The sequence below is a fragment of the Triticum urartu genome, chromosome 4A (assembly GCF_056163025.1).
Source record: "Triticum urartu cultivar PI428250 chromosome 4A, HENAU_Tu73, whole genome shotgun sequence".
In the NCBI taxonomy this organism is placed as follows: domain Eukaryota; kingdom Viridiplantae; phylum Streptophyta; class Magnoliopsida; order Poales; family Poaceae; genus Triticum; species Triticum urartu.
In genome coordinates, this window is record NC_141876.1 from 549,754,811 (window position 1) to 549,826,899 (window position 72,089).

The 72,089-nt window shown below is 41.8% G+C and overlaps 1 long non-coding RNA gene and 1 pseudogene across 2 annotated transcripts; both read left to right on the plus strand.

The window, feature by feature from the left end:
* Positions 1–14,978: 14,978 nt before the first annotated feature.
* Positions 14,979–19,207, plus strand: LOC147976553 (uncharacterized). The gene is made up of 2 exons (XR_015601580.1): positions 14,979–15,789; positions 15,884–19,207. It is a non-coding gene; the product is annotated as an uncharacterized LOC147976553 (long non-coding RNA).
* A 17,619-nt stretch (positions 19,208–36,826) lies between these two features.
* Positions 36,827–41,811, plus strand: LOC147976554 (uncharacterized; annotated as a pseudogene). The gene is made up of 8 exons (XR_015602272.1): positions 36,827–37,083; positions 38,423–38,456; positions 38,549–38,668; positions 40,708–40,838; positions 40,875–40,935; positions 41,020–41,111; positions 41,194–41,241; positions 41,474–41,811. The product of XR_015602272.1 is annotated as an uncharacterized LOC147976554 (transcript).
* Positions 41,812–72,089: the final 30,278 nt, after the last annotated feature.

Sequence of the window (72,089 nt, forward strand, 5' to 3'; positions counted from 1 at the left end):
GGGAAATTTGCTACTGTCCTACAAACCTCTGCACTTGGAGGCCCAAGAACGTCTACAAGAAGAAGGTTGTGTAGTAGACATCAAGCTCTTTTGTGGCGCCGTTGCCGGGGAGGTTAGCGCTTGAAGGTATATCTTTAGATCTTGCAATCAAATCTTTTTGTTTCTTGTTTCATCACTAGTTTAGTCTATAAAAGAAAATTACAAAAAAATGGAATTGAGTTTGCCTCATACGCTTCATCTTTTTAATATCTTTCGTGAGAATGATGGAAAGGAAAATTGTGCTCAAGTGCTAGAAAAAGAAGTCTATAAAATGTTTGGCACTAAATCTTTGAATGATGAGCATGATTGCAATGTTTTTAGTATGAACTCCTTGAATATCCATAGTACTAATGACGATTGCACTAGTCATGATGAAAATGTCTCTTATAAGCATGTCAACTTTTGTGGAATATATAGAGCCTGCAAGTATACACCAATTAGGGAAAATAGATTTTGCAACAGGCATAAGTATTTGGAAACTAAGTGGTTGCAAGAGAGGCTAGATGTTTGTGCTGAAAATTTAAAATTTCTTCACCATACTTGTGAACTTTGCAATGAACATGGTCATTTAAATATCAAATGCAAATTGTTTCATGATCGAATCATGTCCAAAAATTGTGATGACTTGATTTCCCTTGCACATCATAATGAACTTAGTTTGCTTTTTGGTTATGAAGAAATGAAACGTCAAACTAAGCATATTCCAGAATATAACCTTGACAAATTCCTCGATATTGATCTAGAAGAAATTTATATGTATTGTGTGGTGAATTGCATTGAAAATCCTTATATTGCCAATTACATAAAGAAAAGAAAACAAATAGAAGATGAAGAGAATACTAACAAAAGGGAAGAGACTTCCCAATATCCTCCTATTATTTCTTATGATGAATCAGGTAACGAGGAGGAGCCTTCTATTTCAACCAATTTCATTAATAAGGAGCTCAAAAAAGAGGGTTAAACCCACACATGATATGAAGAAGAAAAAGAAAAGACGGAGAAGTAAAGGTAGAAAGGTATCTCTCCCAAATGATGTTGCTCCTATTTCTCATTGTGATGATGATAATTGATATACTATTGGTGCTATCCATACTATTAATGATGAGAGTGATTATGCTTATGATATGAAAAGGCCCAAGCTTGGGGATGCTATGTTTGATGAAGATTATGTTTTTGAGAATATATTTGCTGCAATTAATGTTTGTCCCAAGCTTGGAAATTCTACGTTTAATGAAGATGATATTTTTAGTCTCCCAAGTTTTGATATGCAAATATATAATGATGATAGCATGCCTCCTACTTATGATGATTATATTGATGAAAGTGGATTTGGAAGAGTGTCAAGTTTAGGAAGTAATGATCCCACTATTTTGGAGGATGTTGAATCTTATTATGATAATTATGAAAGTATATTTGGAGAGGTCATGACTTTATTTAGTGATGATTTCACTATCTTGGAAGAGGTTTCAATCGATTATGATGAGAACAAAGTTGCTACTTATGATAATTATTGTGATGATACATATGCTATAAAAAGTAGTGATGATTATATTTATAAAACTTGTCATGATTATGATTACCCTTTTTCTGAATATTATTCTTTTAATGTGGAAACAATTTATAGTATTCGAGTCTCTTATGATACTCCCACTATTCCGATTGAGAAGAATTTTGCTTATGTAGAGAGTAGTAAATTTTCTATGCTTGTAGATCATGAAAAGAATGCTTTAGGTGCTGGTTATATTGTTGAATTCATTCGTGATGCTACTGAAAATTATTATGAGGTAGGAATATATGCTTGTAGGAATTGCAATAATATCAAGTTTCCTCTCTATGTGCTTAAAGTTTTGAAGTTATGTTTGTTTTGCCTTCCTATGCTAGTTGATTATTGTTCCTACAAGTTGTTTGCTCACAAAATCCCTATGCATAGGAAGTGGGTTATACTTAAATGTGCTAGTCATATTCTTCATGATGCTCTCTTTATGTTTCAATTCTTATCTCTTATGTGAGCATCATTGAAATCATCATGCCTAGCTAGGGGCGTTAAACGTTAGCGCTTGTTGGGAGGCAACCCCATTTTATTTTTGCTCCTTGCTTTTTGTTCCTGTTTAGTAATAAATTAATCATCTATCCTCTGTTATGATTGTGTTTTTTATGTTTTAATTAGTGTTTGTGCCAAGTAAAGCCTTTAGGACCTTCTTGGGTGATTGTTATTTGATCTTGCTATAAAAAACAAAAAGTATGCGCTCACGAGAATAATTTTCATTTTTTACCAGAGAGCAATAAAATAACAATTCCACCTGAAGTAGATTAATAAACAAATTTCCTAGGACTTCCTAATTTCTCAGGACTTTTGGAGTTACAGAAGTATTCAGAACCTACAGATTACTACAGACTGTTCAGTTTTTGACAGATTCTGTTTTCTATGTGTTGTTTGCTTATTTTGATGAATCTATGAGTAGTATCGGAGGGTATGAACTATAGATGAGTTGGAATACAGTAGATATTAAACCAATATAAATTTAGAATGAGTTCACAACAGTACCTAAGTGGTGATTTATTTTCTTATACTAACGGAGCTTACGAGTTTTCTGTTAAGTTTTGTGTTGTGAAGTTTTCAAGTTTTGGGTAAAGATTCGATGGACTATGGAATAAGGAGTGGCAAGAGTCTAAGCTTGGGGATGCTCAAGGCACCCCAAGGTAAATCCAAGGACACCAGAAAGCCAAAGCTTGGGGATGCCCCGGAAGGCATCCCCTCTTTCGTGTTCGTTCATCAGTAACTTTACTTGGAGCTATATTTTTATTCACCACATGATATGTGTTTTGCTTGGAGCGTCATTTTATTTTATTTTATTTTGCTTGCTGTTTGAATAAAATACCAAGATCTGAAATTATTAAATGTTAGAGAGTCTTCACATAGTTGCATAATTATTCGACTACTCATTCATCTTCACTTATATCTTTCGGAGTAGTTTGTCATTTGCTCTAGTGCTGCACTTATATCTTTTAGAGCACGACTGTGGTTTTATAGAAATAATTGATCTCTCATGCTTCACTTATATTATTTTGAGAGTCTTTATAACAGCGTGGTAATTTGCTTTGGTTATGAAACTAGTCCTAATATGATAGGCATCCAAGATGGGTATAATAAAAAACTTTCATATAAGTGCATTGAATACTAAGAGAAGTTTGATACTTGATGATTGTTTTGAGATATGGAGATGGTGATATTAGAGTCATGCTAGTGAGTAGTTGTGAATTTGAGAAATACTTGTGTTAAAGTTTGTGATTCCCATAGCATGCACGTATGGTGAACCGTTATGTGATGAACTCGGAGCATGATTTATTTATTGATTGCCTTCCTTATGAGTGGCGGTCGGGGACGAGCGATGGTCTTTTCCTACCAATCTATCCCCTTAGGAGCATGCGCGTAGTACTTTGTTTCGATAACTAATAGATTTTTGCAATAAGTATGTGAGTTCTTTATGACTAATGTTGAGTCCATGGATTATACGCACTCTCACCCTTCCACCATTGCTAGCCTCTCTTCTGCCGCGCAACTTTCGCCGGTACCATACACCCACCATTATCTTCCTAAAAACAGCCACCATACCTACCTATTATGGCATTTCCATAGCCATTTTGAGATATATTGCCATGCAACTTTCCACCGTTCCGTTTATTATGACACGCTCCATCATTATCATATTGCTTTGCATGATCATGTAGTTGACATCGTATTTGTGGCAAAGCCACCATTCATAATTCTTTCATACATGTCACTCATGAGTCATTGCACATCCTGGTACACCGCCGGAGGCATTCATATAGAGTCATATTTTGTTCTAAGTATCGAGTTGTAATTCTTGAGTTGTAAGTAAATTAAAGTGTGATGATCATCATTATTAGAGCATTGTCCCAGTGAGGAAAGGATGATGGAGACTATGATTCCCCCACAAGTCGGGATGAGACTCCAGACGAAAAAAGGCCATAAAAATGAGAAGGCCCCAAAAAAATGAGAGAAAAAGAGAGAAGGGGCAATGCTACTATCCTTTTACCACACTTGTGCTTCAAAGTAGCACCATGATCTTCATGATAGAGAGTCTCCTATGTTGTCACTTTCATATACTAGTGGGAATCTTTCATTATAGAACTTGGCTTGTATATTCCAATGATGGGCTTCGTCAAAGTGCCCTAGGTCTTCGTGAGCAAGCGAGTTGGATGCACACCCACTTAGTTTCTTTTTGAGCTTTCATGCACTTATAGCTCTAGTGCATCCGTTGCATGGAAATCCCTACTCACTCACATTGATATATATTGATGGGCATCTCCATAGCCCGTTGATACGCCTAGTTGATGTGAGACTATCTTCTCCTTTTTGTCTTCTCCACAACCACCATTCTATTCCACCTATAGTGCTATGTCCATTGCTCGCGCTCATGTATTGCATGAACATTGAAAAAGTTTGAGAACATCAAAAGTATGAAACAATTGCTTGGCTTGTCATCGGGGTTGTGCTTGATTTAAATACTTTGTGTGGTGAAGATGGAGCATAGCCAGACTATATGATTTTGTAGGGATAGCTTGCTTTGGCCATCTTATTTTGAGGAGACATGATTGCTTTATTAGTATGCTTGAAGTATTATTATTTCTATGTCAATATTAAACTTTTGTCTTGAATCTTATGGATCTGAACATTCATGCCATAATAAAGAGAATTACTTAGAGAAATATGTTAGGTAGCATTCCACATCAAAAATTCTGTTTTTATCATTTACCTACTCGAGGACGAGCAGGAATTAAGCTTGGGGATGCTTGATACGTCTCCAACGTATCTATAATTTTTGATTGCTCCATGCTATTATATTATCTATTTTGGATGTTAATGGGCTTTATTTTACACTTTTATATCATTTTTGGGACTAACCTACTAACCGGAGGCCCAACCCAAATTGCTATTTTTTTTGCCTATTTTAGGGTTTCGAAGAAAAGGAATATCAAACGGAGTCCAAACGGAATGAAACCTTCGGGAACGTGATTTTCTCAACAAACGTGATCCAGTAGACTTGGAGTTGAAGTCAAGGAAGCTTCGAGGTGGCCACGAGGCAGGGAGGCGCGCTTGCCCCCCAGGGCGCCCCCACCCTTGTGGGCCCCTCGTGGATCCCCTGACCAACTTCTTTCGCCTATATATATCCATATACCCTAAAAACATCAGGGAGGAGAATAGATCGGGAGTTCCGCCGCCAGAAGCCTCCGTAGCCACTGAAAACCAATCTAGACCCGTTCCGGCACCCTGCCGGAGGGGGGAATCCCTCTTCGGTGTCCATCTTCATCATCCCAGTGCTCTCCATGACGAGGAGGGAGTAGTTCTTCCTCGAGGCTGAGGGTATGTACCAGTAGCCATCTTCATCATCATCTCTCTCTCTCTCATGTTCTTGAGGTGATACGATCTTGATGTATCGCGGGCTTTGCTATTATAGTTGGATGTTATGATGTTTATCCCCCTCTACTCTCTTGTGATTAACTGAGTTTTCCCTTTGAAGTTATCTTATCGGATTGAGTCTTTAAGGATTTGAGAACGCTTGATGTATTTCTTGCATGTGCTTATCTGTGGTGACAATGGGATATCACATGATCCACTTGATGTATGTTATGGTGATCAACTTGCGAGTTCCGTGACCTCGTGAACTTATGCATAGGGGTTGGCACACGTTTTCGTCTTGACTCTCCGATAGAAACTTTGGTGCACTCTTTAAAGTTCTTTGTGTTGGTTGAATAGATGAATCTGAGATTGTGTGATGCATATCATATAATCATACCCACGGATACTTGAGGTGACATTGGAGTATCTAGGTGACATTAGGGTTTTGGTTGATTTGTGTCTGAAAGTGTTATTCTAGTACGAACTCTATGATAGATTTAACGGAAAGAATAGCTTCATGTTATTTTACTATGGACTCTTGAATAGATCGATCAGAAAGGATAACTTTGAGGTGGTCTCGTACCCTACCATAATCTCTTCGTTTGTTCTCCGCTATTGGTGACTTTGGAGTGACTCTTTATTGCATGTTGAGGGATAGTTATATGATCCAATTATGTTATTATTGTTGAGGGAACTTGCACTAGTGAAAGTATGAACCCTAGGCCTTGTTTCAACACATTGCAATACCGTTTGTGCTCACTTTTATCATTAGTTAGCTTGCTGTTTTTATATTTTCAGATTACAAAAACCATTATCTACCATCCATATTGCACTTGTATCACCATCTCTTCGCCGAACTAGTGCACCTATACAATTTACCATTGTATTGGGTGTGTTGGGGGACACAAGAGACTCTTTGCTATTTGGTTGCAGGGTTGTTTGAGAGAGACCATCTTCATCCTATGCCTCCCACGGATTGATAAACCTTAGGTCACCCACTTGAGGGAAATTTTCTACTGTCCTACAAACCTCTGCACTTGGAGGCCCAACAATGTCTACAAGAAGAAGGTTGTGTAGTAGACATCAGCCCACACCCTGGCCACGAGGGTGGGGGTGCACCCTACCCCCCTGGGTGCGCCCCCTGCCTCATGGGCTCCCTGGTGGCCCTCCGATGCACATCTTGTGCTATATGAGGTCTTTTTTCTGAGGAAAAATAATAAGCAAGCTTTGGGGAAGAAACTCCTCCGCCACGAAGCAGAACCTTGGCGGAACCAATCTAGGGCTCCGACAGAGCTATTCTGCCGGGGAAACTTTCCTCCGGGAGGGGGAAATCATCACCATCGTCATCACCAACGATCCTCTCATCGGGAGGGGGTCAATATCCATCAACATCTTGACCAGCACCATCTCATCTCAAACCCTATTTCATCTCTTGTATCCAATCTTTGTATCCAAACCTCAGATTGGTACCTGTTGGTTGCTAGTAGTGTTGATTACTCCTTGTAGTTGATGCTAGTTAGTTTACTTGGTGGAAGATCATATGTTCAGATCCATTATGCATATTAATACCCCTCTGATTATGAACATGAATTTGCTTTGTGAGTAGTTACGTTTGTTCTTGAGGACATGGGAGAAGTCTTGCTATTAGTAGTCATGCGGATTTTGTATTCGTTCGATATTTTGATGAGATGTATGTTGTCATCCCTCTAGTGGTGTCATGTGAACGTCAACTACATGACACTTCACCATTGTTTGGGCCTAGAGGGAGGAATTGGGAAGTAATAAGTAGATGATGGGTTGCTAGAGTGACAGAAGCATAAGCCCTAGTTTATGCGTTGCTTTGTAAGGGGCTGATTTGGATCCATATGTTTCATGCTATGGTTAGGTTTACCTTAATACTTCTGTTGTAGTTGTGGATGCTTGCAATGGGGGTTAATCATAAGTGGGATGCTTGTCTAAGTAAGGACAGCGCCCAAACACCGGTCCACCCACATATCAAATTATCAAAGTACCGAACGCGAATCATATGATCGTGATGAAAACTAGCATGACGATAATTCCCATGTGTCCTTGGGACCTTAATATAAGAGTTTGTCCAGGCTTGTCCTTTGCTACCAAAAGGATTGGGCCATCTTGCTGCACCTTATTTACTTTTATTACTTGTTGCTCGTTACAATTTATCTTATCACAAAACTATCTGTTACCGATAATTTCAGTGCTTGCAGAGAATACCTTGCTGAAAACCGCTTATCATTTCCTTCTGCTCCGCATTGGGTTCGACACTCTTACTTATTGAAAAGGCTACGATAGATCCCCTACACTTGTGGGTCATCAAGACTCTTTTCTGGCGCCGTTGCCGGGGAGTGAAGCGCCTTCGGTAGGTGGAATTTGGTAAGGAAAATTTTATATGGTGTGCTGAAATTTACTGTCACTTGTTACTATAGAAAGTAATCCTTTGAGGGGCTTGTTCAGGGTATCTTCACCTCGACCAGTAGAGCAAAGAGTTGCTCCTCAACCTACTGAACCTACTGAAAATGAAAATGTTTACTTTGAAATTCCTTCGGGTATGATAGAGAAACTGCTAGCTAATCCTTTTGCAGGAGATGGAACATTGCATCCCGATTTACACTTAATCTATGTGGATGAAGTTTGTGGATTATTTAAGCTTGCAGGTATGCCCGAGGATATTATCAAGAAGAAGGTTTTTCCCTTTATCTTTGAAGTGAGATGCATTGACATGGTATAAGCTATGTGATGATATGGGATCATGGGACTATAAGCGATTAAAATTGGAATTTCACCAAAAGTTTTATCCTATGCATCTTGTTCATCGTGATCATAATTATATATATAATTTTTGGCCTCGCGAAGGAGAAAGCATCGCTCAACCTTGGGGGAGGCTTTAGTCAATGCTATATTCACGCCCCAATCATGAGCTCTCAAGAGAAATGATTATTCAAAATTTTTATGCTCGGCTTTCTGACAATAATAGCTCCATGCTCGATACTTCTTGTACTGGATCTTTTATGATGAAGACTATTGAATTCAAATGGGATTTATTGGAAAGAATTAAACGCAAATCTGAAGATTGAGATCTCGATGAAGGTAAGGAGTCAGGTATAACACCTAAGTTTGATCGTGTTAAATCTTTTATGGATACCGATGCTTTCCGTGAATTTAACACTAAATATGGACTTGACTCTGAGATAGTAGTTTCCTTTTGTGAATCATTTTCTACTCATGTTGATCTCCGTAAGGAGAAGTGGTTTAAATATAATCCTCCCATTGAAGTAAAAGTAGTTGCACCTTTTGAAGTTGAAGAAAATACTATGACTTATAATGATCCTGTTGTTCCTACTGCTTATGTTGAGAAACCACCTTTCCCTGTTAGAATAAAGGATGATGCTAAAGTTTCAACTGCAGTCAACAAAAGTAATATTAGGACACACAAACCCCCTGAGCAAGTTAAAGTTGAACCTAATATTGCTATGGTTAAAGATCCCTTGGCCGATAATATTGATGGGCATGTTATTTACTTCTATGATGAGACTGCTAGAATTGCTAGACCTGATACTAAAAATAAACATAGACCAGTTGTAGGCATGACTGTTATTTCTGTTAAAATAGGAGATCATTTCTATCATGGCTTATGTCATATGGGTTCTAGTGCAAGTGCAATACCTCATTCCTTATACAAAGAAATTATGCATGATATTGCACCTGCTGAGAGAGAAGATATCGATGTTACCATTAAGCTTGCCAATAGAGATACTATTTCACCAATTGGGATTGTTAGAGATGTAGAAGTCTTGTGTGGGAAGGTTAAATATCCTGCTGATTTTCTTGTTCTTGGTTCCCCACAAGATAGCTTTTGTCCCATTATATTTGGTAGACCCTTCTTGAATACCGTTAATGCTAAGATAAACTGCAATAAGGATATTGTTTCAGTTGGTTTAGGGGATATGTCTCATGAGTTTAATTTTGCTAAGTTTCGTAGACAACCCCGTGATGAGGAATTGCCTAGTAAAGATGAAATTATTGGTCTTGCTTCTATTGCCGTGCCTCCCACTGATCCTTTAGAACAATATTTGCTAGACCATGAAATGATATGTTTATGAATGAAAGAAGGGAAATAGATGAAGTATTCTTTAAACAGGGACCTATTCTGAAACACAACTTGCCTGTTGAAATCCTAGGGGATCCTCCTCCACCCAAGGGTGATCCCGTGTTTGAGCTTAAACCATTACCTGATACTCTTAAATATGCTTATCTTGATGAAAAGAAGATATATCATGTTATTATTAGTGCTAACCTTTCAGAGAAGGAGGAAGAGAAATTATTGAAAACTCTGAAGAAGCACCGTGCTGCTATTGGATATACTCTTGATGATCTTAAGGGCATTAGTCCCACTCTATGTCAACACAAAATAAATTTGGAGAAAGACGCCAAACCAGTTATTGATCACCAACGATGGCTAAATCCTAAGATGAAAGAAGTGGTAAGAAAGGAAATATAAAGCTCCTTGAGGCAGGTATAATTTATCCCGTTGCTGATAGTCAGTGGGTAAGTCCTGTCCATTGTGTCCCTAAGAAGGGAGGTATTACTGTTGTTCCTAATGATAAAGATGAATTGATTCCACAAAGAATTATTACAGGTTATAGGATGGTAATTGATTTTCGCAAATTAAATAAAGCTACTAAAAAGATCATTACCCTTTGCCTTTCATTGATCAAATGCTAGAAAGATTATCCAAACATACACATTTTTGCTTTCTAGATGGTTACTATGGCTTCTCTCAAATACCCGTGTTAGCTGAGGATCAAGAAAAGACCACGTTTACTTGCCCTTTCGGTATTTTTGCTTATTGATGTATGCCTTTTGGTTTATGTAATGCAGCTGGTACCTTTCAAAGATGCATGATGGCTATATTCTCTGACTTTTGTGAAAAGATCTGTGAGGTTTTCATGGACGATTTTTCCGTTTATGGATCCTGTTTTGATGATTGCTTGAGCAACCTTGATCGAATTTGTCCAGCCTTGTCCTTTGCTACAAAAGGATTGGGCCACCTTGCTGCACTTTATTTACTTTTGTTACTTGTTGCTCGTTACAAATTATCTTATCACAAAACTATCTGTCACCTATAATTTCAGTGCTTGTAGAGAATACATTGCTGAAAACCGCTTATCATTTCCTTCTGCTCCTTGTTGGGTTCGACACTCTTACTTATCGAAAGGACTATGATAGATCCCCCATACATGTGGGTCATCAAGACTCTTTTCTGGCGCCGTTGCCGGGGAGTGAAGCGCCTTTGGTAGGTGGAATTTGGTAAGGAAAAAATTATATAGTGTGCTGAAATTTACTGTCACTTGTTACTATGGAAAGTAATCCTCTGAGGGGCTTGTTCGGGGTATCTTCACCCCGACCAGTAGAGCAAAGAGTTGCTCCTCAACCTATTGAACCTACTTAGAATGAAAATGTCTACTTTGAGATTCCTTCGGGTATGATAGAAAAACTGCTAGCTAATCCTTTTGCAGGAGACGGAACAATGCATCCTGATGAGCACCTAATATATGTGGATGAAGTTTGTGGATTACTTAAGCTTGCAGGTGTGCCCGATGATGTTATTAAGAAGAAGGTTTTTCCTTTATCTTTGAAGGGAGATGCATTGACATGGTATAGGCTATGTGATGATACGGGGTCATGGAACTACAAACGATTGAAATTGGAATTTCATCAGAAGTTTTATCCTATGCATCTTGTTCATCGTGATCGCAATTATATATATAATTTTTGGCCCCGTGAAGGAGAAAGCATCGCTTAAGCTTGGGGGAGGCTTAAATCAATGTTATATTCATGCCCCAATCATGAGCTTCCAAGAGAAATAATTATTCAAAATTTATATGCTCAGCTTTCTGATAACAATCGCACCATGCTCGATACTTCTTGTGCTGGCTCTTTTATGATGAAGACTATTGAATTCAAATGGGATTTATTGGAAATAATTAAACGCAACTCTGAAGATTGGGACCTCAACAAAGGTAAGAAGTCAGGTATGACACCTAAGTTTTATTGTGTTAAATCTTTTCTGGATACCAATGTTTTCCGTAAATCTAGAACTAAATATGGACTTGACTTCGAAATAGTAGCTTCTTTCTGTGAATCTTTTGCTACTCATGTTGATCTCCCTAGGGATAAGTGGTTTAAATATCATCCTCCCATAGAAGTAAAAGTAGCTGCACCTATTAAAGTTGAAGAAAAGACTATCACTTATAATGATCCTATTGTTCCTACTGCTTATGTTGAGAAACCACATTTTCCTGTTAGGATAAAAGATCATGCTAAAGCTTCAACTGTGGTTCGTAAAAGAAATATTAGAACCTATACACCTCATGAGCAAATTAAAGTTGAACATAATATTGCTATTGTTAAAGATCTCTTGGCTGATAATATTGATGGGCATGTTATTTATTTTTGTGATGAAACTGCTAGAATCGCTAAACCTTGTGCTAAAGATAAACATAGACCTGTGGTAGGCATGCCTGTTATTTCTGTTAAAATAGGAGATCATTGTTATCATGGCTTGTGTGATATGGGTGCTAGTGCTAGTGCAATACCTATTAACTTATACAAAGAAATTATGCATGATATTGCACCTGCTGAGTTAGAAGATATTGATGTCACAATTAAACTTGCCAATAGAGATACTATTTCACCAATTGGGATTGTTAGAGATGTTGAAGTCTTGTGTGGGAAAACTAAATGTCCTGCTGATTTTCTTGTCCTTGGTTCCCCCCAAGATAGCTTTTGTCCCATTATATTTGGCAGACCCTTCTTGAACACGGTTAATGCTAAGATAGATTGCGAAAAGGATGTTGTTACTATTGGTTTAGGTGATATGTCTCATGAATTTAATTTCTCTAAATTTTGTAGACAACACCGTCAAGAGGAATTGCCTAGTCAAGATGAAATTATTGGTCTTGCTTCTATTGCCGTGCCTCCTAGTGATCCTTTAGAATAGTATTTGCTAGACCATGAAAATGACATGTTTATGAATGAAAGAAGGGAAATAGATGAAGTATTCTTTAAACAGGAACCCATCCCGAAACACAATTTGCCTGTCGAAATCCTAGGGGATCCTCCTCCACCCAAGGGTGATCCCGTGTTTGAGTTCAAACCGTTACCTGATACTCCTAAATATGCTTATCTTGATGAGAAAAAGATATATCTTGTTATTATCAGTGCTAACCTTTCAGAGCATGAAGAAGAGAGATTATTGAAAACTCTAAAGAAGCACCATGCTGCTATTGGATATACTCTTGATGATTTTAAGGGCATTAGTCCCACTCTATGTCAACACAAAATAAATTTGGAAAAAGATGCCAAACCAGTTCGTGATCACCAACGACGACTGAATCCTAAGATGAAAGAAGTGGTAAGAAAGGAAATACTAAAGCTCCTTGAGGCAGGTATAATTTATCCCGTTGCTGATAGTCAGTGGGTAAGTCCTGTCCATTGTGTCCCTAAAAAGGGAGGTATTACTGTCGTTCCTAATGATAAAGATGAATTGATTCCGCAAAGAATTATTACAGGTTATAGGATGGTAATTGATTTCCGCAAATTAAATAAGGCTACTAAAAAAGATCATTACCCCTTACCTTTTATTGATCAAATGCTAGAAAGATTATCCAAAAATACACATTTTTGCTTTCTAGATGGTTATTCTGGTTTCTCTCAAATACCTGTGTCAACTGATGATCAATCTAAGACCACTTTTACTTGCCCGTTCGGTACTTTTGCTTATAGACGTATGCCTTTTGGTTTATGTAATGCACCTGCTACCTTCCAAAGATGCATGATGGCTATATTCTCCGACTTCTGTGAAAAGATTTGTGAGGTTTTCATGGACAATTTCTCCGTCTATGGATCCTCTTTTGATGATTGCTTAAGCAATCTTGATCGAGTTTTGCAGAGATGTGAAGAAACTAATCTCGTTTTGAATTGGGAGAAGTGCCACTTTATAGTTAATGAAGGCATTGTCTTGGGGCATAAAATTTCTGAAAGAGGTATTGAAGTTGACAAAGCTAAAGTTGATGCTATTGAAAAGATGCCGTGTCCCAAGGACATCAAAGGTATAAGAAGTTTCCTTGGTCATGCCAGTTTTTATAGGAGGTTCATTAAGGACTTCTTAAAAATTTCTCGGCCTCTGACTAACCTATTACAAAAAGATATTCCTTTTGTCTTTTATGATGATTGTGTAGAAGCATTTGAAATACTTAAGAAAGATTTGATTTCTGCACCTATTGTTCAGCCACCTGATTGGATTTACCCTTTGAAATTATGTGTGATGCTAGCGATTATGCTGTAGGTGCTGTTCTAGGACAAATAGTTGATAAGAAGTTAAATGTTACTAGGACAAATGCCCGTGCGTTGCAACGGGCGAAAAATATTGTAAAACCTGCTCCGTGTGAAATATGAAGTGTGGACGTAAAGAAGTCACGCTAACATCTGATAGAAGAGTACTGTTGCATAGAATAGTCTAGTAATCAGCTTTGTATTTTATATTTTGAAGAACACAAATATTCCTTTTCTTTTAAATAACTAAAAAAATCATATTTGATTAGAATTGAAACATGTTTTGAAAATGAAAAAAATGAACACAAGTTTTTGTGAAAGAGAATTTTTTAAAATTTGTGATCAATTTTAAATGATTTTTTTGTAAAAGTTGGAACTTTTTTTTGGGAATTTCGAGCAATGTTTTCAAAAGCGTGAAAAACTTGAATTTTGAGCAATATTGAAAAGCATGAATTTTTTAAAGCGAGAAGAATTTGAAACACTCTTTATCTTAATAAAACACACACTCGGTGTCTGCAACTAAAAAAGGATTGTTGGCTCCATACCATGTAGTATAAAGTTGAGAAAGTCATAGGGATGTCCTTTGATGGCGCCTCCTTCAGCTTAGTACTATCATCACGTGGAAGAGGAATGGTGTAATTGTTTTCAGCAGGATATACAACTGTGGAATTGTTGTATACTATTCGAGAGTTTAATAACCAATCCAAAAGTTGTTCTTAGAAATTTCAAAAGATTTGCAAACGATTTTTTTTGGATGAAAGAGTAGTGGTGCATTGAAGTGGGATTTTTTATGTACAATTATTTTTATTAATTTCGAAAGCAAACATGTTTTTACTATATTAATTATATTTTTAGAAAAATTTGGTTATTTCATTTGCAACATTATATTCCGTTTTTTTGCACTGTGAACTTAGCCATCAGCACCATAAAAAAGTAAGCTTTTCTCTGTCCCCCATTACACGTAAATTTTGGATGGATTGTAAAACGAAAACTAAATTTCAAGATGCACCATCGTCACATTCTTTCTACTCTTCACAAGAAATATTTATTTTCAATATTTCACTCATTTTAATTATTGTATCTGATGATGTATTCATAAAATGTGGTGAGCTAGAACATTAAACTACAACAGTAACAATAAAACAACAGCAAGTAAATCGGTGCTCATTTTTCTAAAAAAAAAAGTAAATCAGTGCTCATTTAGAAAGAAAAGAATTGCAATCGATGCTAGCACGCACAGCAAGCTCGAGCAGCTTCTGGTCGGTGCAGCCAATAAAGAAAGCAATCCACACAAAAAATCCCCACAGAGACCACTACTGCGTGGACATCGCCATTCCTCCAGCAGTGCTGCTGCTCTTCTTCTCTTTCTCTTTATCCATCCACATCTAGAAATCCAGTGCGCCGACGAACCCACCCATCAGCGGTGCTCTCCTTCCTCTCGTCTCTATCCGTGCTCCAGCCACCCACCACCCACGCGCCCTTCTTGCTCCAGTCGACGGCGCCTCGTTCCCCTCTCCCTTCCCTCCTCCACAACTAACCAAGCACCGCCCTCTCCTTGACCATGGCGCCCGGATCTCCCTAACCAAGCCCTTGATCCTCCCTTCCCACCCGTGACGATCTGATTCCCCAGGCCGTCTCGTCCACGACCGACGGTTCACGTTCGTCGGCCGGTTGCAGCGCGGCTCCTGTTGACCGAGCCTGCGCGCGCGGGGGCTGGCTGGGCCTATGGCTGAGGCGCGGCAGCGGTGGCTTGCTCACCGTCGAGCTCGGCGGCTACTTGGTGGGGCCGCGTGGATCTGCCCCGAGGCTCCGGATCTGCGTGGTCATGTCCAGCACACCCTCCGACGATGCCTTACTGCGGCGCTTCAGGCCCAGATCTCGCCGGTTGGCGCGTGGATATGCGTGCGCTCGGCTTGAGGTAGCACAAGGATGACGGGGCGGCTTGGATGGTGGCCCGTGCAGTGTGCAGCTGCCCTGTGAGCCCCGAGTTTTCTCTTTCCCGAGAGCGTCCATCTATTATGACGGACAAATCTTTGTTCAATTTTTCTGAATCTTCACCTCGTCTCTCAGCAGAACGCAGGCGTCCCACGCCGACGGCGCAGGGGGGTGCATCATCTGATCCAGCATGGCGCGGAAGCCGGGGGCGACGACCTCGTGGCTCTTAGCGACGCCAAGCCACGCCTGGCAATCTGCCATCATCTGGACGCATGCCATGGCGGTTGCGCCCTCAAGCTCCAGCACAAGTCCCGCCTTCCCGCGCCGCGTTGCAGCCCGCGTTCCTCTGCTCCGACCGCACACCTCGCGCCGCAGCCCGAGTTCCTCTGCTCCGACCGCACCTGACACCCGCGTCGGCGACCCCTTCGGCCCTCGCCACGCCGGCGACCACCAAGAACCCCGCCACCTCCTCGCATCCGCTTGCTGCTCGTCGCCAGGAGCGCCGCCACCCTCCTAGGAGCCCCGTCGCCGTTCCCCTGGGACCCTTGCTCGATTACTTGGCTTCGAGGAGCCCCGTCGCCATTCCCCTAGGACCCTCGCTCGATTACTTGGCTTCTGCAGCGTGGACTCCGGCGACAAGCGGCGGTGAGTGGCCGGCGGTGGAGTCTGGGAATGGATAAGAGACCTTATAAAATAAGGAATATAAGGACCATGGGCTGAATTTCAACTACTACAGGGGCTATTTTGCAAAAACAAAACGTTTTCTCATGAACACACTTTATATAGGACTGCAGGTTGAATTCGAATAAACCGAGGGACTTTTATGCAAAATCGCGGGTGACGACAAAGATTCAATATGCTAGTAAAACTATACATTGCCCAAAGAAATTATGTTATTATTGAAAAGTAATTCTTAGCAGTTGTATTTGCTTTTGATAAGTTCAGACCTTATATTGTTGATTCTAAAGTAACTATTTACATTGATCATGTTGCTATTAAATACCTTATGAAAAAGAAAGATGATAAACCTAGACTTATTAGATGGGTTCTCATGTTACAAGAATTTAACTTGCATATTATTAATAGAAAAGGAGCTAAGAATCATGTTGCAGACAACTTGTTTAGGTTAGAAAATGTTCTTGATGACCCACCACCTATTGATGATAGCTTTCCTGATGAACAATTAAATGTTATAAATGCTTCTCAGACTGCTCCATAGTATGCTGATTATGCTAATTATATTGTTGCTTAATTTATATCACCTAGTTTCACATACCAGTAAAAAAATGTTATTTTAATGATTTGAGACATTGGGATGACCCACATCTTTATAAAGAAGGAGTAGATGGTATTATTAGACGTTGTGTACCTGAGCATGAACAGGGACAGATCCTATGCAAGTGTCACTCCGAGGCTTATGGAGGGCACCACGCTGGAGATAGAACTGCGCATAAGGTATTGCAATTCGGTTTTTATTGGCCTACTTTCTTCAAGGATGCCCGTAAGTTTGTCTTATTTTGTGATGAATGTCAAAGAATCGGCAATATTAGTAAACGTCAAGAAATGTCTATGAATTATTCACTTGTTATTGAACCATTTCATGTTTGGGGTTTTGATTATATTGGACCTTTTCCTTCCTCTAATGGGTATACACATATTTTAGTTGCTGTTGATTACGTTACTAAGTGGGTAGAAGCTATTCCAACTAGTAGTGCTGATCATAACACCTCTATTAAAATGTTTAAAGAAGTTATTTTTCCGAGATTTGGAGTCCCTAGATATTTAATGACAGATGATGGTTCATATTTTATTCATGGTGCCTTTCGTAAAATGCTTGCTAAGTATAATGTTAATAATAGAATTGCATTTCCTTATTACCCGCAATCTAGTGGTCAAGTAGAATTGAGTAACAGAAAGCTCAAATTAATTTTGCAAAAGACCGTTAATAGATCTAGAAAGAATTGGTCCAAGAAACTTAATGATGCATTATGGACCTATAGAACTATATATAAAAACCCTATGGGTATGCCTCCGTATAAAATGGTTTATGATAAAGCATGTCACTTACCTCTCGAACTAGAACATAAGGCATATTGGGCCATTAAAGAGCTCAATTATAATTTCAAACTTGCCGGTGAGAAGAGGTTATTTGACATTAGCTCATTTGATAAATGGATAACCCAAGCCTATGAAAATGCCAAATTGTTTAAAGAAAAAGTTAAAAGATGGCATGACAAAAGGATACAAAAGCACGAGTTTAATATAAGAGATTGTGTGTTGCTATACAACTCTCTTTAAGATTTTTGCAGGCAAACTTCTCTCTAAATGGGAAGGTCCTTACGTTATCGAGGAGGTCTATTGTTCCGGTGCCATAATAATCAACAACTTCAAAGGCACAAATCGGAAGGTGATGAACGGTCAAAGAATCAAACATTATATCTCAGGTAATCCCATAAATGTTGAAACTAATATTATTGAAATCGTAACCCCGAGGAATACATAAGAGACACTTTCTGAAACGTTTTAGACTCCAAAAAAGAATAGGTACGTGGTACGGTAAGTAAACCGACTCCAAAACAGTTATAGTGACAATTTTTCTCCATTTTGAAATATTTAAGAAAATAGGAAAATAAGAAGCAGACCGGGGACACGAGGCTTCCACAAGGGTAGAGGGCGCGCCCCCTGGCTCGTGGGCACCTCGTGTGCTCTCCGGACTCCATTTTCTTGCGCGATACTTCTTTTGGTCAGTAAAAATTCATTATATAATCTCCCGAAGGTTTTGACCACCGTATCACGCAAAAATCTTCTGTTCTTGTTTCGAGCTGTTTTCTGCCAGGGTTGTCAAGGCCAAGCATCATGTTGTCTCCCTCCTCCTTCAACAATGAGGGCAACGATGCTTGGCTAATGAAGATAGAGCTGAAGAGAGAAAAACCCGAAGAGATCAACAAGGATAATGGGACCAAGAAGGCCATGGAGGATCAAGTTCCGGCAGTAGCAGAAGAAGACATCCTTCCACCTCACCACAATCTCTTTACCCCAACGGAGATTGAGGCTTTCAAGATGATTGAGTTAGCTCATATACAAAACAAGTATCTCACAAGTGAAAATATTTTGTGAAGGAGCATATCATCGCACTCAAGGGCATTATCCGCAAATTGGAGGATCTCTTACGCTCGATGTGCGACTACCCATCATCACCAACACCCTCTTCACCAACAAAGAAGAACTGAGCATCGGGTATGGGCACTCCCCTTGGCAACTGCCAAGCTTGCGGGAGTGCCCCGGTATCGTATCACCATCACTTTTACCTTTACCATTTTTCTTAGTTCGATCCTTTTGATAATATCTTAATCTAGTAGAATAAAGTTTTAGTATGATCTAGTTCTGAGTTTTGCTTTATGATCTCTTTATGCAATCGAGTCCGTGAGCTATATATAATAAAGATTAGTGTTGAGTCAAGGTCTTGATTATTTTGCTATGATCTTGAGGGAATAAAATAAAAGAAAAGAAATAAAAAGAAATAAAGAGATCATATGGATCTTATGGAGAGTAATGAGCTCACATATAAAGAGTATGATGAATAAAAATTGTTGAGAGTTGACAAACATAGTTTTGGTCATCATTGCAATTAATAGGAAGTAATAAAGAAAGAGAGGTTCACATATAAATATACTATCTTGGACATCTTTTATGATTGTGAACACTCATTAAAGTATGACATGCTAAAGAGTTGATGTTGGACAAGGAAGACAACGTAATGGGTTATGTTTTCTTACATCTGAGATAAATTATATTGTCATGGATCATCCAACATGTTGAGCTTGCCTTTCCCTCTCATGCTAGCCAATTTCTTTGCACCAAATAGAGATACTACTCGTGCTTACAAATATCCCTAAACCCGTTTTTGCCATGAGAGTCCACCATACCTACCTATGAATTGAGTAAGATCCTTCAAGTAAGTTGTCATCGGTGCAAACAATAAAAATTGCTCTCTAAATATGTATGACTTATTAGTGTGGAGAAAATAAGCTTTATACAATCTTGTGATATGGAAGAAATAAAAGCGACGAACTGCATAATAAAGGTCCATATCACAAGTGGCAATATAAAGCGACGTTCTTTTGCATTAAGATTTCGTGCATCCAACCATAAAAGCGCATGACAACCTCTAGTTCCCTCTACGAAGGGCCTATCTTTTATGCTTGTCTTATACTTCATGCAAAGAGTCATGGTGATATTCACCTTTCCTTTTTACATTTTATCCTTTGGCAAGCACAATGTGTTGCAAAGATCCTGATATATATAGCTAATTGGATGTGAGTTTTCATGAACTATTATTGTTGACATTACCCTTAAGGTAAAACGTTGGGAGGCAAAACTATAAGCCCCTATCTTTCTCTGTGTCCGATTAAGACTTCATACCCATAAATATTGTGTGAGTGTTAGCAATTGTAAATACTAAATGATAGTTGAGTATGTGGACTTACTGAAAAGCTCTTATATTGACTCTTTCTTATGTTATGATAAATTGCAATTGCCTCAATGACTGAGATTAGAGTTTATTGGTTCTCAATGAAGTTTATGGTTCATACTTTAAATTGTGATTGAATTATTACTTTAGCATAAGAGATCATATGTCAATATATATATATATATATATTGTTGTTCTAAGAATGATCATGATGCCCTCATGTCCGTATTTTATTTTTATCGACACCTCTATCTCTAAACATGTGGACGTATTTTTCGATTTCGGCTTTCGCTTGAGGACAAGCGAGGTCTAAGCTTGGGGGAGTTGATACGTCCATTTTGCATCATGCTTTTATATCAATATTTATTGCATTATGGGCTATTATTACACATTATGTCACAATACTTATGCCTATTCTCTCTTATTTTACAAGGTTTACATGAAGAGGGAGAATGCCGGCAGCTGGGATTCTGGGCTGGAAAAGGAGCAAATATTAGAGACCTATTCTGCACAGCTCCAAAAGTCCTGAAACTTCACGGAAGCTATTTGCAGAATATATAAAAAATACTGAGCGCAAGAAGTTCTAGAGGAGGGCCACACCCTGGCCACGAGGGTGGGGGCGCGCCCCCTGCCTCATGGCCCCCTAGTGGCCCTCCGATGCCCATCTTCTGCTATATGGAGTCTTTCGTCGAGGAAAAAATCATAAGAAAACTTTCGGGACGAGACTCCGCCGCCATGAGGCGGAACCTTGGTAGAACCAATCTAGGGCTTTGGCGGAGCTGTTCTGCCAGGGAAACTTTTCTCCGGGAGGGGGAAATCATCACCATCGTCATCACCAATGATCCTCTCATCGGGAGGGGGTCAATCTCCATCAACATCTTCACTAGCACCATCTCATCTCAAACCCTAGTTCATCTCTTGTATCCAAACCTCAGATTGATACCTGTGGTTTGCTAGTAGTGTTGATTACTCCTTGTAGTTGATGCTAGTTTTTTTTGACCGGGAAACAGTAGGAAAGGCTCCTACCGTGTAAATGTATTAAGGATCAAATAACACTGTACAGGGGTGATAATTACATGGGGGGGGGGCTTGGCCACTTTGTGTTCAAATCAAGCTAAGGGAGGCAATGCAAGAGGGTTTAGTGTAGAGAGTTTACAAAGTTTAGTACAAGAGGCCTACGGTCCTCTTTAACCCTATATTGAAGGAGTTCAAACTCCTTTTTGAATCTATCAAGCCAGGACCTAAAAGAAGGATCTATTGCTCTAAAATGCTTGTTGCTCCTCTCCTTCCATATGCTCCATGCCGCCACAGTAAAATTTTCAAACAGCATAGGCGTGGGGTGGTTGGTTTTTTGGTCCTCGATAGCTTGTAACTGGCCCGGGAAGGGCTCCCAATTAATATGCAAAGCATGCCAGCACCGCCTACTGAATGGGCATGTGAAGATCATGTGCTCAACTGTTTCTTCAATGCTTAGTCCACAAAGGAGGCAGTTGTGATCGTCACCAATGTTGTAGTGTCATCGTTTGAGCATATTCCGGGTGTTTAACCTGTCATTGAGCAAGAGCCAAGCAAAGACCTTCAACTTCATCGTGCACTTAGATTTCCATAGCCATCCAAATACCTGGTGAGATTGGACCTCCTTGAAGAAGAAGCGGTAGTAATTTGTGGCTTTGAAGATGGTTTTGCCCCAAGCATAGTGCCAGACGTCTGATGAGGATGCCATGGGTTGAAACGATGACGCAATCGTTTGCATGTGCCGTACCTCGTCCAGCGCTTGTGGAGAGAGCGGTAGGTGGAAGGTCATCCCAAGTGACATGGTCCCCAAGAAATCGCGGACAGAGACATCTTCATTGGTTGTATGTGAGAAAGCCCAGGGATGTGATTCCTGTAGTACTTGGTCGGCCCAGAGATCTTTCCATAGGAGGGCCGTGGTGCCACAGACAATGTTGATACGAGATACTCCTCGGAAGCAAGGAGTTAGCTTGAGCACATCCCTCCACCAGAAGGATCCGACTGGGTCTGTTGCATGCAGGATTTTTTGTTGATAGTACGTGTCCCAAGTAAGTTGCACCCAAGGAATGTCCAGTTTGTTATAAAATTTGTGAAGGAATTTCATGAGTAAGGCTTCATTCTGGATCTTGAGGTTGAGCACACCAAGGCCTCCTTTGTTTTTTGGTTTACATACCATATCCCATGCCGCAAGAGAATTACATTTCTCCCCTTGGTCAGTCTTCTTGATCCAAAGACATCTTCTCCTGATTCGGTCCAACATTTCAATGAGTTTTGGTGGGAACTTTAATGTGCACATGGCATAAATGAGCAAGGATGTGACTGAGGTGTTGAGCTATGTCAGCTTGCCAGCATAAGACATAAGGGAAAGCGTTGAGGTCAGGTTCCTTTCAACTTTACTGACAAGTGGCATGAGATCATGTGTTGTGGGTCGGGAGGTGCCAAGGGGCAGGCCGAGGTAGGTGAAGGGCATGGAGCCAATGGAACATCCAAAAATCCTTGCAATATCGTTGGACAGTCCAACATCCAAGTTGATGGGTATGAGTGTGGACTTGTGGAAGTTGATCTTTAGGCCAATGGATTGAGCATAGTCGGTCAGAATGTTCTTGATGATCAAAGCTTGACTAGGGCAGGACGGCATGAGCAGAATCGTGTCATCGGTGTATTGGACAATGGGATAGTCCATATTGCCATTGGATGGGAAGGGCGAGTTAATTAGACCTCTCCTGAAGGCGTCATTAATTGCAGATTGTAGCAAGTCGGCTGCCAGGACGAAAATGAGTGGGGAGAGGGGGTCTCCCTGTCGGACCCCACGCCGACAGTGAAATTGTCGCCCCGACACCCCATTAAGAAGTACGGAGGATCGTCCAGAAGAAAAAATTGTTCTTATCCATGACAGCCATTTATCATTAAACCCCATGTGTTTCATGATGTTGATCATCGCATCGTGCTCGATCGTGTCGAAGGCTTTAGCAAAGTCTAGTTTTAGGAGAATTATCTGCCGCTTGGATGCCTGGCACTGATGAATATATTGGAATGTCCAGGCTAAGCAATCTTGGATCGAGCGCCCCTTGATGAAGCCGTATTGGTTGCGGTGGATGATACGTAGGATGACCTTTTGCAAACGGTTGGCCAGAAGTTTTGTGATTAGCTTAAGACAACAGTTAAGTAGAGTGATCGGCCGGTAATCATTGACTGTAGTGGGAGAGCCATTTTTGGGGATCAAAGTGATTAGGCCATCATTGATGCTTTGAAGGTGGAGATCACCCGCATGGAATTGCGCGCAGAGGGTATAGAAGTCTTGTTTGACGATTTCCCAGCAGGCTTTGAGGAACATTCCACTAAATCCATCAGGACCTGGAGCGCAATCAGCAGGCATGTCTTTGACTACCATATCTATTTCTTCCTTGGTGAATGGAACCGTGAGATGGTCGAGGTTCTCAGTCGGGCGGATGAGGGACGGGAGATCGAACAACATCTGTGTTGGGTTTGAAGTGCCAAGTCTGTCAGTATATGCTTGAAATAGGAGGGCTTCTTTACCCGTATGATCCTCCACCACGAGACCATCAGGAGTGTGTAGGATGACCACATTATTTTTTTCTGTAATGTTCTGTTGCAACTGCCTGGAAAAATTTGGTGTTCTCGTCACCGAATTTAACCCAACGAATGGTGCATCTCTTCTTCCAATACTGCTTTTGGTAGTCCAACAATCTGAGGAGATGGGCTTTGATTATCTTGCGGAAATTGCATTCAGGGAGGGTGAGAGCTCGTAGGTTCTCAAGATCATCCAGCTCCATAAGGGTTTTGTTTGTGTTTTCAATTGCCACCGATAATCTGGAGATATTCTTGCTCCACACCTTCAATTCTTGGCGTAACCATTTGAATTCTCGACACAGAACTGTGGCTGCATTAGAAGAGTTAACAGGTCGATCCCAGACTTTTTTGACCACATCTATAAATCCCGGGTGAAGGAGCCAGTATGATTCGAATCTGAATAATTTGGCACGAGGAATTTTTGTTTCAATGCTGACCACACAAGGTGTATGATCCGAGACCGGTTTGCAGAGAGGTTTGATTAGCGTGTTGGGATATGTCAGGGTCCAGTGCAGGGAGGTGAAAAACCAATCCAGTTGCTCAAGTAAAGGATCTTGTTGCATATTGCTCCACGTGTAGAGACGACCCTTGAGCGGCAGTTCAACTAAGTTGTGCTTACGAATGATGTCATTGAAAGTGCACATGTCATTAGGATCACCTCCCGGCTTGTTGCGGTTCTCAGGGCCTCTAATATAATTGAAGTCGCCAAGGAATAGACAGTCATCATTTGTTTGTAAGTTCATGTCATACAGCCACTGAGTGAAATCATCGCGGGCCGGGCCCGTGCAAGGGCCATAAATGTTATATAAGGTCCATGGTTGCGCCGAGAGAGTGCTAGTAAATTTGATACCCAAAACAAAGTCATGAGAGATGGCCACATCTCTAGTAAAAACAGAGCTATTCCAAACAGTAAGGAGGCCCCCGGATGCACCACGAGAAGGAACAAAAGCAAACTTATCAAATCTCTTAGGGCAACAAGTTTTGATAAAAGCCAGGTCGATAAGAGGTTTCTTAGTTTCTTGAAGACAAACTATAGCGCAACCACTAACAGAAATAGCATTGGATAGAGCGAGGAGTTTTTTCTCCGAATTTAACCCACGAATGTTCCAACATAGGACATTCCAATTACGCAAAAGAGGCATAAGGTGATCAGCAATCTATTCCATAGAGGAAGAATCCTCGCCTGCATCCATGGAGTGATCTTCAGGAGCCATTGAATCCACAGGAGCCACCAGAGCATCATCAGTTAACTCACTGGGTGGTACAGCGCAGCGATTGATACTGATGTCTTGCATGATGTGAAGGGGTGTGGGTGGTGGAGCCTGTGGAGCAGCAGCAGTTGAGGAGCTGGCAGCGGCCGAAGGAACCTGTCTTGGCTTGACTTTGGAGAGAGGAGCTCGGACATCTGAAATCTGTGGCACTCTGAATCCATCATAGCGAGTGGAGCGGGTACTACGGCAAACTTCAGTAGTGACCAGGGGCACCTAAAACTTAGACCGGCATGGGCGAGCAGGAGATGGGCCTGGGGCTGTGGGCAGAACCTGGGCCAGGCCCAAATCAGAGGGATCATTTACCTGTTGGGAAGGCCCAATGTTTGAAATGTCAGTGGGTGCCAAATTCGGCACAGGCACAAGCAGATCAAGGTTGTTCTCAGCATCAGAAACGTCCTGCAGGTTATCCAGGTTGGGCCGAGTAAGCAGAGCATCTTGGACCCCTTCAGCAACATTATTAGGTATCTCTTTAGTTGACATATCATCCTCATGCATAATTTCAGTGATTTGAACAGCAGAAGGCCGAGGAGGTGCATGGAGTATGCGTGGCTCGAAGCGGATAGAGAGAATGTTCTCATTAGTCTGAACCTGAAAGGTAGTCCCAGGAACTGCAGTTTGCAGATGCTGCGGAGGTAAACCATAACCTGAACGCCAGGGGCCATAGGCAGCAACCACCCGCATGATAGCACTAGACAGATATTCAGTGAACAAGTTGTGAGGAATCATCCCATTGGTGAGGACAGTGGCAAGATTAGTACCTTGGACAGTAATACTCACATGCATGTCATCAGCAGCGACAGCGAAATCAACAGAAATGACTTCAGGTGTGGCAGGAACCACAAACAAGGTACTGAGCGGATCTGCAATTGCTAGAGAAGTACCAAAACTGCTTGCAGTCAAGCTAGAGCTCCAGGCAGAATTGAGACTGTCAGTAACATTATCCTCAGGCAGAATACCATCCTCAACACGGAGTCCTTGTGCCGCCAGCCAAGCCTGAAAGTTAACCAAAGTTGCGGGCATGTGAGGTACAGGAGATTGAGGCCAAGCGTCCCATTGCGCTGGTTGAGGAGCATCTTGATGAGCAGCATTGTGTGGCCCTTCGTCATTCCCAATACCATTCTGTATGAGCCAATTTTGCAGCTGCTGCTGGTAGAGTTGCTCTACAGTGAGCCCATCACCAAACATGGGGTGAGGAATACCATTGGCTGGCGGTGGTTCCTCGTCAGCAGTGGGGACTTCAGGATCATGAGCGTTCCAGTCCGCTCCCCTAAGAATGAACACAACAACAATCCAGGAAGATCTTTCACCACCCAACTGACGGACCACAATACTCTTAGGAATCAGACGCATGTGTATAACTTTGACTTTGATTAGAACCACACGATGATCAATATTTGGGTTATTCCAGGAAACAAGGCAGCCATAGTCATCTACGGAGCGCTGCAGATAAAAGTCTGTCTGATAGTCATCTGGGAACCCAATATACATCAACCAAACCTCAGGCCCATATGTGGTATTGCGCATGTTCAGGGCAGCATTATGCCTAACGAAAGAGACTACGAGATCCTCATCATCCAGCTGAAAAGTAGTGTTGACCGCAATATCTCTGATGAAAGAGTTGGCGAATGCAAACATACCGATACCCAGGGGATGGTCAGAAATCTCGGTCGGGTGCAGGCCCGATTCATGCAGGAGACCCTCAATGGTGTCGCGGAGACCCTCCGGGAGGTGGAGAGGCACAAATCTGCCGACTTCCGCAATGGCGAGGAAGTTGTTGTTGAGCGGGGGGATGGGGTTGACAGCCATGTCTGCGCGCACCTTACGGTCCGCCGGACCAGGTTCGATCGACCATCCAGGCGGCAGGAAAGGGATGGGGTTCACCGGATAGTTGGCCATGGCGGAGGAGATGCCGGTGAGCGCTACGGGCGGGGTGGGTGGCGATGGAACAGCTAGAGCAGAGCGCTCTGTTTCATTGGGAAGCGGGGCGGGCTGGGGGGTGGAATGCGAGTAGTCCAGGGCAGGGGTGGGAGTTTTTGGTCTCCACTGCCATTTTTGGGCCCACCGACGCCGCCAACAGGAGGAGTCCTTGTGTCCGTAATGACCACAGATGCTGCATCGAACGGTGGATGTTGGGCGGCCGCTTTGACGAGTGAGGGGGCAAGTTGGAGTGATTGATGGGGGTCTGTTGATTTGTTGCCTCACTTGGTCAGAAATGACCAGATTATGAAGATTTGAGTCCATAAATGTGTTATGTGAGGCCACTGACCGTTGTTTGGTAGGATAATTAATGCTTTTGTGGCCCAGAGCGGAGCACAAAAGGCAAATAATCGTTGCTTGGCAACAACATTTATGATGACCCCATTGGAAACATTTAGCACAGAGAATAGCCCAGTATTTGGCAAGATCAGAAACTTCCTTCGGTGAATATCCGGCTCTCGATAAATCAGCCATGTGAGATTTAGATAATGTAGGGGGCCATGCTGAGTGAGGCGGGGCATACCTTAGCGCCGCGGTAAGGAAACTTTGCGGTAATGGAGGATAATCCATAATGCGGGAAAATCGAAAACTGCCAATCACAATTGAATGCTCGGAATATTCTGAGTTGTCGGATGTCGAATTAATGACCGCAAGTATGGATTCCGTGATGACCGCTTCCTCTGTTGACTGCACCATGCACGTGGCTAGAGAGGAAGAAGATGAAGCTTCATTGCTATTCTTGTCATGAAAATCCATGGTGGCTAAGGGAACAATGGCAAATTTGCTCAACTCCTTGGCAGATTCAGAAGAAATAGCAGTGTCCTGAAAAACCGACTTGTGATACCGAAGGGCCACTGGGCTTCAAGCAGCAACTGGATCCAAGTGTTCATCCGCATGCCAAATGTGATCAAAATACTTATAACCATTGTACCGACCATTGTAAAGATGAAAATGACAGATAAAGTCTGGCCAAATACGATCCTTGAGGCCATGAATGAAATGACCAACTTTATTACCCGCCATAGAGAAACGAAAAGATCTATCACAAAGCTTTGAAACCTTAAATCCTTTCGGATGACCACCAATGAAACATTGCAAAGCCACACCCACCGAATCTTCAGAGAGAGGGAACGAGGCCGAGGAAAAAGAAACCACCAAGAAAAATTCCTTGGTTTTGCGAGATGGTGAGAAGTGCACCGTTTCTCCAAACTTTCTACGTACCTCATCGGCTACAGCTAGACCAGGATTGAAATCCCAGTGTAGGAGTCCTTCCATGGTGAAGATTGTTGGCTAGATCCATGGTTGGTGGAGAGCAGGTGGGAGGAGGAGGAGGTGGGGGAGAGCCATGACGTGAGAGAGGCTTAGTCCCACCTTCAAACAGTTCGCTCGCGAGGTGAACGCGTAGTTGATGCTAGTTGGTTTACTTGGTGGAAGATCATATGTTCAGATCCATTATGCATATTAATACCCCTCTGATTATGAACATGAATTTGCTTTGTGAGTAGTTACGTTTGTTCCTGAGGACATGGGAGAAGTCTTGCTATTAGTAGTCATGTGAATTTGGTATTCGTTCTATATTTTGAGGAGATGTATGCTGCCATCCCTCTAGTGGTGTCATGTGAACATCAACTACATGACACTTCACCATTGTTTGGGCCTAGAGGGAGGCATTGGGATGTAATAAGTAGATGATGGGTTGCTAGAGTGACAGAAGCTTAAACCCTAGTTTATGCGTTGCTTCGTAAGGGGCTGATTTGGATCCATATGTTTCATGCTATGGTTAGGTTTACCTTAATACTTCTGTTGTAGTTGCGGATGCTTGCAATGGGGGTTAATCATAAGTGGGATGCTTGTCCAAGTAAGGAAAATGCCCAAGCACCGGTCCACCCATATATCAAATTGTCAAAGTACCGAACGCGAATCATATGATCGTGATGAAAACTAGCTTGACGATAATTCCCATGTGTCCTCGGGAGCGCTTTCCTTCATATAAGAGTTTTTCCAGGCTTGTCCTTTGCTACCAAAAGGATTGGGCCATCTTGCTGCACCTTATTTACTTTTATTACTTGTTGCTCATTACAATTTATCTTATCACAAAACTATCTGTTACCGATAATTTCAGTGCTTGCAGAGAATACCTTGCTGAAAACCGCTTATCATTTCCTTATGCTCCTCGTTGGGTTCGACACTCTTACTTGTCGAAAAGGCTACGATAGATCCCCTACACTTGTGGGTCATCAGTCGTCAGCCATGGCGGACGGCAAAGTGCCTGATTCTTGTAGTGTTACTCATATAAATAGAACAACCATTATTCTCTGATTTAAATGAATAACCGTCTCGCATCAAACAAGATCCAAATATAATGTTCATGCTTAACGTTGGCACCAAATAACAATTATTTAGGTCTAAAACTAATCCCGAAGGTAGATGTAGAGGTAGCATGCCGACCGTGATCACGTTGACTTTGGAACCATTTCCCACGCGCATCGTCACCTCGTCCTTAGCCAATCTTCGCTTAATCCGTGGCCCCTGTTTCGAGTTGCAAATATGAGCAATAGAACCAGTATCAAATACCCAGGCGCTACTACGAGCATTAGTAAGGTGCACATTAATAACATCTATATCAAATATACCTTTCATTTTGCCATCCTTCTTATCCGCCAAATACTTGGGGCAGTTCCGCTTCCACTGACCAGTCCCTTTGCAGTAGAAGCACTTAGTCTCAGGCTTAGGTCCAGACTTGGGCTTCTTCACTTGAGCAGCAACTTGCTTGCCGTTCTTCTTGAAGTTCCCCTTCTTCCCTTTTCCCTTCTTCTTGAAACTAGTGGTCTTGTAAACTATCAACACTTAATGCTCCTTCTTGATTTCTACCTCCGCAGCCTTCAGCATCGCTAAGAGCTCGGAAATTGTCTTATCCATCCCTTGCATATTATAGTTCATCACGAAGCTTTTGTAGCTTGGTGGCAGTGATTGAAGAACTCTGTCAATGACACTATCATCAGGAAGATTAACTCCCAGTTGAGTCAAGTGGTTGAAGTACTCAGACATTCTAAGTATATGTTCACCGACTGAACTATTCTCCTCCATCTTGCAGCTATAGAACTTATTGGAGACTTCATATCTCTCAATCCGGGCATTTGCTTGAAATATTAACTTCAACTCCTGGAACATCTCATATGCTCCATGACGTTCAAAACGTCCTTGAAGTCCCGATTATAAGCCGTAAAGCATGGCACACTGGACTATCGAGTAGTCATCAGCTTTGCTTTGCCAGACGTTCATAACGTCTGGAGTTGCTCCTGCAGCGGGTCTTGCACCTAGCGGTGCTTCCAGGACGTAATTCTTTTGTGCAGCAATGAGGATAATCCTCAAGTTACGGACCTAGTCCGTGTAGTTGCTACCATCTTCTTTCAACTTAGCTTTCTCTAGGAACGCATTAAAATTCAAAGGAATGGTAGCACGGGCCATTGATCTACAACAACATAGACATTTAAAATACTATCAGGTACTAAGTTCATGATAAATTAAAGTTCAATTAATCATATTACTTAAGAACTCCCACTTAGATAGACATCCCTCTAGTCATCTATGTGATCCATATCAACTAAACCATGTCCGATCATCACGTGAGATGGAGTAGTTTTCAATGGTGAACATCACTATGTTGATCATATCTACTATATGATTCACGTTCGACCTTTCGGTCTCAGTGTTCCGAGGCCATATCTCCATATGCTAGGCTCGTCAAGTTTAACCCAAGTATTCTGCACGTGCAAAACTGGCTTGCACCCGTTGTATGTGAACATAGAGCTTATCACTCCTGATCATCACGTGGTGTCTTGGCACGATGAACTGTAGCAACGGTGCATACTCAGGGAGAACACTTGTACCTTGAAATTTAGTGAGGGGTCATCTTATAATGCTACCGCCTTACTAAGAAAAATAAGATGCATAAAGGATAAACATCACATGCAATCAAAATAAGTGACATGATATGGCCATCATTATCTTGTGCCTTTGATCTCCATCTCCAAAGCGCCGTCATGATCACCATCGTCACCAGCTTGACACCTTGATCTCCATCGTAGCATTGTTGTCGTCTTGCCAATTATTGCTTCTACGACTATCGCTACCTCTTAGTGATAAAGTAAAACAATTACATGGCGATTGCATTTCATACAATAAAGCGACAACCATATGGCTCCTGCCAGTTGCCGATAACTGTTACAAAACATGATCATCTCATACAACAATTTATATATCATCATGTCTTGACCATATCACATCACAACAAGCCCTGCAAAAACAAGTTAGACGTCCTCTACTTTGTTGTTGCAAGTTTTACGTGGCTGCTACGGGCTTCTAGCAAGAACCGTTCTTACCTATGCATCAAAAACCACAACGATTTTTCATCAAGTGTGCTATTTTAACCTTCAACAGGGACCGGGCATAGTCAAACTCGATTCAACTAAAGTTGGAGAAACAGACACCCGCTAGCCACCTATGTGCGAAGCACGTCGGTAGAACCAGTCTCATGAACACGGTCATGTAATGTCGATCCGGGCCGCTTCATCTAACAATACTGCCGAATCAAAGTAAGATGTTGCTGGTAAGCAGTATGACTATTATCGCCCACAACTCTTTGTGTTCTACTCGTGCATATAACATCTACGCATAGACCTGGCTCTGATGCCACTATTGGGGAACGTAGTATTTCAAAAAATTTACCTACGATCACGCAAGATCTATCTAGGAGATGCATAGCAACGGGAGAGTGTGTCCACGTACCCTCCTAGACCAAAAGCAGAAATGTTTAGCAACGCGGTTGATGTAGTCGAACGTCTTCGCGATCCAACCGATCCAAGCACCGAACGTACGTCACCTCCGTGTTCAGCACACATTAAGCTCGATGATGTCCCTCGATATCTTGATCCAATTGAGAATGAGGGAGAGTTCCGTCAGCATGACGGTGTGGTGACGGTAATGATGAAGTTACCGACGCAGGGCTTTGCCTAAGCACTACGACGATATGATCAAGGTGTGTATCTATGGAGGGGGGGCACCACACACGGTTAAGAGAAACTTGTGTGTTCTAGGGTGCCCCCTGCCCCCGTATATAAAGGAGGGGAGGGGGAGGCCGGCCATCCCTGTAGGGCGCGCCAGGAGAGGGGAATCCTACTAGGACTCCAAGTCCTAGTAGGATTCCACCTGAGGAAAGAGGGAAGAAGGAAGGGTGAGTGGGAAGGGAAGGAAAGGGGGGTGCCGCCCCCTTCCCCTAGTCCAATTCGGACCCAGGGAGGGCGGCTAGCCCCCTTGCAACCCTTCTCTCTCCCCACTAAGGCTCATCATGGCCCATTAGTTCCCCCGGGTGGTTCCGATAACCCTCCGGCACTCCGATAATTATCTGGTACCTCTCGGAACTCATCCGGTGTCCGAATAACATCGTCCAATATATCAATCTTTATGTCTCGACCATTTTGAGACTCCTCGTCATGTCCGTGATCTCATCCGGGACTCCGAACAAACTTCGGTCATCAAATCACGTAACTCATAATACAAATCATCATCGAACGTTAAGCGTGCGAACCCTACAGGTTCGAGAACTATGTAGACATGACCGAGACACATCTGCGGTCAATAACCAATAGCGGAACCTGGATGCTCATATTGGCTCCTACATATTCTACGAAGATCTTTATCGGTCAAACCGCATAACAACATACGTTGTTCCCTTTGTCATTGGTATGTTACTTGCCGATATTCGATCATCGATATCCTCATACCTAGTTCAATCTCGTTACCGGCAAGTCTCTTTACTCATTCCGTAATGCATCATTCCGTGACTAATTCATTAGTCATATTGCTTGCAAGGCTCATAGTGATGTGCATTACCGAGAGGGCCCAGAGATACCTCTCCGATACACGAAGTGACAAATCTAATCTCGATCTATGCCAACTCAACAAACACCATCGGAGACACCTGTAGAGCATCTTTATAATCACCTAGTTACGTTGTGATGTTTGATAGCACACAAGGTGTTCCTCCGGTATTCGGAAGTTGCACAATCTCATAGTCTAAGGAACATGTATAAGTCATGAAGAAAGCAATAGCAGAAAAACTAAATGATCATTATGCTAAGCTAACGAATGGGTCTTGTCCATCACATCATTCTCTAATGATGTGATCCCGTTCATCAAATGACAACACATGTCTATGGTTAGGAAACTTAATCATCTTTGATTAACGAGCTAACCAAGTAGAGGCACACTAGGGACACGCTGTTTGTCTATGTATTCACACATGTACTAATTTTTCGGTTAATACAATTCTAGCATGAATAATAAACATTTCTCATGATATAAGGAAATATAAATAACAACTTTATTATTGCCTCTAGGTCATATTTCCTTCAGGGTCCCGTCCTTGGCCCGTTTAGGTAGCAGGGCTGTCGAACCCCATGTCCTTTGATGGTGACCGTGGAGGTAGCGGTGGTATGCCGAGGTCTACCAGCGACCCTAGGTAGGCGTGCCTTGTAATTCCCTGTTGGCGATAAGAAGCGGCCACAAGGCCGATAGAGTGGACGCTGGTGGATGCGGTGGCAATGGGGTCGTCGGCGGATGCGGTGGCGGGGGCAGTGGCAGTGGCGAAGAGGCCGAAAGTTAGGCGGCGATGGTGAGGACGAAGACGCTGGGTTGTTGGTGAGGGGGGGGGGGATGACCTGTGTGTCGCTGCCAGGCAGGCCATGGGAGGACAAGGGCTGTCGAACCCCATGTCCTTTGATGGTGACCGTGGAGGTAGCGGTGGTATGCCGAGGTCTAACGGTGATCCTGGGTAGGCAGGCCTTGTACTACTCTGTTGGCGATAAGAACCGGCCACAAGGCCAATAGAGTGGACGCCGGCGGATGCGGTGGCAATGGGGTCGTAGGCGGATGCGGTGGCGGGGGCAGTGGCAGTGGCGAAGAGGCCGAAAGTTAGGCGGCGATGGTGAGGACGAAGACGCTGGGTTGTTGGTGTGGGTGGGGGGAAGAATGACCTGTGTGTCGCTGCCAGGCGGGCCATGGGAGGACAAGGGGAGGACGTCACGGGTGTCCGTGGAGTGTCTATGTGGAGCCAAATCTAGACCAAATTTGGGTTGGAAATGGGTCGAAGCGGACACGAGAATGGACAACCATCTATTTGCATCGGCACGTTGGGCCATGTTTTCTGTCCACGCGGACCCAAATGGACATGGGCAGAGAAATGCGTTAGCCCTTTAAGGGGGGTTGAGGCCAAAACTAAAGCACGGATCTGCATGGGTGTTTGTGCTTTTCTTTGGGCTACTTAGAATTGTCGCAACGATTGTATTTTTAACAGAGTGAAAGTTTACAATTTTTTGCAGGTTATTTTCCGTGTTATATGATGGATCCGTATGTGGTTGTTATCGCAACATGAAGAAGTCCGAGAGCTTATGGTCTCTTGGTGCAACAAATGGAAGATGGTTGCACTGGATACGTACAACATGTTTGGTTGTCGGTCCAATATAGAGCATGTGTGTAGTCATATTTTTCTATTTGTGTTGGTTGTGGCTTGTAATTATTTTTAAGTACCACGGTGATGTGCTCCTTCTCTAAAGGAAACTACACCCACTCTTGATCACCTTCAACAAGATCATCCACAGTCAAAGTGGCCTTCTCCTTTTCCATCAAATTCATCCTTTCTAGCATATTCTCCACATTCTCCTTCTCCTGCTTGCTCGAACTCGAACCCCATGGCTGCTAACCTTTGCCACCATAGACCTTGTCCCCCCGTGAGCATCAGAGGGATGGAGATTATGGCAGCAATCACTTTGCACCGCCTTAATGACTTGAAACCCAAGAAGGCGTTTTGGGGTTCCCTATCCCATACAGCTAATAACTTGTGCATTATCATATCTTACCTCCTTAATATTTACAGTGATTTGGTAAGTTTTTTCCTGAAGGAACTCAGGGGGATTAATTCTTGAGATTATAGGATGTTGTAACAAGCAAGGTTTTGCCACTACGAAATGTGTGCTATCTTCTTCATGTGTCCATCTCATACTTCATACGGAAGACGCAATTTTGTTTTATATGATGGCCCGCTTTGCTGTATACGTAAATGTTGACTGCTGAGTGTTTGTTATCTCATTCTAATAGTGATCATGAAAGGGCCTATGTTTCTACCTATAGGTTGTGATAAGCTACTTTGTGGATTGTTTGAGAATGGAAGAATTGCTATTTTCTGGTGCAAGAGATGAAGAAAAGATATTACGTAACATGGTGATCTGAAACGATAGTTATACTCCTACTACTAGCACCAGCCGGATGGTGTGCGGCAAAGTGAAACGCCATGGAGAGGAAAACCATGGGGATGAAGAGAAAATGCGTGAGTAATAAAAAGGAGATGCACGCCAGGCCGGCAGCTAGCCCCTTCATCCTTTGTGAGTAATCACAGGAACATCATACGTACACGCTATACTGGAAACAAGAATATGTATGCACTACATGATGTAAAGATATGCTGATTTGTGAGTTGTGAGCACATTGATGATCATGGCCGTGGTACCTAACTCTGCCCCGCAGCAACTTAATTTGGCTCACTGATGGTGAAGTTCCTCCATCAAGGACGATTTTTATGGAAGCTTAGCCTACTTAGTATCTCGATCAACAAATGCCTGCCGTTCCACCATATAAGTTTTTTTTTCTTCTCCCTTCTACTCCTCCCGTTCCTAAATATAAGACCTTTTAGAGATTTCAATATGGACTACATATGGAGCAAATGAGTGAATCTACACCCTAAAATATGTCTATATACATCCCTATTGAAATATCTAAAAGGGCTTATATTTAGAAACGGAAGGACTATTATTCTGTTAAATGAGTGGTCGATTCTCCTCCTCGGAGCGCCTCTATATATGCATGGTAAGTTATCATGATCGCATGAAAAGTACCCTCTGGAACAAGTTAATGCTAATGCTAATGCAAAGAAGTGCTATGCGTGCGTGTGCAATACAATAGGTAAAAGTGCTATGCTAATGCAGGAAGTGATATGCGTACAAGTAACCTCTAGATATGTATGCAACGATTTTCTGAAAGCACGTTACAATCAAATGCCCGCTATCAAAGGGTGATCACATGACAGACGATAAGTAAAAGTAGGTACATACTGAAATGCTAATGCAAAACCGCCTCGGTCGCCCGTGGCGCTCACTATCCCGTGCGCCTCCACAGCCTTCCCTCTACCCTTGTTCCTCCAGTCCAGCGCCAGCGCCCGTGGTCGCAAGATCATGCTGCCGTCGACGCTCTAGCTAGTCTGGCACTTTGGTTCTGACCCGCCGATCGACCATCCATTTCTCCCGCCGTTCTGGACTCCCTTCGCCGTCCGTCCCAGGCTCTACCGGCTATCCGTAAGTATGGATTTAGTTCCTTGTTAACATCATGTAGTCAAGCTACTAGTTGTGAATTTGGTAGTCAATCTTACGGATCAGCTCGTTGGGTATAGGACAACGGCAAACTAAATTCACGATCGAGGGGGAGCACGAGACGGCTTCTTCTTCCTCACGTGCGGTGCGATCACGGCCGGGGCAAGGATCTTCGATCCGTTCAGAATCGGCGAGCGAGCACTAGCACAGCAAATTCTCCACGGCCTAGCTAAGGTATCGGCCTCCAGGCTCGCACTGGCCAGCTCCAGCTCCGGGTAGCTAGAATCGATCGCGCGCGACAGCTTTACCATGTTTTTTTCTTCTGTCCAGGAGCAGTATGAAGCCGAATCTACAGTATTGGTTGCGCTGGGAGGTTGGCCTATGCTTCCTGTGGCGATACGAGGCGAGAGCCCGCCGCGGGACTGACGCAGCTCAGCCAGGGGCAGTGTACGATGGTGAGGCGTAGCGGCCGTACCTCAACGTGCACCCCTACTGGCTTTTTGCCTACAGGATGGCGAGCTTCCTGTTCTTCACCACCTTCACAGTGATCATCGTCAAATCTCGCGGCCACACCATCTTCTATTACTACACTGAGTACGTGTCTTTTTTACCCCTTCTTCGATTAATTAATTGGTGCTGCCGATTTCATAGTTGGATGATCCCCGAAAGAAATTAAAAGTATGGTAAAATGCATCTGTAGATGATAGTTTCTTCTAGTTGCCTATTGTCAAACTTGCAGCGTGTGTAGCGTTGCACAATGCGGCGTGGCGCTGCTGAGTTTTTTGAATTGCAGGTAACGCGTATCGAACAAACTCGCAGCCGCTAAGATAATGACGCGATGGGCCTGGCCCGATAGCGGCGCTGGCCTCTTGCCGCTAGAGTCGCGAGCTTGACATGGTTTTTTTTTCCCCTGTGGCGCTTGCAAAAGAAAAAAAAAGCAGGTGCCGGTTCGGAAGAAAAAACAGCTACAATTTTCTTTGATCAATATGATTGTTTTTGAGAATTCAGAAAAAAATCGCGAATTAAAAAATCATGTATACAAAAAATATTCATAATTTCTAAAAACTGTTCGTAAATTGTAAGAATGTTTAAGAATTTTAAAAAATATTTTTAAAATGTTCGTGCATATTGCCAAAGTTTTAAAAAATGTTCGTATATTTAAGAAAACACAAAAAGGTGGAAAAATAAAATAAATAAGTCTACACTGGGCCAGCACATATAGAACTTGGGTACTCGTATGGTCGAATGCTAAGGCAGGTGGGCGGAATAGAATTCCCCAGGAGAAGTTGAACCATAGTGGCCAGAGAATCTGAGTATTTGAGAGCAGGTGGGCGGAAAAATTTAAATATATGAATGAGCTATTAAGACTTCTCTGATTCTCCGGCTATGCTATTTGTTGATTTTGTTTTCGTATTTGAGAGCATGCTATCTGCTGCTTACTGCGTGTGTTAGCAGGTGCCGCCTACTAATGTTCAAACTGGGCCATCCAAATAAGGCTAGGCATAGGGGCATTAGCACCCAAAGTGTGGATTGGTCTAATTCTAAGGAAAAAAAGTTCGATTAAAAAGCTGAAGCAATCAATCAGCTATTCCCTCTGTAAACTAATGTAAGAACGTTTAGCGGATTGGTCTAATTCTAAGGAAAAAAAGTTATTTATCGATTTAGATTACTACTTTAGTTATCTAAACGCTCTCATATTAGTTTACAGAGGGAGTATCATGTACTCTTGAAAAGGGCAGTAGTACGCAGGTCTTCAATAGCTCTTCAAAAACATGTATTTAAACAAAAAATGCAATTGAAAAAGTACTCACGTCTTTTAGAAATGTTTATGTTTTTATAAAGTGTTCATGTATTTTGAAAAACGTTCATGTAAGTAAAAACTTTTTTGGATCAAAATGTGTTATTATGACAAAATGTGTTATGTGTTGTACAGGTGGACTTTCCTACTGGTGACGCTCTACTTTGGGGTAAGCACAACCATCAACTGTGTCGATTTGAGACGAAGTCCCGACAGAATCCTGCAACTAAGCACAACCATCAACTGTATCGATTTTGTCAGGTTGCCAGTTGGATCTCCATCTACGGGTGTAGGAAAGCAGTCGATTCGAGTGCAAACAATGGAGGAAACGCAAAGAAGATCGCTGGGTTTGGCGGTTACCTGCTGCAGATTATGTATCAGGTAACAACAGAAAAGTCTTACGAAAAAATAGTTTTTTTTCTTTCAGAAATTCGTTTTGGCTCCCGGATGCAAATACTCCCGTAATCTGGACCGCCACACTCCCTCGTGATGCACACCCCCGCGTGTATTATTTATGTTTCATGTTTATGCGGGGCACCACATTTTCGAACGGTAAACTGGCACACGCCCCTGACTGCATTAATGTCGTATGCCGGTTACAGGGGCCGTGGACACTTTTACCTATATCGGACCAAACAATAGAGTTGGTGACCTAGTCCTATTACCAGCATCTATTCTGAACATCTAAACAAACATCTGTTCTGAACTAGTCAACCAGCATCGATTTCGGATCCTCACACATCTTTCATTTGCACACCAAAGCGACACATCATTTCGACATTTCCCCAATCCAACATACTCCCTCTGTCCAGGTGCATTAGGCACCTAACGAAATCCAGGAATTCCTATAATGTAAGGCACTACAATTAACTAGCACGGTGTGGAGTAATTAATTTTGTGAGTCCAACCCGAATAACAAGGCACATACGGCCAGTCATTGCAAACGGCCACTGCATGCAAGCCACAACACATGTTTGTTTAGATGTTCTTACTGAATTTCCTCCTAGCCGACAGCATTGCCTTGTTTGTCGTCCTCCACCCTGTCTACCTGATCCTGCAAAATACTCACCCTGCCGCGCCTCACAGAGAAGAGCTGGCATGTGTAACTGTTTGGTCCAACTTCTCACATGTTCGTCTCCGTGTACATCCCCAGGCATGCAGGGTGTTTCTCCTGCACATCATCGACACGAAGCGCACTCGTCCCCTCTGATCCCTTGACTAACCCCACCATCACTACCTTCATGCACCTGCAACATGCTCACAAATTTAGTGGCCACTCTACTCTTTAGAAAGGGAAGAGAAGCAATTGCAGGCGACCTGCACTAACCCCTTCGCTGGTCTCTGCGTCTGTACTCCAGCCTTCACCGATGTCAGATCTCCTGTAAATTCAGTAAGAACGTAAATGCCTCAATCCTACGCGAAAGAAGCTTCACCACTACCCTATCCACCTCGGCCAAAATAATTTCCACACCAATTCCATCACTGACAATATATATAGTGATCAAAGTAATGTTCCTCGCAAACCGCTTTTGCAGGTGTGCTGGAACCTAAGTGCGCCATACACATTGTTGTCAAATTGTAATCGTTGATTAATTATATATATACTCCCTCCAATCCTCAGAGGGAGTACCTTGATTTTAGAACTGGACACTTGGTTGACTTGGCGAAGAGACTAATTTCTACATCCTCAAAAATGCTCTAATATTTCCTGGGGGTAAATAAAAATTGGAAGCAAAAAGTGGGGATCAATTATTACCTTTTCGTCCACCATGAAGCTTGCGGATGGATTTTCCCCGTCGACTGTGCGGACGGATGCTGCATCCTCACTACCGGCACTCTCCTCAACCACGGCTCCATCCCCTGCATCAGCCTGCATGACATATCCACTGGCTGCCTCGCTCTCGCTCTCCCTCTCGCTGTACGCCGGCCCGCCGTAGATCTCCGCCCCTACGGTCCCCGTACTCCGTTGGAGCCTTCACCAAGCTGCCTTGACGAGCTGCCCGCGGAATCTCCCAACCGAGGCTCCGCCACCGTCATCCCTGCTCCGCGCGATCCATTCGCAGGCGACCCTGTGATGCTATCTGCACTCCACCCTGCGCCGCCATACTCTCCGCCTCGTCCGGGAAGATTGGCAACCTGAATTCAAGTCACCTTGGTTTCAGAATCGACATAGCCGGCATCCAAGAAGAAAGCATCAGAGTTACCTGTCCACCGGATCCACCGGAAAAGCCACCGCCCAACCACGCCGCCGGAAGAACCTCCCCCTTTCTCCAAGCGCCTCGAACTGTAGTTCTTTGCCTCCAGAGCTTTTCTCTCGGCCGCTCTCTAGCGTTCGATTGTTTTTGAGCTTTCTGCCGCGTTCAAGATTGGTTCTTTTATTTTTCTTATTATTAGTATTATTACCGTGCATCTATCCACAGACAGCTGCAGGTGCTGCCATGTTCACTGACACTGTTTTCTGGGGCATCATTTGCCCGGCCCGCCTTATCCATCATTACAGCGATCTTGACTTTGTAAGTACTTCAATCCAATCCAATCTCCTACTCCCTCTGTAAACATTTCACTAACCTGATCCTCCTAACCCAAGCGTCGTGATGCACTCTGCGAACGTTGTTCTCCTTCTAGGCGAGGCGGCCCTAAACAGTATGGTAAGCAGATACTCCTCCGAGCAAGGTTAATTGCTTTTTACTGACCTAATTGCCGCGGTTAATTCAATTCACCTACCTTTACAGCACTTTCCGTGGTTTCGGATTGCCTACTTCTGCCTGTGGACCTGTGCGTACGTGATTTTCCAGTGGATCGTCCATGCTTCGTCTCTAATGACGTAAAATTTCTAGCTTGTGTTCCTTTCCTGCATAACTCCGGTAATTGCATTTTTCTTGATAGCCAAATTCAATCTTTCGCAGGTGGCCGTACTCATTCCTGGACTTGTCGTCCAAGCTTGCACCTCTGTGGTAATAACCTTTGTATCTACTTTTATTTTTTTTGAGATGAAAAATAAAAATGCATTTCATTGAAGCAATAAAACTATTCCTATTCGAATAGTCAGTCGGACAAGTGGGTAATGTTGGGTGGACCAAAAAAGTTTGGGTAGAGCCGAATCCAAGTGTTGATAGTTTTATCTAAAAAAACCTGTGTCTATAATAGTCAAATATACTTTTCTCACTACGTTTCACATGCTGGTAGGTATGTTGTGGCCGGGGTGATGCAAATTCCGTGTTACTTGGTTTTCGGGCTGGTGATCAAGAAGTTGAAGAAGCACCTGCACCAGTCGCCGTCTGCCCCAGTTCGCGCGACAGCCTAGCCTGCCCGTCCCCAGCAGCCGCTTTCTCCTGTTCGAGTTGCCGAGTGAAGCTGTAGCTGCTTCCACTCTGTTCCCTGCAGCTGCGATGTGGTGTTTTTCAATATATATTTTGCAGACATGATGGATATTAAGACCGGATATTAAGAGAATTTATCAGGATTGGATGCTTCTATGGATTTGTATGCAATGTTACTGGCAAGATTGTATAGTTATATGTAAATTGTACGACTGCATCAGGTTTAACAAATAGTTGAGCATAAAAACGACACTGTCCTGTCCATGTTGAGTTGAGCATCAGGTTCATCAAACAATGATACAATGCAAACTGTATGCTCCATGTTGAGTTGAGCATCAGGTTCACCAAACAATTTCTTTTTGGCGTGTTCACATAAATTCAGTAGTCAAAGAAACATATCAATGTTTGCAAAATAAGAGCTCCATAGATCTTATACCAAGTTCAAGCTGACAATAAGAGCTCCATAGATCTTACACACACAAGCGCAAAAAATACAAGTTACATATATGTAGACCTCATTTCTCTAGCCCCCAAGTCCCCAGTGATTGCAAAATAAGTTGACGTTTTCTTAAGGTAAAACATGCATGCTATTTATTAATATAGTTCGGGGATCTCAGCAGATACAAATCGAAGAATACAATCAGGAGGCTCTTGAGCCCACAACTTACATAAATCGTTGCTAACTCCCTCTCTAGCCAGTGCATGCGCTGCACTGTTAGCTGATCGCCTAACCCAGCTCCCCTTGAACTCCGTTCTAGTACTCCTTCACCTCCTCAATCACTGGCCCCACAGCGGACAAGTTTTTCACAGGGTCATTTAACATGCACACCACAGCTTTCCAGTCCATCTCGACATGTAACCTCTGAAAGTCCATCTCTATTGCGAGCTTTATAGCCCTTCGAGACGCAAGAAGTTCAGCGGTTCAGGGTTGGAAACTTGTGGGAAAACATGACACGCACCAACACTGAAAGCTCCATCTTTGATCTCTGAAGATCACAGGAAGTTTCTTCTTCTCTTATGTGACCTTCTCCTCAGCCTTTTCTACAACTTTCTTCTTCACGTGAGTTTTTTGGTCTTCACTTTTGGAGCTTTTCCCAGTCCAATAGTTGATCACTTTGTTGTTGCACCATCAATAGTTGATGTTAATACTGTCTTGCTCTTCACAGGAATTTCTTCTTCTCTCGTGTGGCCTTCTCCATAAGCACAAAAAGTTACTCCAAGGTACATGATAACTACATATTAACCTAATCATGTGAAATAAAGTTTCATGGTTTAGCATTGGTAAACCCAAGGACATGGTAATTAATGACCTAATGACAGCATGCACGGGCTATTTATCACTATGTGAGTCATGTTAGATAATAACGAGAAATAAACGCCGTCTTAGGTGTGGCTATATGGGTATACATGAGGACAATACATAAAAGTCCTTGGAGGACAAGTAACCGAGTTGTACTCGTGCGCGTCGACGTCAACGCAAAGGCCCACACCGGTTGTACTACGTCTAGTCCAACACAGTATAATTTGGATCACAATTTAACAATCTCCACCTTGATCCAAATTCCCTCCAGTAGTCGAAGAAAGTAAATAACACCATCCAAATCAGTATAAACACCTTGTGCGTCAAAGTCCATAGGACTAGTGAGAAATACCAACTAAGCCTGAGCAAAGCTCAAACTTATTAGTAGAAACCGGCTTTGTCATCATATCAGTAGGATTATCATGAGTACTTATCTTGCATACCTTCAAATCGCCTTCAGCAACAACATCTCGAATATAATGAAATCTGACATCAATGTGCTTTGTCCTCTCATGATACATTGGATTCTTTGTAAGATATATGGCACTTTGATTGTCAGAAAATACGGTAGGGCAAGATGAATCTCCACAAAGCTCAGTGTATAAACCTCTCAACCAGATAGCTTCTTTGCATGCCTCAGAAATAGCCATATATTCAGCATCAGTAGTGGAACAAGCCACAATAGACTGCAAAGTTGCTCTCCAACTCACAGCACAACCACCAATGGTGAAAACATAACCTGTGAGTGATCTTCTCTTATCCAAATCACCAGCAAAATCAGAATCAACAAATCCAACAAGTCCATCTCCAGTTTTCCCAAACTGTAAATAAGCATTAGAAGTACCTCGCAGGTATATGAAAATCCACTGAATTATTTTCCAAGGCTCTTTTCCAGGATTAGCCATGTATCTACTAACAACACTCAAAGCATATGATAAATCCGGACGAGAACAAACCATGGCATACATAAGTGAACCAACTGCACTCGAATAGGGAACTCTAGACATGTATCAATATCTGCATCTGACTTAGGACATACAGCTGATGATAATTTGAAGTGTGCAGCTAACGGAGTACTTACTGGCTTGGTATTATGCATATTAAAACGGCGAAGAACTTTATCAATATATCTTCTCTGACTTAGATATACTTTTACAGACGGTCTATCTCTGGATATTTCCATGCCAAGTATTTTCTTTGCTGCACCCAAATCCTTCATCTCAAATTCATTACTCAATTGCTTCTTTAGTTCATTAATCTCTGACATACTCTTTGTAGCAATAAGCATATCATCAACATAAAGGAGCAAATAAATAGTTGAACCCTTGACAGTTTTCAAATAAACACGGCTATCATAATTAGACCTTTTGAAACCTTGAGAGAGCATAAAGGTGTCAAATCTTTTGTACCACTGTCTAGGGGATTGCTTCAATCCATACAGAGATTTTTTTAACTTACAGACAAGCTTTTCTTTTCCAGGAATAACAAAACCTTCAGGTTGTTTGGTATAAATATCCTCTTCTAATTATCCATGTAAAAATGCAGTTTTAACATCCAATTGTTCAAGCTCAAGATCATGCATGGCAACAATACTGAGTAAAGTGCGAATAGAGCTATGCTTCACAACAGGAGAAAAGACTTCGTTATAGTCAATACCTGGAATCTGACTGTAACCTTTAGCAACTAACCTTGCTTTATATCTTGTCTCATCATTAGGAGAAACACCTTCTTTCCTCTTGAAAACTCACTTGAAACGAATAGGTTTCTTCTCTCTAGGTAATTTTACTAAATCCCAAGTGCCATTCTTTTCAAGTGATTCCATCTCATCATGCATAGCGGTCATCCACTTATTACTATCACCAGAAATAATAGCCTCGGAATATGAAGAAGGCTCAGAATTACCTTCAATTTCTTCTGCAACAGATAAAGCAAAAGAAACAATATTGCACTCTTCAATTAACCTATCAGGTTTATTAATACCCCGTCTAACTCTGTCACGTGCGAGATTCCAACTGGGCGGAACAATAGGCTGATTTGGAGTGGGAGTGACATGATCATCATTAACGACAGGTTCATCATGTGCATCAACAATTTCATTACCAGATGTATCACTTGAATCAATAACATGCTCCACCTGAACAGTAGGCTGTTGTTCACTCTCAACACAAACATTAGTAGATGAAACATCATGTAACATAGCAGATTCATTAAAGATGACATTTCTGCTAATAACAACCTTCTGGGTTTCAGGATTCCACAATTTAAAACCTTTAACACCAAACTTATAACCAAGAAAGATGCACTTAACAGCCCTAGGCTCCAATTTTCCATTATCAACATGAGCATAAGCAGTGCAACCAAAAACTCACAACTGTGAATAATCAGAAGGTGAACCAGACCAGACCTCAATTGGAGTTTTCTTATTAAGAGCAATAGATGGTGAACGGTTAATGAGATAACAAGCAGTGGAAGCGGCCTCAGCCTAAAAACGCCTATGCAAACCTGCATTGGATAACATGCAACGGGCTCTGGAAATAATGGTCCTGTTCATACGCTCAGCAACACCATTTTGTTGAGGAGTATAAGGAATGGTGTAGTGTCTGACAATGCCTTCAGACTTGCAATAATTCTTAAATTGCTTAGAACAGAATTCCATACCATTATCAGTGCGAAGTATTTTTACCTTCTTTTCAGTTTGCCTCTCAATCATAATCTTCCACTCCTTAGATGTCGAGAATGCTTCATATTTATGCTTCAAGAAATAAGGCCAATCTTTTATCAAATAATCATCAATAATTGTCAGCATGTAACTAGCACCACCTAGTGAGTTTCTGCGAGATGGTCCCCATAAATCAGAATGAACGTAATCAAGAATACCTTCGGTTGTATGAGTCGAAGTGTTGAACTTCACCCTCTTGTGCTTGCCGAAGATACAATGCTCACAAAATTTCAATTTACCAGGTTCGTATCCATCAAGAAGACCTCTCTTATTTAACTCTGCTAAACCAAGTTCACTCATATGCCAAAGGTTAGCAGCATCACAATCAGAATTCTTTGGAATAACTGGAGTAGCATTACCTGAAACGGTAGAACCTCGAAGGTAATAAAGACCATTGGTCAAACTTAAGTCACCTTTCATCACAATAAGGGAACCTTTGGTGACTTTCAAAACACTATCTCCACCTGAATACTTGTACCCTTTGCATCAAGGGCACTCATAGAAATAAGATTTCTCTTCATCTTCGGAATATACCGAACATCTGTCAAAGTTCTAATTATGTGATACATCCATTTTGCATCATGCTTTTATATCGATATTTATTGCATTATGGGCTGTTATTACACATTATGTCACAATACTTATGCCTATTCTCTCTTATTTTACAAGGTTTACATGAAGAGGGAGAATGCCGGCAGCTGGGATTCTGGACTGGAAAAGGAGCAAATATTATAGACCTATTATGCACAGCTCCAAAAGTCCTAAAACTTCACGGAAGCTATTTCCAGAATATATAAAAAATACTGAGCGCAAGAAGTTCCAGAGGGGGGCCACACCCTGGCCACGAGGGTGGGGGGTGCGCCCTACACCCCTGGGCGCGCCCCCTGCCTCGTGGGCCCCCTAGTGGCCCTCCGATGCCCATCTTCTGCTATATGGAGTCTTTCGTCGAGGAAAAAATCATAAGCAAGCTTTCGGGACGAGACTCCGCCGCCAAGAGGCAGAACCTTGGCGGAACCAATCTAGGGCTCCGACGGAGCTATTCTACTGGGGAAACTTCCCTCCGGGAGGGGGAAATCATCACCATCGTCATCACCAACGATCCTCTCATCGGGAGGGGGTCAATCTCCATCAACATCTTCACCAGCACCATCTCATCTCAAACCCTAGTTCATCTCTTGTATCCAATCTTTGTATCCAAACCTCAGATTGGTACCTGTGGGTTGCTAGTAGTGTTGATTACTCCTTGTAGTTGATGCTAGTTGGTTTACTTGGTGGAAGATCATATGTTCAGATCCATTATGCATATTAATACCCCTCTAATTATGAACATGAATATGCTTTGTGAGTAGTTACGTTTGTTCCTGAGGACATGGGCGAAGTCTTGCTATTAGTAGTCATGTGAATCTGGTATTCGTTCGATATTTTGATGAGATGTATGTTGTCATCCCTCTAGTGGTGTCATGTGAACGTCGACTACATGACACTTCACCATTGTTTGGGCCTAGAGGGAGGCATTGGGAAGTAATAAGTAGATGATGGGTTGCTAGAGTGACAGAATCTTAAACCCTACTTTATGCGTTGCTTTGTAAGGGGCTGATTTGGATCCATATGTTTCATGCTATGGTTAGGTTTACCTTAATACTTCTGTTGTAGTTGCGGATGTTTCCAATGGGGGTTAATCATAAGTGAGATGCTTGTCCAAGTAAGGGTAGTACCCAAGCACCGGTCCACCCACATATCAGATTATCAAAGTACCGAACGCGAATCATATGATCGGGATGAAAACTAGCTTGATGATAATTCCCATGTGTCCTGGGGAGCGCTTTCCTTCATATAAGAGTTTGTCCAGGCTTGTCCTTTGCTAGAAAAAGGATTGGGCCATCTTGCTGCATCTTATTTACTTTTATTACTTGTTACTCGTTACCAATTACCTTATCACAAAACTATCTGTTACCGATAATTTCAGTGCTTGCAGAGAATACCTCGCTGAAAACCGCTTGTCATTTCCTTCTGCTCCTCGTTGGGTTCGAGACTTTTACTTATCGAAAGGACTACGATAGACCCCCTATACTTGTGGGTCATCAAGACTCTTTTCTGGCGCCGTTGCCGGGGAGTGAAGCGCCTTTGGTAGGTGGAATTTGGTAATGAAAATTTTATATGGTGTGCTGAAATTTACTGTCACTTGTTACTATGGAAAGTAATCCTTTGAGGGGCTTGTTCAGGGTATCTTCACCTCGACCAGTAGAGCAAAGAGTTGCTCCTCAACCTACTGAACCTACTGAAAATGAAAATGTTTACTTTGAAATTCCTTCGGGTATGATAGAGAAACTGCTAGCTAATCCTTTTGCAGGAGATGGAACATTGCATCCTGACTTACACTTAATCTATGTGGATGAAGTTTGTGGATTATGTAAGCTTGCAGGTATGCCCGATGATGTTATCAAGAAGAAGGTCTTCCCTTTATCTTTGAATGGATATGCATTGACATGGTATAGGCTATGTGATGATATGGGATCATGGGACTAGAAACGGTTGAAATTGGACTTCCATCATAAGTTTTTTCCTATGCATCTTGTTCATCGTGATCGTAATTATATATATATATAATTTTTGGCCTCGCGAAGGAGAAAGCATCGCTCAAGCTTGGGGGAGGCTTAAGTCAATGTTATATTCATGCCCCAATCATGAGCTCTCAAGAGAAATAATTATTCAAAATTTTTATGCTCGGCTTTCTGACAATAATAGCTCCATGCTCGATACTTCTTGTACTGGTTCCTTTAGGATGAAGACTATTGAATACAAATGGAGTTTATTGGATAGAATTAAACAAAACTTTGAAGATTGGGATCTCCACGAAGGTAAAGAGTCAGGTATAACACCTAAGTTTGATTGTGTTAAATATTTTATGGACACCGATGTTTTCCGTAAATTTAGCACTAAATATGGACTTGACTCTAAGATAGTAGCTTCTTTCTGTGAATCCTTTGCTACTCATGTTGATCTCCCTAAGGAGAAGTGGTTTAAATATAATCCTCCCATTGAAGTAAAACTAGTTGCACCTATTAAAGTTGAAGAAAAGACTATCACTTACAATGATCATGTTGTTCCTACTGCTTATGTTGAGAAACCACCTTTCCCTGCTAGAATAAAGAATCATGCTAAAGCTTCAACCGTGGTCAACAAAAGTAATATTAAGACACCTAAACCCCCTGAGCAAATTAAAGTTGAACCTAAAATTGCTATGGTTAAAGATCTCTTGGCCGATAATATTGATGGGCATGTTATTTACTTCTGTGATGAAGCTGCTAGAATCGCTAGACCTGATGCTAAAATAGGAGATCATTTTTATCATGGCTTATGTGATATGGGTGCTAGCGCTAGTGCAATACCTATTTCCTTATACAAAGAAATTATGCATGATATTGCACCAGCTGAGATAGAAGATATTGATGTTACCATTAAGCTTGCCAATAGAGATATTATTTCACCCGTTGGGATTGTTAGAGATGTTGAAGTCTTGTGTGGGAAGGTTAAATATCCTGCTGATTTTCTCGTTCTTGGTTCCCCACAAGATAGCTTTTGCCCCATTATATTTGGTAGACCCTTCTTAAATACTGTCAATGCTAAGATAGACTGCAATAAGGATATTGTTTCTGTTGGTTTAGGGGATATGTCTCATGAGTTTAATTTTTCTAAATTTCGTAGACAACCCCATGATAAAGAATTGCCTAGTAAAGATGAAATTATTGGTCTTGCTTCTATTGCCATGCCTCCCGCTGATCTATTGGAACAATATTTGCTAGACCATGAAAATGATATGTTCATGAATGAAAGAAGGGAAATAGATGAAGTATTCTTTAAACAAGGACCTATTTTGAAGCGCAACTTGCCCGTTGAAATCCTAGGGGATCCTCCTCCACCCAAGGGTGATCCCGTGTTTGAGCTTAAACCATTACCTGATACTCTTAAATATGCTTATCTTGATGAAAAGAAAATATATCCTGTTATTATTAGTGCTAACCTTTCAGAGAAGGAGGAAGAGAAATTATTGAAAACTCTGAAGAAGAACCGTGCTGCTATTGGATATACTCTTGATGATCTTAAGGGCATCAGTACCACTCTATGTTAACACAAAATAAATTTGGAGGAAGACGCCAAACCAGTTATCGATCATCAATGACAGCTGAATCCTAAGATGAAAGAAGTGGTAAGAAAGAAATATTAAAGCTCCTTGAGGAAGGTATAATTTATCCCGTTGCTGATAGTCAGTGGGTAAGTCCTGTTCATTGTGTCCCTAAGAAGGGAGGTATTACTGTTGTTCCTAATGATAAAGATGAATTGACCCCGCAAAAAATTATTACAGGTTATAGGATGGTAATTGATTTCTGCAAATTAAATAAGGCTACTAAAAAAGATCATTACCCCTTACCTTTTATTGATCAAATGCTAGAAAGATTATCCAAACATACACATTTTTGCTTTCTAGATGGTTACTCTGGCTTCTCTCAATTACTTGTGTCAGCTGATGATCAATCAAATACCACTTTTACTTGCCCTTTCGGTACTTTTTCTTATAGACGTATGCCTTTTGGTTTATGTAATGCACCTGCTACCTTTCAAAGATGCATGATGGCTATATTCTCTGACTTTTGTGAAAAGATATGTGAGGTTTTCATGGAAGATTTCTCCATTTATGGATCCTCTTTTGATGATTGCTTAAGCAACCTTGATCGAGTTTTGCAGAGATGTGAAGAAACTAATCTTGTTCTGAATTGGGAGAAGTGCCACTTTATGGTTAATGAAGGTATTGTCTTGGGGCATAAAATTTCTGAAAGAGGTATTGAAGTTGACAAAGCTAAAGTTGATGCTATTGAAAAGATGACGTGTCCCAAGGACATCAAAGGTATAAGAAGTTTCCTTGGTCATGCCGGTTTTTACAGGAGGTTCATTAAGGACTTCTCAAAAATTTCTCGGCCTCTAACTAATCTATTACAAAAAGATATTCCTTTTGTCTTTGATGATGATTGTGTAGAAGCATTTGAAATACTTAAGAAAGCATTGATTTCCGCGCCTATTGTTCAGCCACCTGATTGGAATTTACCCTTTGAAATTATGTGTGATGCTAGTGATTATGTTGTAGGTGCTGTTCTAGGGCAAAGAGTTGATAAGAAATTAAATGTAATTCAATATTCTAGTAAAACTCTAGACAATGCCCAGATAAATTATGCTACTACTGAAAAAGAATTATTAGCAGTTGTATTTTCTTATGATAAGTTCAGACCTTATATTGTCAATTCTAAAGTAACTATTCACACTGATCATGCTGCTATTAAATACCTTATGGAAAAGAAAGATGCTAAACCTAGACTTATTAGATGGGTTCTCCTTCTACAAGAATTTGATTTGCATATTATTGATAGAAAGGGAGCTGAGAACCCCGTTGCAGACAACTTGTCTAGGTTAGAAAATGTTCTTGATGACCCACTACCTATTGATGATAGCTTTCCTGATGAACAATTAAATGTCATAAATGCTTCTCGAACTGCTCCATGGTATGTTGATTATGCTAATTATATAGTTGCTAAATTTATACCACCTAGTTTCACATACCAGCAAAAGAAAAAGTTCTTCTATGATTTGAGACATTACTTTTGGGATGACCCACATCTTTATAAAGAAGGAGTAGATGGTATTATTAGACGTTGTGTACCTGAGCATGAACAGGAACAAATCCTACACAAGTGTCACTCCGAGGCTTATGCAGGACATCATGTTGGAGATAGAACTGCACATAAGGTATTGCAATCCGGTTTTTATTGGCCTACTCTCTTCAAGGATGCCCGTAAGTTTGTCTTGTCTTGTGATGAATGTCAAAGAATTGGTAATATTAGTAGACGTCAAGAAATGCCTATGAATTATTCACTTGTTATTGAACCATTTGATGTTTGGGGCTTTGATTATATGGGACCTTTTCCTTCCTCTAATGGGTATACACATATTTTAGTTGTTGCTGATTACGTTACTAAGTGGGTAGAAGCTATTCCAACTAGTAGTGCTGATCATAACACCTCTATTAAGATGCTTAAAGAAGTTATTTTCCGAGGTTTGGAGTCCCTAGATATTTAATGACTGATGGTGGTTCACATTTTATTCATGGTCCCTTTCATAAAATGGTTGCTAAGTATGACGTTATTCATAGAATTGCATCTCCTTATCACCCACAGTCTAGTGGTCAAGTAGAATTGAGTAATAGAGAGCTCAAATTAATTTTGCAAAAGACTGTTAATAGATCTAGAAAGAATTGGTCCAAGAAACTTGATGATGCATTATGGGCCCATAGAACTGCATATAAAAATCCTATGGGTATGTCTCCGTATAAAATGGTTTATGGTAAAGCATGTCACTTACCTCTTGAACTAGAACATAAGGCATATTGGGCCATTAAAGATCTCAATTATGATTTCAAACTTGTCGGTGAGAAGAGGTTATTTGACATTAGCTCACTTGATGAATGGAGAACCCAGGCTTATGAAAATGCCAAGCTGTTTAAGGAAAAAGTTAAAAGATGGCATGATAAAAGGATACAAAAGCGTGAGTTCAATGTAGGTGATTATGTATTGCTATACAACTCTCGCTTAAGATTTATTGCAGGAAAACTTCTCTCTAAATGGGAAGGTCCTTACGTTATCAAGGAGGTCTATTGTTCCGGTGCCATAAAAATCAACAACTTCGAAGGCACAAATCCGAAGGTGGTGAACGGTCAAAGAATTAAACATTATATCTCAGGTAATCCTATAAATGTTGAAACTAATATTATTGAAACCATAACCCCGGAGGAATACATAAGGGACACTTTCCGGAACATTTCAGACTCCGAAAAGGAATATGTACGTGGTACGGTAAGTAAACCGACTCCAAAACAGTTCTAATGGCAATATTTCTTTGTTTTGAAATATTTAGAAAAATAGGAAAATAAGAAGCAGACCGTAAAGGACACGAGGTTCCCACGAGGGTGGGAGGCGCGCCCTACCCCCCTGGGCGTGCCCCCTGCCTCGTGGGCACCTCGTGCGCTCTTCGGACTCTGTTTCTTGCACGATACTTCTTTTGGTCGGTAAAAATTCATTATATAGTCTCCCGAAGCTTTTGACCACCGTATCACGCGAATATCTCTTGTATTTGTTTCGAGCTATTTCCACCGCAGATTAGAGCAAGATGTCTTCTCAAGAGTCAGTCCGGGAGAGTTGGGTGTCTCATCCGACACCAGGTCCAGGGGCAAACAGCGATGCCTATCACTTTAGGCCCTCAACGTAGGAAGAGATGGAAGCTGACTTGAAAAGGATAGATTCCATGGAGGAGGATCAAGAAGTTACTTCTCGTTTCCGGGCAGGATTCACGATGGGGGAACCACAGAGCTCAGCTATTCCAAACTCGGTTATCCCTTCCAATGTTAGATTTCTTTCTTATGAAAATATGAAAAAGAGTGTTACTTGTTCTCCTGCAGCTATGCAACATCCTTGGCTGAAAGGAGCTTTAGCCGTCACAGGCAAGCTCTGTGAGGAAATAATGAACCTCAAGCAGCAAGTCAATAAGCTCGAGGAAGAGAATCGTATCCTGAGGGGCATCATCGCCAAGAATATCACATCACCACCCACAAGGAAGGAGATATAAACACATGGGTATGGGCACTCCCCTTGGCAACTGCCAAGCTTGGGGGAGTGCCCCGGTATCGTATCACCATCACTTTTATTTTTACCGTTTTTCTTAGTTCGATCCTTTTGATAATATCTTGATCTAGTAGAATAAAGTTTTAGTATGATCTAGTTGTGAGTTTTGCTTTATGATCCTCCTATGTAATCGAGTCCGTGAGCTATATATAATAAAGAATAGTGTTGAGTCAAGGGCTTGATGATTTTGCTATGATCTTGAGGGAATAAAATAAAAGAGAAGAAATAAAGAGATCATATGGATCTTATGGAGAGTAATGAGCTCACAAATAAAGAGTATGATGAATAAAAGTTGTTGAGAGTTGACAAACATAGTTTTGGTCATCGTTGCAATTAATAGGAAGTAATGAAGAAAGAGAGGTTCACATATAAATAAACTATCTTGGACATCTTTCATGATTGTGAGCACTCATTAAAGTATCACATGCTAAGAGTTGACGTTGGACAAGGAAAACAACGTAATGGTTATGTTTTCTTGCATCTGAGATAAATTATATTGTCATGGATCATCCAACATGTTGAGCTTCCCTTTCCCTCTCATGCTAGCCAATTTCTTCGCACCAAGTAGAGATACTACTTGTGCTTCCAAATATCCCTAAACCCAGTTTTGTCATGAGAGTCCACCATATCTACCTATGGATTGAGTAAGATCCTTCAAGTAAGTTGTCATCGGTGCAAGCAATAAAAATTGCTCTCTAAATATGTATGACTTATTAGTGTGGGAGAAAATAAGCTTTATACGATCTTGTGATGTGGAAGAAATAAAAGCGACGGACTGCATAATAAAGGTCCATATCACAAGTGGCAATACAAAGTGACGTTCTTTTGCATTAAGATTTTGTGCATCCAACCATAAAAGTGCATGACAACCTCTTCTTCCCTCTGCGAAGGGCCTATCTTTTACTTTTATCTTGTACCTTACATAAGAGTCATGGTGATCTTCACCTTTCCTTTTTACATTTTATCCTTTGGCAAGTACAATGTGTTGGAAAGATCCTAATATATATAGCTAATTGGATGTGAGTCTTCATGAACTATTATTGTTGACATTACCCTTGAGGTAAAACGTTGGGAGGCAAAACTATATGCCCCTATCTTTCTATGTGTCTGATTAAAACTTCATACCCATAAATATTGCATGAGTGTTAGCAATTGTGAAAGACTAAAAGATGGTTGAGTATGTGGACTTGCTGAAAAGCTCTTATATTGACTCTTTCTTATGTTATGATAAATTGCAATTGCCTCAATGACTAAGATTGGAGTTTGTTGGTTCTCAATGAAGCTTATGATTCATACTTGAAATTGTGATTGAATTGTTACTTTAGCATAAGAGATCATATGACAATATATATAACACTATTCTGATCCTGGGATCAGAATAGTTATTTGGATCACGTCAGGCCTATATAGGGCTCGATCGACACGTTCCCGAACTTCCAAACTCGCAAAAAAAAGCCCACCCACGACTGCACCTCTCCTCCACCTTCCCCCGATCCCTAATCTCCTCCCGATCTCCCCTGTCCCAGCCCAAATTCTCATCCCTTGCAGTCACCGACCCGCCGCTGGCCTAGCTCCAGACCACCGCCGCCGCACCATCCCACCACCTCCACACGACGCGCCGCTGACCCCGCCTCCTCCCGGCGCCGACGCCCGCGCCTCCTCCCGGCGAGCCGCCGCCTCCCGCCTCCTCTCGGCGCGAGGCCTCCTCTCGGTGCGAGCCAGCCTTCCTCCCTCCGCTGCTGCTCCACATTGGGTCCGCCGCCCCTACAACCCCGGGGGTCGCCGGCAACTCCCGCGCGGTGCTGCAAGATGGATCTCGTCTCTGCCGCGAGATGGATCTTCTCCTTCCTCCCCGCTGATGTCATTCTCCCACCCCGTCGCGCCGGCAAAAACATACCCCGGCCAGATAAGCCGGAGCCCGTGTTGGATCCCGCCTCACTGTCGGTTCCCGCGACCTAGCAAGCCGGTGGATCGGTCAAGCCGTTGCAACCCCTTGCAAGAAAGCTCAACAGCGGCTTCCCCTGCTTCTTCCTGTGCTTTACTGGAAGGCCCACGTCCCCGCGCGACGCCACAGTCAGAGAATAACCCGTGAAGCAGCGGGTCACCGGAGAAAGCTCAGGCTGCAACTGCTGGATCCCACCGCCATGGCCACTCATCTCGCGCCGTCGACGAACTGCTGAGGCCTAAGCAGCGACCTGTCCGAGGCCAAAGCTCGACCTTCATGCTTGTATCTTCTCCAAGTTGCTGCTACCTTCAACGGAGAGGGGGAGGCTGTAGCCAATGTTTCTGTTCTTCCCATTGTTGATTGTTTTTCTGAATTTTTGCTCTGTCCATTCATGTGTTCTCACTGAATCTCTATATTTCTCTGAACTTCAGAGTGAATGTGGCTTAAGGTTCAGAGATGTACAATATTTTTAGTACATTCAGAGTGTCTTGTGCCGCCACCACTCGTTGGCCACGCGCCCTTCGCCCCGCCCCAACCTCCCCTGCGGCGCGCCCTTTCCTTCCGTCCGGCGCGAACTTCCTTCTATGCCGCCGCGACCTTCCCTCCCCTCCAGGGCGACCTGCCCTTTGGTCCGGCGCGCCCTCCTACTCGTTGGAGCTGAGTAGGTGGTCGCTCTTGTGTTGCAGGTCCTGCTCGACATACTCGTAGCTCATGCCCTTCATCCGCAGCGCCACCTTCACGCGGATCACCCAGGGGCTCATCCACGCGCCCAGCAGCTGCAGCTCGCCTCCTTCTCCTCCTCCTCCTCCTCCTCCTGCCATTGCAGAGTGCAGAGGCAGCCTTTAGAGTTCAGAGAGACTTGTGTAGTGCTTTCTTGTTTGATTTTGTGTTGTAGTTACTAGTGGATTGATTTTGAATGGTCAACTTGCAAGTGGAGAGTCGTGGATGCTACACGTGGTGCTTCACGAGGTGGTGCAAAATAGTTTTTTTAACACGGTGCAAAATAGCTGGCTTGTGTCGATAGCTCATGATGTGTTTGTTTTTCATGAATTTCTCATGTTGTGTTACTAGCGGTGAAAAGGTGCGGGCGTGAAGAAGCCCGTGTGTGCGTTCCTATGTTTGTCTTGAGAGAGGACGAGGGTTAGCTGTTTGTAAGCCGAGTTGATGTGGAATCTTTTGTTTGTTTAGCAATCTCAGGGCATGAGCTATGTTTAATAAAATTTGAAGTTCGGAGGTATAACATATAGAAGAATTTCATCCAAAAAAAGAACTACCTGGGCCATTTCACGAGAACAAAAAAATGCATAAAAAGTGTCACACGAAAAATAAAAAAGTTCACAAAAATATACAATATATTAAGTTCTTAGAAAGTAGAGAATTCTTATTTTTTAGTAACTTTAGTTGTTTCTTAAAAAAGGGACTCTAAGAAGTTCAGATTTAGAAAACTAAGCATTTCAAAAATAAAAAAAATGGATTTTCTCTCTTTTTTAAAAATAAACTAGATGTTCAAAACTAAATAACAGAGAAGTACCAATGTTTATAAAAAAGGAACGCCAAATGAAAAAAGAGAATAAAAAATTTATAAAAAAATAGGTTTTCCCATTTTTGAAAAAACATTAAAATAAAAATAGAGAAGTTCAAATTTAAAAAACAGAGAAGTTCAATGTTTGGTACAAAACAAGAAAGATCAAAATTAAAAACACAGAATAGTTAATGTATAAAAAAGGGGTGATTTCGAAAGTTCAGGTGTAACAAATATCGAAGTTCAAAGAAAAAAATGTACACAAAAAAATAATGGAATTCAAAGAATAAAAACTATGGAGTTTCATAAAAAAATAATAGCACGTGAAGTTCATGTTTCAGAAATTCCAAAGTTCACGTGTGCTACATAGAGAAGAAAAATCATCAAATGAAAAAAAATTGCCGAGGTCGTTTCCTTGAAAAGCAAAAAATGCTTAAAATGTCACGACAAAATTCTATAAGAAGTTCAAATTTAAAAACCGAAGCAGGTCGACGTTAAAAAATGAAGTTTTTAATATCTAAAAGTGAAATTTGGAAGGTCAAACATTTGAGCAAGAAGTTCAAATAAAAAAAGGTACTTCAAAAATCTTTATAACAGATTTTCCCCGTTTATAAAAAAAATCAGAGAAGTCCAAATTAAAAAAGAGGAGCATTTCAAAAGATTTTGTAAAAACAGATTTCCCCCATTCTATAAAAACTAGAAGTTCAAATTAAAATAACGGTGCAGTTTCATTGTTTATATAAAAAAGGATTTTCCCCGTTACTAACCAATAAACTAAGGAGTTCAAGTTTAAAAAATGGTGAACTTCGATGTCTATAAAAATTTCTGAATTTTCACATTATTAAAAATAAAACCAAGAAGTTCAATTTTTTAAAACAAGGAAGTTAAAAAAACTCGATTTTCCTCATTACTAAAGAATAAAACTATGACGTTCAAATTAAAATAACAGAGAACTTCAAATTTTGTAAAAACCTTCACATTCTCGTTGCTAAAGAATCAAACTAATAAGTTTGAATTAAAATAAGGGAACAACTAAAAAAGTTTTAAAATATTTTCCCAGTTTTTTCGAAAACTAGGATTTTCCCCGATACTAAAGATTAAACCATGAAGTTCGAAAATAGAAAAAAGACAAATTCGATGTTTATTTTAAAATCAAACAAAATTCTTTACTAAAATAAAATAAAATATGTGAAGTTCAAATTAAAATAACTGAGAACTTCAAAGTATATTAAACCCTAGGATTTATAAGCTCAAAAAACAATGCCATTTTGGGCATTTTCCCCAATGCTAAAGATTAAAATCAAGAAGTTCAATTCCAAAAAACGGAGTAGTTAAATGTATGTAAAAAACTTAGGTTTTCTAGTTACTAGAGAATAAAACCATGAAGTTCAATTGGAAAAGGCGGAAAAGTTTGATATTTATTTGAAAAATGAAATTTTTCTAGTTACTAAAGAATAAAACCAATAAGTTCAATTCCAAATAATGAAGAAGTTCTATGTTTCTAAAAAACCTCAAATTTTCACATTTCTAAAAAAACACAATGAAGTTCAAAAAAAAGGTAGAGCGGTTCGATGTCTATAAAAAACTCAGATATTTTCATGTAATCGAGAGAAGTTTGGATTGATAACTGCGGGAAGTTCAAGTACTACACTATGTGCATTTTGTATGAAAAAAGAATGAAAAAGCAAAGGCTAAAAGTTTTGTTGCTAGAAGTTCAAGTGCTCGGCCCGAGAAAGTTCAAAAATTCTTGTGAGAGAGGTTGAACAAAAATACGTGACAGAAGTTCAAGGAGAAAACAACAGGAATTTCAACTACTACACGGAATGTGTTCCAGGTGAGAATAAAAGAATATAAAATTAAAAGCCTAAAACATTTGTTGCAAAAAGTTCACGTGCTCCTCCCGATGAAGTTCAAGATCTCTACTGCGAGACGTGTGACCTTCAATTACATGTAAAAAATAGGCAAACACAACGTTGTTTTTACCATTTCTAAAGCTGCTCTCAAACAACAAAAAAGTGTAATGTATGTCTACATGAAAAAGATGCTTCTATTCATAAGCTTTCCAACGGTACATTGTATGGTATATTCCGATGAATGGTTTAAAAGTTTTTATGCACACCGTTAAAACACATTTTTACGCATTCAAAAAATTATTTTGAACTGTCACGAGTATGAAAAACTGATCAACACAAAAAGGTTGCGTGTTTTCAACAGCTTTCCATCGGTATATCATTTTCTCAGTTCCATTAAATGGTTTAGGAGTTACGGGCAAAGAACAACACGTCAAAAACAGAGTGAAGTTCAAACATACATGCCTCAGAAGTCCAACAACTTCACGTAGTGTATTTCCATTCGCGATGAAGGCAGAAATCATGATCTCATCATTTTTTAATTTACTTCAAAACGGAAGGAATATCATTTGTGTAAGTTCAAGTCCTCGGTCGGAGAAAGTTAAAAAAATTATTGTGAGAGACGTTTGTACAAAAGGAATATTATTTGTGTAACACTAACGAATGGATGAGAAAATTACAAACAAAAATACGTCACAGAAGTTCAACGTGAAAACAGCAGGAAGTTCAACTACTACGCTAAATGAATTTTAGATGAAAAACTTTTAAAATCATCGCGAGTATGAAAAGATGATCAACACGGTAAACTTGCGTGCTTACAGCAGCTTTCCATTGGTATATCACCTGCTCAATTCCGGTGAAAGGATGGAGAGTTACGAGCAGTGGATGAAGACCTACGAGCAAAAAAATCACGTGAAAAACAGAGTGAAGTTCAGATACACGCGCCGAGAAGTTCAGGTTCTTCACGCGGTGCATTTTCGAAGAATCTGTTTTACGATAAAGGCAGAACGCATGATCCCGCCGTTTTCGAAATTACTTCAAAACGGCTGGGAATCATAGAAAACCATCAACATGAAAAAGTTTCGCATTTTCCGTAGCTTTTCAGCGGTATATTATTTGCCCCATTCCGATAAAGTTTGTAGAAATTACGGCTAAAATACGTTTTTCGCCATTTTTGAAACTGACTTAAAACCGTAAAGAATTGAGAGAAACAATACATACCAAAAAGTTTCGCATTTGTTCAAGCTTTCCAACGCCATATCATTTGCTGCATTCGGACGCACGGTTAAAAAATTAGCTCAAAAATATGAACTCGGTAGGACTTGGACCATTTTCTAAATTACTCTTAAACCATTCAAAATTAGAAAAAAAACTTTCAAGATGAAAAAGTAGCGCATTTTCATAAGCTTTCCAACGCCATATCATATGCCTCCATTGGATTAGCCATTTAGAAATGACATCGAAAAAACGAACTCAGCTGTTCGGTTTACGAAATTTTACGTTTTTTCAAATTACTCTTTAACCATAGGGAATGAGAGAAAACTTTCAACATGTGGAAGGAGCGGTTTTGCAGCAGCTTTCCAACGCCATATTAGATGCCTCATTCCAATAAACGGTTTAGAAATGCGATCGAAAATATGATTCATGTTTTTTGTGCGAAGAGAAAACGGTTTTCAAAACTGCTCTTAAACCGCTTACATTTTGTCAAAAATTTAACTTGGGTCATGATACTGGTGTCCATAGCTTTCCAACGGTATATCGCAAGCCCCATTTCGGCAATGTTGGAGGAAGTTCAACCTAGTTCATAGGGAAGTTCAACGTACTACTAGCGGGGCAGGTCAGCTTGTGATCAGAATATTATTCTGATCCCGTGATCAGAATAGTGTTGATGCATATATATATATAGGACAACACTATTATGATCATGGTATTAGAATAAGTATTATGATCACAGCGCCCCTATATAGGGAGCGATTGGTTGTTCCAGAACCAGTGCGAAAGAAAAAAAATACCACCCAACCCCCGTCGCCCTCCCGCATCCCTGCCTTCTTCCCCGGCGCCCGCACGCCATGCCCGATCCAACCTACGCCCCCCTCCGTCCAGCCTCCCCTGCCTCCCCTAGCTTCTTCCAGGCGCCATCCCGAACCCCGGCTGAAGCAGCCGGCACCGCTCTCCCCAAATCGCGCCGCCACCGCCATCACCGGATCGCGCCGCCACCGCCGTCGCCCTCCCAGATCGCCCCGCAACCGGCGCCACACTCCATGGTCACACTGCCACCGCCGCTCGCTCCCCAAATTGCGCGCCACTGTCACCTCGTGCCTCATCCTTTATACTGTGCCCCTGCTCCTCGACCACCGACGGCGACGCACATCCATCCTCCTCTGCCCCCGCGACCTTCCTCCTCTCCTGTCGCGGCCTTCCTCCTCTCCCGCCGCCGGCGTGAGAGCTTCCCATGTGGGAGCGCCGCTCCAAATCTGCGCCGGAGTCATGGCGTCCTCCGCCGCCCGGTTGTGCCGCCCTTGCAATCAGCTGAGGCTACTGCCTTGTCTTCACACATAGATGCAAGCTAGCCATGGGTCGCCATCCATGGAGCCTGACCTGCACAGGCATCTCTTGTCGACCTTCAATGGCGCCTGTCATCGACCTTCCGTCGACATCTCTGATTGCAGCCGCGCATGGCACTCTGTGGCTTCCCTGACCATGGGTCAACCGCCCGCTCATCTCCTACCTTCCAGATGTGCGTAAGGAGCATGAGCACGCGAGCGCCTGCCGCCAGCAAACTGCATTGCTTCCTGTCGGCCGAAGTGCCTCGCATGTGGAGAAGAGATTGAACTTACGTACCTACTAGAAAAGAGAGAGAAAACTGCTCTGTGTGTCATTTCCCCTGGACGGTGTAAGAATAGAAAAATACTTCCTTTTTGAGGCGTGGTCCTGCTTGCCGATGTTGAGGGTGCTTGGCTGGAAACAAGAAGATCCATCTAGCCTCGTAAGTTTGGCCAGTGAGCCTATGCAGTCCCACGGCACATGCGTGCTTCTGTCCAGTTCGCGTCCGCAGGGAGTGTGGTGTTGGCGTGCACTAGACAGCCACATGTGGTGAGAGGAGAATCCAAATTAGAAGCACAAAACACTACCTTCACACTTGCACGCAAGAGAGACACATTGTTTTGACAATTGCTGTTTACAAAGAAAGAAGTTGACAATTTTTTTTCCAACAGTTGCCATTTTTAGATGATGTTCAGGCCGCAAAAAAATGCAACAGACTCTATAAGTAATTGTTTAAACTTGTGAATCTTGATAGTACGTTGCTGTTTTGAATGTTGAATGTTTTAAATAAATTTTTAACAACAGTTGAATAGTTCTTGTAAAAAGTTGTGTGTATTTATTTCTAACAATTCGTTGTGTTTATTAGAAACACAGAAGTTAAACATGAGAAACTTGCACAGTTCATTGTATAGAAAAAAGGAATAATCAACAAGAAAGTTCATCATAAAAAGATCAAACTTTTCACACTGCAAAAAAAAGAACTTCTCATAGTACAAAACAGTGTTTGTTTCTCTTTTTCAAAACAGGAATAAGTAAAATGTTGAAGCTATTTTTCTTTATGTCTCGAAGAAAATAAAAATTAAGAACAAATGTGTCTCTCGGTGTTATGTGTTACACACCTTTCCAACTCAAAAAAGAATTGTTTCATGTGGTAGGAAAAGTACAGAAAAAATTCAAGCAGAAACAATGATTGATACTTGTAAGTTTGGAAGAAGAAAAAAAACGTTTCAACAAACAAAAATCATGAGGATTGCAAAAAAAACTTTGAGTTAGCATGGTGAAAATTGAGAAGTTCGGGAGATGAAACCTTTGGGACTTCAAAAAATAAGTTTAACTTTTTAAGCAAACTCGTGTAATTTATGAAAGAAACTCATAATTCATTTTGGAAGTTTAAAAAACTAAGATTTTGTAAAACTCAGATTATCTCGTTAATAGAGAATAAAACCAAGAAGTTCAATTTGAAAAGGCGGGGCAGTTTGATATTTATTTAGAAAAACAAAATTTTCTTGTTACTAAAGAATAAAACCAATAAGTTCAATTCGAAACAATGAAGAAGTTCGATGTTTCTAACAAAACTCCAATTTTCACATTTCTAAAAATACATAAAAGAAGGTCAAATTTAAAAATGGAGTGGCTCGATGTCTATCAAAAAGTTGGATTTTTTATTACTAAAAGAAATAAAACCAGGAAGTCCAAATTAAAAAGATGGAGAAGTTCGATGATTATAGAAAACTCAGATTTTCCTCATTATTAAAGAATGGAAACAAGAAGTTCAACTTTTAAAAATAGAGCGCTTCAAAATTTCATAAAAAAAGATTAAGAAATAAACCAGGAAGTCCAAATTAAAAAGATGAAGAAGTTCGATGATTATAGAAAACTCAGATTTTCCTCGTTATTAAAGAATGGAAACAAGAAGTTCAAAATAGAGCGCTTCAAAATTTCATAAAAAAGATTAAGAAATTCAGATTAATATTCATAGAAAACTCAGATATTTTCACATAACCGAGAGAAGTTCAGCTTGATAACTGCCAGAAGTTCACGTACTACAGGGTGTGCATTTTGTATTAAAAAGAATAAAAAAGCAAAGACTAAAATTTTGTTGATATAAGTTCAAGTCCTCCGCCGGAGAAAGTTAAAAAAATTGTGAGAGAGGTTTATACAAAAGAAATACCATTTGTGTAACACTTGACGAATGGATGAGAAAATTACAAATGAAAAATACATCACAGAAGTTCAACGTGAAAATAGTAGGAAGTTCACCTACTACACTGAATGAATATCAGATGAAAAACTTTTAAAATTGTCGCGAGTATGAAAAAATGATCAACACGGGAAAGTTGTGTGTTTACAAAAGCTTTCCATTGGTATATCAGTTGCTCAATTTTGGTGAGTGGATGGAGAGCTACGAGCAGTGGATGGAGATCTACGAGCAAAAAAAGCACGTGAAAAACAGAGTGAAGTTCAAGTAGACATGCCGAGAAGTTCAGGTTCCTCACGTGGTGCATTTTCGAAGAATCTGTTTCGCGATAAAGGCAGAACGAATGATCTTGCCATTTTCAAAATTACTTGAAAATGACTAGGAATCACAGAAAACCATCAACATGAAAAAGTTTCGCATTTTCCTTAGCTTTTCAACGATATATTATTTGCCATCACGATAAAGTTTGTAGAAATTACGGCAAAAATACGTTTTTAGCCATTTTCAAAATTGACTTAAAACAGTAAGGAATTGGGAGAAACAATATATACCAAAAAGTTTCACATTTTCTCAAGCTTTCCAACGCCATATCATTTGCTGCATTCGGACATGGTTAAAAAAATAGATAAAAATACGAACTCGATGGAACTTGTACCGTTTTCTAAATTACTCTTAAACCGTTCAAAATTAGAAAAAACTTTCTACATGAAAAAGTAGCGCATTTTCATAAGCTTTCCAACTCCATATCATTTGCCTCAATTGGATTAGCCGTTTAGAAATGACATCGAAAATACTGAACTTCGTAGGTCCACAAGGACACGTTCCGCACCAGAGTGGTACGGCAACCCTGTCTTGGAAATCATGTTGTTAGACAACGGTGAACCTTCGAACTATGAAGAAGCGATGGCGGGCATGGATTCCGACAAATGGCTGGAAGCCATGAAATCCGAGATAGGATCCATGTATGAAAACAAAGTATGGACTTTGACTGACTTGCCCGTTGAAAATAAATGGATCTTTAAGAAGAAGACAGACGCGGATGGTAATGTGACCATCTATAAAGCTCGGCTTGTCGCTAAGGGTTATCGACAAGTTCAAGGGGTTGACTACGATGAGACTTTCTCACCCGTAGCGAAGCTGAAGTCAGTCTGAATCATGTTAGCAATTTCCGCATTCTATGATTATGAGATATGGGAAATGGACGTCAAAACGGCATTCCTTAATGGTTTCCTTAAGGAAGAATTGTATATGATGCAGCCGGAAGGTTTTGTCGTTCCTAAGAATGCTAACAAGGTGTGCAAGCTCCAACGCTCGATTTATGGGCTGGTGCAAGCATCTCGGAGTTGGAACATTCGCTTTGATGAGATGATCTAAGCGTTTGGGTTTATGCAGACTTATGGAGAAGCCTGCATTTACAAGAAATTGAGTGGGAGCTCTGTAGCATTTCTCATATTGTATGTGGATGACATACTGTTGATGGGAAATGATATAGAATTCTTGGAAAGCATAAAGGCCTACTTGAACAAGTGTTTTTCAATGAAGGACCTTGGAGAAGCTGCTTATATATTAGGCATCAAGATCTATAGAGATAGATCGAGACGCCTCATTGGTCTTTCACAGAGTACGTACCTTGACAAGATATTGAAGAAGTTCAAAATGGATCAGTCAAAGAAGGGGTTCTTGCCTGTATTGCAAGGTACGAGATTGAGCACGGCTCAATGCCCGACCACGGCAGAAGATAGAGAAAAGATGAGTGTCGTCCCCTATGCCTCGGCCATAGGGTCTATCATGTATGCTATGTTGTGTACCAGACCTGATGTAAACCTTGCCGTAAGTTTGGTAGGAAGGTACCAAAGTGATCCCGGCATGGAACACTGGACAGCGGTCAAGAATATCCTGAAGTACCTGAAAAGGACTAAGGAAATGTTTCTCGTTTATGGAGGTGACGAAGAGCTCGTCGTAAAGGGTTACGTCGATGCTAGCTTCGACACAGATCTGGATGACTCTAAGACACAAACCGGATACGTGTATATTTTGAATGGTGGGGCAGTAAGCTGGTGTAGTTGCAAGCAAAGCATTGTGGCGGGATCTACATGTGAAGCGGAGTACATGGCAGCCTCGGAGGCAGCACAAGAAGCAGTTTGGGTGAAGGAGTTCATTACCGACCTAGGAGTCATACCCAATGCGTCGGGCCCGATGACTCTCTTCTGTGACAACACTGGAGTTATTGCCCTTGCCAAGGAGCCCAGGTTTCACAGGAAGACCAGGCATATCAAGTGTCGCTTCAACTCCATTCGTGAAAGTGTTCAAAGTGGAGACATAGAGATTTGTAAAGTACATACAGACCTGAATGTAGCAGATCCGTTGACTAAACCTCTCCCTAGAGCAAAACATGATCAACACCAGAACTGCATGGGTGTTCGATTCATCACAATGTAACTAGAATATTGACTCTAGTGCAAGTGGGAGACTGTTGGAAATATGCCCTAGAGGCAATAATAAAATGGTTATTATTATATTTCTTTGTTCATGATAATTGTCTATTGTTCATGCTATAATTGTGTTATCCGGAAACCATAATACATGTGTGAATACATAGACCACAACACGTCCCTAGTGAGCCTCTAGTTGACTAGCTCGTTGATCAAAAGATAGTCATGGTTTCCTGACTATGGACATTGGATGTCATTGATAACGGGATCACATCATTAGGAGAATGATGTGATGGACAAGACCCAATCCTAAGCTTAGCTCAAAGATCGTGTAGTTCGTTTGTTGTAGCTTTTCTGAATGTCAAGTATCATTTCCTTAGACCATGAGATTGTGCAACTCCCGGATACCGTAGGAGTACCTTGGGTGTGCCAAACGTCACAACGTAACTAGGTGACTATAAAGGTACATTACAGGTATCTCCGAAAGTGTCTGTTGGGTTGGCACGAATCGAGACTGGGATTTGTCACTCCGTATGACGGAGAGGTATCTCTGGGCCCACTCGGTAATGCATCATCATAATGAGCTCAATGTGATCAAGTGGTTGATCACGGGATCATGCATTACGGTACGAGTAAAGTGACTTGCCGGTAACGATACTGAACAAGGTATTGGGATACCGACGATCGAGTCTCGGGCAAGTAACGTACCGATTGACAAAGGGAATTGTATACGGATTGATTGAATCCTCGACATCGTGGTTCATCCGATGAGATCATCATGGAGCATGTGGGAGCCAACATGGGTATCCAGATCCTGCTGTTGGTTATTGACCGGAGAGGCTTCTCGGTCATGTCTGCATGTCTCCCGAACCCGTAGGGTCTACACACTTAAGGTTCGGTGACGCTAGGGTTGTAGAGATATTAGCACACGGTAACCCGAAAGTTGTTCGGAGTCCCGGATGAGATCCCAGACGTCACGAGGAGTTCCGGAATGGTTCGGAGGTAAAGATTCATATATAGGAAGTCCAGTTTCGGCCATCGGGAAGGTTTCGAGGGTCACCGGTATTGTACCGGGACCACCGGAAGGGTCCTGGGGGTCCACCGGTTGGGGCCACCTATCCCGGAGGGCCCCATGGGCTGAAGTGGGAGGGGAACCAGCCCCTAGCGGGCTGGTGCGCCCCCCCTTGGGCCTCCCCCTGCGCCTAGGGTTGGAAACCCTAGGGGTGGGGGGCGCCACCCTTGCCTTGGGGGGCAAGGCACCCCCTTTGGCCGCCGCACCCCCTAGGAGATTGGATCTCCTAGGGCCGGCGCCCCCCCCTAGGCACCCTATATATAGTGGGGGGGAGGGAGGGCTGCGCACCCCAAGCCCCTGGCCTCTCCCTCTCCCTCCCGTGACACTCCTCCGTCTCCCAGCGCTTGGCGAAGCCCTGCCGAGATCACCGTTGCTTCCACCACTACGCCGTCATGCTGCTGGATCTTCATCAACCTCTCCTTCCCCCTTGCTGGATCAAGTTTGAGGAGACGTCTTCCCAACCGTACGTGTGTTGAACACGGAGGTGCTGCCCGTTCGGCACTTGGTCATCGGTGATTTGAATCACGTCGAGTACGACTCCATCAACCCCGTTCTCTTGAATGCTTCCGCTCGTGATCTACAAGGGTATGTAGATGCACTCCTCTTTCCCTCGTTGATAGATGACTCCATAGATTGATCTTGGTGATGCGTAGAAAATTTTAAAATTCTGCTACGTTCCCCAACAGTGGTATTAGAGCCAGGTTTATGCGTAGTTACTATGCACGAGTAGAACACAAAGTAGTTGTGGGCGTCGATATTGTCAATTATCTTGCCGTTACTAGTCTTATCTTGATTCGGCGGCATCGTGGGATGAAGCGGCCCGGACCAAGCTTACACGTACGCTTACGTGAGACTGGTTCCACCGACTGACATGCACTAGTTGCATAAGGTGTCTGTCTCTCCCACTTTAGTCGGATCGGATTCGATGAACATGGTCCTTATGAAGGGTAAATAGAAATTGGCAATTCACGTTGTGGTTTCGGCATAGGTAAGAAACGTTCTTGCTAGAAACCTATAGCAGCCACGTAAAAACTTGCAACAACAATTAGAGGACGTATAACTTGTTTTTGCAGCAAGTGTTTTGTGATGTGATATGGCCAAAGGATGTGATGAATGATATATGTGATGTATGAGATGATCATGTTCTTGTAATAGGAATCACGACTTGCATGTCGATGAGTATGACAACCGGCAGGAGCCATAGGAGTTGTCTTTATTTATTTATGACCTGCGTGTCAACATAAACGTCATGTAATTACTTTACTTTATTGCTAAAGTGTTAGCCATAGTAGTAGAAGTAATAGTTGACGTGACAACTTCAAGAAGACACGATGATGGAGATCATGATGATGGAGATCATGATGATGGAGATCATGGTGTCATGCTGGTGACAACGATGATCATGGAGCCCCGAAGATGGAGATCAAAGGAGCAAATGATATTGGCCATATCATGTCACTATTTGATTGCATGTGATGTTTATCATGTTTTACATCTTATTTGCTTAGAACGACGGTAGCTTAAATAAGATGATCCCTCGTAAAATTTCAAGAAAGTGTTCCCCCTAACTGTGCACCGTTGCGAAGGTTCGTTGTTTCGAAGCACCACGTGATGATCGGGTGTGATAGATTCTAACGTTCGAATACAACGGGTGTAAGACAGATTTACACACGCAATACACTTAGGTTGACTTGACGAGCCTAGCATGTACAGACATGGCCTCGGAACACAGAAGACCGAAAGGTCGAGCATGGGTCGTATAGAAGATACGATCAACATGAAGATGTTCACCGATGTTGACTAGTCCGTCTCACGTGATGATCGGACACGGCCTAGTTAACTCGGATCATGTTATACTTAGATGACTGGAGGGATGTCTATCTGAGTGGGAGTTCATTGAATAATTTGATTAGATGAACTTAATTATCATGAACTTAGTCTAAAATCTTTACAATATGTCTTGTAGATCAAATGGCCAACGTTGTCCTCAACTTCAACGCGTTCCTAGAGAAAACCAAGCTGAAAGACGAAGGCAGGAACTATACGGACTGGGTCCAGAACCTGAGGATCATCCTCATAGCTGCCAAGAAAGATTATGTCCTAGAAGCACCGCTAGGTGACGCACCCATACCACAGAACCAAGACATTATGAACGCTTGGCAGACACGTGCTGATGATTACTCCCTCGTTCAGTGCGGCATGCTTTACAGCTTAGAACCGGGGCTCCAAAAGCATTTTGAGAGACACGGAGCATATGAGATGTTCGAAGAGCTGAAAATGGTTTTTCAAGCTCATGCCCGGGTCGAGAGATATGAAGTCTCCGACAAGTTCTTCAGCTGTAAGATGGAGGAAAATAGTTCTGTTAGTGAGCACATACTCAAAATGTCTGGGTTGCATAACCGCTTGACTCAGCTGGGAGTTAATCTCCCGGATGACGCGGTCATTGACAGAATCCTTCAGTCGCTTCCACCGAGCTACAAGAGCTTTGTGATGAACTTCAATATGCAGGGGATGGAAAAGACCATTCCTGAAGTATTTGCAATGCTGAAATCAGCAGAGGTAGAAGTCAAAAAGGAACATCAAGTGTTGATGGTGAATAAAACCACTAAGTTCAAGAAAGGCAAGGGTAAGAAGAACTTCAAGAAGGATGGCAAGGGAGTTGCCGCGCCCGGTAAGCAAGCTGCCGGGAAGAAGCCAAAGAATGGACCCAAGCCCGAGACTGAGTGTTTTTATTGCAAGGGAAGTGGTCACTGGAAGCGGAACTGCCCCAAATACTTAGCGGACAAGAAGGCCGGCATCACGAAAGGTATATGTGATATACATGTAATTGATGTGTACCTTACCAGTACTCGTAGTAGCTCCTGGGTATTTGATACCGGTGCCGTTGCTCACATTTGTAACTCAAAGCAGGAGCTGCGGAATAAACGGAGACTGGCGAAGGACGAGGTGACGATGCGCGTCGGGAAAGGTTCCAAGGTCGATGTGATCGCCGTCGGCACGCTACCTCTACATTTACCTACGATATTAGTTTTAAACCTCAATAAAATTGTTATTTAGTGCCAGCTTTGAGCATGAACATTGTATCAGGATCTCGTTTAATACGAGATGGCTACTCATTTAAATCCGAGAATAATGGTTGTTCTATTTATATGAGAGATATGTTTTATGGTCATGCTCCTATGGTGAATGGTTTATTCCTAATGAATCTCGAGCGTAATGCTACACATATTCATAGTGTGAACACCAAAAGATGTAAGGTTGATAATGATAGTCCCACATACTTGTGGCACTGCCGCCTTGGTCACATAGGTGTCAAACGCATGAAGAAGCTCCATCCAGATGGACTTTTAGAGTCTCTTGATTACGAATCATTTGACACGTGCGAACCATGCCTCATGGGTAAAATGACCAAGACTCCGTTCTCAGGAACAATGGAGAGAGCAACCAACTTATTGGAAATCATACATACTGATGTGTGCGGTCCAATGAGTGTTGAGGCTCGCGGTGGCTATCGTTATGTTCTCACCCTCACTGATGACTTGAGTAGATATGGGTATGTCTACTTAATGAAACACAAGTCTGAGACCTTTGAAAAGTTCAAGGAATTTCGGAGTGAGGTTGAGAATCAACGTGACAGGAAAATCAAGTTCTTGCGATCAGATCGTGGGGGAGAATACTTGAGTCACGAATTTGGCACACACTTAAGAAAATGTGGAATAGTTTCACAACTCACGCCGCCTGGAACACCTCAGCGTAATGGTGTGTCCAAACTTCATAATCGCACTCTATTGGATATGGTGCGATCTATGATGTCTCTTATCGATTTACCGCTGTCATTTTGGGGCTATGCTTTAGAGACTGCCGCATTCACTTTAAATAGGGCTCCTTCGAAATCCGTTGAGATGACACCGTATGAATTATGGTTTGGGAAGAAACCTAAGCTGATGTTTCTAAAAGTTTGGGGATGCGATGCTTATGTCAAGAAACTTCAACCTGAAAAGCTCGAACCCAAGTCGGAAAAATGCGTCTTCATAGGATACCCTAAAGAAACTGTTGGGTATACCTTCTACCTCAGATCCGAAGGCAAGATCTTTGTTGCCAAGAATGGGTCCTTTCTAGAGAAAGAGTTTCTCTCGAAAGAAATAAGTGGGAGGAAAGTAGAACTTGATGAAGTATTACCTCTTGAACCGGTAAATGGCGCAGCTCAAGAAAATGTTCCTGAGGTGCCTGCACCAACTAGAGAGGAAGTTGATGATGATCATGAAACTTCAGATCAAGTTGCTTCTGGACTTCGTAGGTCCACAAGGACACGTTCCGCACCAGAGTGGTACGGCAACCCTGTCTTGGAAATCATGTTGTTAGACAACGGTGAACCTTCGAACTATGAAGAAGCGATGGCGGGCACGGATTCCGACAAATGGCTGGAAGCTATGAAATCCGAGATAGGATCCATGTATGAAAACGAAGTATGGACTTTAACTGACTTGCCCGTTGATCGGCGAGCCATAGAAAATAAATGGATCTTTAAGAAGAAGACAGACACGGATGGTAACGTGACCATCTATAAAGCTCGGCTTGTCACTAAGGGTTATCGACAAGTTCAAGGGGTTGACTACGATGAGACTTTCTCACCCGTAGTGAAGCTGAAGTCAGTCTGAATCATGTTAGCAATTGCCGCATTCTATGATTATGAGATATGGCAAATGGACGTCAAAACGGCATTCCTTAATGGTTTCCTTAAGAAAGAATTGTATATGATGCAGCCGGAAGGTTTTGTCAATCCTAAGAATGCTGACAAGGTGTGCAAGCTCCAACACTCGATTTATGGGCTGGTGCAAGCATCTCGGAGTTGGAACATTCGATTTGATGAGATGATCAAAGCGTTTGGGTTTATGCAGACTTATGGAGAAGCCTGCATTTACAAGAAAGTGAGTGGGAGCTCTGTAGCATTTCTCATATTGTATGTGGATGACATACTATTGATGGGAAATGATATAGAATTCTTGGAAAGCATAAAGGCCTACTTGAACAAGTGTTTTTCAATGAAGGACCTTGGAGAAGCTGCTTATATATTAGGCATCAAGATCTATAGAGATAGATCGAGACGCCACATTGGTCTTTCACAGAGTACGTACCTTGACAAGATATTGAAGAAGTTCAAAATGGATCAGTCAAAG